Here is a 70,248-nt window from a genome sequence, read left to right as displayed (position 1 = left end):
TTCTTGGAACTCAGTGTCCATTTGGGAGAGAGAGAGACAAAGAATAAATGGGTAAGTTATGCTCTTAGAAGAGGTTGAGCACTGGGAAGAAATAGAAGGCAGACTGATAGGCAGGATGAAGGGGAGGGAGAGGTTAGAGAAATTCATAGTTCTAATGGGACGGCCAGAGTTGGCTAATGGGGAATGGTACACTTGAACAAAGACTTGAAGGAGGTGATGGGTTAACCTCTGATGGTATGTAGGGAGAGAATGTTCCAGGAAGAGGCAGCAGTGAGTGTTGAGTGTGAGCAAGTGGGGGTGGGGGAGGTAGGTGGTCAGCACTGGAAGGGAGCTGGGGAGGGAAGGTTGCTGAGGTCTGGTGAGCCATTTAAGGCTGGCAGTGTTCCTCTGAATGAAACATCTGAGCAGAGGAGTGGCCTTATTTGACTCGTGTTTTTGTGTGTGTTTTTGTGTGGCTATTCACAGAGAGACGATGGGGGCAGTGTTAGGGAGAGCCCTGGGAGCAGGGGCAGTTGCAACAATCAGATGGTGGGGGCTTGGCCAGGGAGCAGGGAAGAATTCCAGAAATATTTTCAAGATGGAGAGGACAAGATTCCCTCATAGGAGGGGAGAGAGGCATCAAGGAGGACACCCAGGTTTTTGGATTCAGCAGCTGGAAGGAGGGAGTTGCTACTTAGCAAATGGGAAAGACAAGGGTGACTCAGGTTTCTGAGGAGGGCAGGTGCTCCCTTATGTTAAGGTCTTGGCCATGGGAGAGGGGTGCTAGTCTGGGGTTCAGAGGAGACAAGTATGGCTGGGGCGTGCCTGTGGAAGGCCCCTCCCCCACCTGTGCACGGATGACATTTGAAACATCTAGATTAAATGCACTCTTCTAGTGAGTAAGTGGGGACAGATAGGAAGAGGCCTGTGTCTGAGCCTGGGGTCCCCCAGGATTAAGAGGCTAGGGAGATAAGGAGGAGAATCCAAGGAAGGAAGCCTGTCAGCAGGAGGGAGGGAGCTCTCCCCTCTCTATCCTGGGGCACCAGATTCTGCTTTTTCCTCTCCTCTCTGTCCTCACTCCCCTCTTCACTCTCCTCTTGGGGTTTATCCCTGTCCCTCCCTGCCCCCCACGCTCACTTTCTCTCTCCCCAGGGCTTTTTGTGTCTCCATCCTCTTCTCTCTCCCTTGGCCTCTCTTCCTGAGCTTCGGCTTCCACCCCTCCCTGCTCAGCGCCGCAGGGGCTGAGGCCCTGGGGTGCGGGGATCTTCTGCAGCCGAGGTTCCAGCCAATCTCCAGAGGTCTTGGAAGCAGCTTGTGGGCCAAAGGGCGCGCCTCCTGCCCGCCTAATGCGTTCCAATATTTATTTACATGCGGGTCAGACTACTATTTATTAAGGTGTCGCTTTCAGCTGTGCGTGGGCTAATCGTTCTTAATCTGCCCCGTCCCGGTTCCCACGGCGACGCCTTCCTGGCCGCAGAGTCAGCGCCGCTCGGAGAGGGGAAACCGAGGCCCGAACGCGCTGGCGGGGGCAGGCGGGGAGGGCGCCGGGAGTGCTGCTGACCGCTGGGTGCGGGCGCGGAGAGAGGCCAGTGCGCAGAGGGTGCTGGGAGTGCGCAGTCGGGAGGTGGGGACGCGGGAGCGCGGGTCCGGGGTCGAGGAGCTCTCGCCTGGAGCGCGATGCGAGTCTAGGAGCGGGTGGGGGACTCTGAGCACAAGGAACTCAGCTTCTCTGAGCAGGGAAGACGGGGGGCGGGTGTCTTCGAGCAGGTGGGGGATCCCGAGAGCGGGAGGCCGGGCAGGGGGTCTCAGGTGGAGGTCTAGGAAAGATCGGGGATCTCAGGGGGGAGGGGCGGGGCAGGGGACCCAGATGGGGGTGTCTTGGAGCAGGTGAGGGGGGACCCCGAGCGCAAGGCCTGGCGGAAGTGAGTTTTGGACTCCGGACGCTTGGGCCACCGCGCGGCTCGCCTGGCCGTGGGCGGACAGACGGACGACCGCGGGGCCCCGGAAGGGGGCCGTCGCCTCCCCCAACCCCAGCGCGTAGGCTGGGCCTTCGCCTCGCCCGGTTCTCCCGACGTCAGCAGCAGCCGCCGGAGCCGGAGGGAGCGGTTTAATTGGAAGGATTTTGGGTTAAGGACAGATGTGGCTTCGCCGGGTTTGGAGGCAGGGCGCGTGGGGGCGGGAGGGTGGCTGGACGGAGTGGGGAGGGGAGCGGGGAGAATAGACCGAGAGACACCCCGGCTGGGCGCCCCTGGAGAGAGGAGACAAAGGCAGTTGTGGGCGACAGTTGGGAGCGAGAAGCAGATAAAGAGGGACCTCGGCAAATACAGCTGGGGAAGAACAGAGGCGGCGTGGAGGCTGCAGGAGGCAGCCGGGAGAGGGCGCTGGCGAGCTGGTTTCTGCCCGCTGACCGCCCCCCTCGCCTGGGAGCACCCAGCTCCCTGTATTAGCACAGCCCCTCCCAGGCGGCCGTCCTCCTCGCGGGAGGGGCTAGCTTGGGGACACTGATTCATTTTATTACTGGTACTGTCGGTACAGTGTCTGCCCAGTCCCAGGCCTTGTTGGTGTTACCCTGAACGTTCTCTCCTGGTTGGGAATTGCAGCTTAAGAAAACCCAGGGAGGGGCGCCTGGGTGGCTCAGTGAGTTAAGCCTCCGCCTTCAGCCCAGGTTGTGATCTCAGGGACCTGGAATGGAGCCCACATCCGGCTCTCTGCTCAGCAGGGAGCCTGCTTCCCCCCCACCTCTGCCTGACTTGCTGCCTACTTGTTATCTCTCTCTGTGTCAAATAAATAAATAAAATCTTAAAAAAAAACAAACAAACAGGGAATTGAGCCCAGCCCCCCAGCCCCCCAGGCATCCCTGCCCCAGAGCCCTCAGTAAAAGCTGACTTCAGGCTGGAAGCTTAGCAGCCCTGTGGGTCCCCCTCTAAGCTGCATAGGGCCAAGCACATTTCTTCCTGTGAATAGCGCGCGGGTGGGGGGGGGGGATGGTGACAGGCCAACGCTGGATGGAGTAGCCCAGAAGCTTGCGTTTTCCACCACTCAGGGCCAAACACTCCCTGATAGTGGTTGTAATTTCATCAAGCCTCTGGTCCTGAGGGACAGTGTTGTGGTGGCTGCAGAACTTTCTGGAATGGTATCCGGTGGATCCGTGGGATCGGTGGTGCTCTGCAGGTTCCCCAGACTCCCAGAGCTCATGTCTCCCCCCGTGGACCAGCTGTGGCCATGCATGCCGGGGCCTTGTGGCCCAAGGGACGAGTTCTTGTCTTCAGGAGAGTGGATACAACCTCATGGGCATCCCCACCCATGGATGTTCTGGAATGTTCTGAAGTCTGGAACCAAGATGGTAAAGTCACTGCCTGGGAGTTATTCAGCCCTCCCTCATTCCCCAGATGGGGAACCTGAGACCCAGAGTCTGTGTCCTGGAAAGACCTGGGCCTTCACGGCAGGGCAGTTGGGGGAGAGGGTAGGTGAGCTGTGGAAGGTACCTGTCCCCTTTTCCTTATTTCAGCATCAGGGCGGCTGGGTTTTACCACAAAGTGGGGAGGGTGGCAACGTTCATTTTCTGTGTGCCCAGCCTTCTGCCTCCCATCACCTAATGCTCTTTCCTGCCCTAGGACTTGACTCTGCCGCTTCAGGGTCTAGCTTGTGGGAACGTCCTTACCCACACACCTGTGTCCCCAGGAGCCTTTCTGAAGACCTTCTCTTAGAGTAGCCATAATGTAGGCTCTTGAGACCCAACAAGGGCAGGCCTGGGGGGACCTGAGTGGTCCAGGCACATCCCTCCTTGGGCCTCAATATCTCCATCTGTATTATGGGGCAAAGTGGGCTTTTGGAGGATTCTGAGCACCCGTTCAAGCCCTGACAGCTCAAGACTGGCCACAGTAGGAGAAGCAGCTGGGACCTGGGTCACATGGGCGAGGGTTATCTGCTGCTTCGCTTCCTGGGGGCCAGAGTGGCAGGGGGTGATGGGGACAAACAGCAGAGAAGAGGCAAAGCTCTGTGGACGTGTTATGCAGGAGGAGGACTTGTTACCCATTCCCTTTCTGTGCCTGGAGACTCCTGGTCCTCTGCTCCCTTCTGGGGAGGGATGGGAAGTATGCAGCTGTACTTGCCTCCTGGGGGGTGGGGTGGAGAGGAGGGGACTTAGGGGGCAAGAGGGGCAGCGAGCCTGTGGTCCCAGCAGCTGAGCTCAGTAGCACAGGAGAACATGAAAAACTTGTAGCAGATGTTCCCTGCCCCTGCGTGACCCAGCATCCAGGAGATGTGGGGTGAGGGAACCAGTGGGGCAGTGAGAACTGGCCCTCAGGTTGGCCGGACGTGGGTTTGGATCCTACCCCACCAGTTTCTGGCTGGGGGACCTTGAGCAGATTAATGAGTGTCTGTGAATTGGAGTGTTCTCATTGGAAACACCAAAAGTGTACTTCATAGAGTTGTGAGGAGCCCACGAGAGACATCGCTGGAATGATCTTAGAATATGGCTGACATGTAGGACTCCCCAATTTAAAACTTCTGATCATTTTTATTAAAGAGAGGAGACTGGCTCACCCTCTAAGCAAGCACTTCAGTTATGTATGGAGCATCTACAAGCCTAGTATCTGCTCTCAGATTGCTTGTAGTCTGATGGGGAGACACAGAACCCTGAAATACCCACCTGGAAAGTGCTGGTAACAGCTGTAACCTGGAGTACAAAGGAGTGTGGGAGAGGTCCAGCCGGCCCTGAGGGTACAGTTCGAGGAAGACTTCCTGGAGGAGGTGGGCTGCCCACCGGGCTCTTGATAAATGTCCAGCTTGGCGGAGAAAACATGGCAAGGACATGAACGTCTTGCTTGGGGGACACTTGGAATCCAGTCTCTGCTCCTCTGTCATCTGTCCAAAGGTCATCTCTGTCTACCCTCGGATAGCCTTCTCCCCTCCTTGAAGCTCCATTTCTCCTGATATTGCTTCATTTTTCTGCCTCGTCACTTTTTGCCTTAATGTACATTTCCTTGATTTTGTGTTTCTTGTCTGTCTCTCTCCATTAGACCATCAGCCCTATGAGTGCAGCCTTGTGGGTGCACTTGTGTCCCCCATCCCTCAAATTCCTATGTTGAACTCCGAACCCCTAGTACTCAGAAGGTGATCATATTCGGAAATGCGATCTTTCCAGAGGTAATAAAATTAAAACGAGGTCGTTGTGGTGGGCCCTGATGCAATATGACTGGGGTCCTTGGATAAAGGGTGAATTTGGAGACAGTTGCGTCCCAGAGCAAAGGCCATGTGAAAACTGGGGTTGGCTGCCACAAGCCACGAAAGCCCCAGCAGCTGGGAGAGAGGCATGAACCAGACCCTTTCCCCCGCAGTGCTCAGAAGGAACCAGCCCTGCCCACACCTTGATCTTGGACTTCTAGCCTCCAAAACAAGAGACGTGGCATTTCCTGATTTGTGGTCCTTTACTGTGCAGCCCTAGCCTGTCGCCCAGGGGAAGGCTGTTGTGTTATTGCCAGTCACTAGGGGGCACCAGCCACAGTTTTCGAATAGACTGCCCTTGTTTTTGACATGCGATGATGAGGGACACATCCTGGGTTGCAGCCCGTATGGAATGGGGGGAACCTGCAGCATCTGGGCCAGTGTGTGGTGCAAACAGGGGGTTTGCTGTCTTCAATCCTTCTCGAGGCTCGCCTGCCTGCTTTCTATTCTTTCCCGGAGTGGCGATCTTTCCTCTGATCCAACCCATCTTTCTCCCTCCCGGTGCGAAGCTCAGGGGACTTGGGAGCATCACAGATGTCCCCGTGGGGGAATGGGGGAATGCTGTCTTCAGACTGTTACTGTCTGCCCACAGAGTCCTGAGACAGGTGTCCCCAGAACTGTGCAAGAGTTGCCTCAGAGAGCACACGGTCTGATGGAGGAGACAGACCGTATTTGGAAAACCCGTGGTCAGATGGAGGAGATAAGGTCTGTGCCCCTGAGGAGCCTCCGATCTGATGAGGGCTACATAGCCCTGCCCTGGGAGAGACCAGCAGGTATGGAGGGGAGCTCCCAGTCTGATGGGGGAGACAGAGCACACAAACGTTTACACTAGTAAATATCCCGTAAGAAGCTGCTGCCCGGAGGCGGCCTGGGAAGGCTTCCTGAAGGAGGTGGGCTCTCACTGAGTCTGGAGAAGGAGGGGTACTCATAGGGTGACCAGGAGGAGGAGTGGGCAGAGCAGGGAAGGCCCAAGTGGTCACCTCCTTTCCAGTTCCAGGGGAGCGAGCCCAGTGCCTGGACTCACGGGTGAGTACGTGACCGGCACAGCCTTTCAGTGGGCTTCCTAGCCATCACGAATCACCCATTTTTAGCAGGGAAAAAAGGCTGTTGACAGGGGACAGGAATAGCTTCTGAAGCCTCCCTTCATCCCTGCCGCTGCGCTCCTCTTTCCCCAAATGTCTCTGCAGGCCCAGACCTGGAAGGCAGTGCACGCCCACAGCGCCCTCTGCCGGAAGGCATCAGAACGGCACCGCAGGCTCTGGGCGCCAACGCCTTTGTGCAAATAGTCCCAGTTCTGGCTCTCTGGAAGCCCCAGATTCAGAAGCCAGGAATGAAGGATAGGCAGGAACTGGTTCAGTGCCTGGGATGGTCCATATATGCATCCTGAAAGATCTTGGCGCTTAAGAGGACTGTAGGTGGTGGTCGGTTCTACTTGGAGTGGCTAAGGGAGCCATCATAGACAACTCCCCTTGCCCATTCCAGATCTTACTGGAGGCGCAGGAGCTCTGAGTATCCAGGACCCACCTCCCCCCAGGCCAGGAGAGGACCTCCTCCCAACAGATGACCTATGTCTCATTATATCAAAGTGGATGTGTCCCTCTCTTTCTCCAACCCTGGATCTGGAGTGGCTAGACTTCATGTGGGTGGTCTGGATGCTTCCAGAAGGGCTTCACCATTGGGAGACTCTAAGTGAGGCTCAGATGAGAAGGAGGGTAGTTGCTGCCAGATGGCAGAACAAGAGAGCTGGGCAGAGCTAAGCTAGGACTCAACATACTGTTTTCTCCCCATTTTGGACAAGGAAGCTCAGGTTCCCAGGAGACCAGCAGTGCCTTGGAGGGAACTGGTAACCACAGGATAGAAGACCCAGGAGACCCAAGACCTGAACCACTGGGATCCCTTCATTCTCTCCTTCCGCAGAGTTCCTGGAGAGAATCCAAGGGTCAAGGGTCTGCTTTCCTGAGTATGTATTTCATAGCACAAGGGTCTAGGAGATCCTTATTGCCACCCCACCAGGACACAAACACACACACACACACACACACACAAACACACACGGTGGTTTTTACAGAATGCACAACTGGAGAAGAAAACAAAGAAGCAGGTTTCTTATAAAGACGGAGGTTGTGCCTGTTCATAGGTCAGTGAGGTGTTAAAGGAGTTTTCGGTCCCCCAGCAGCCTAGAGCTGCGGTGGGAGGTCAGAGAAAAGGCTTGTCTAGCTCAGCAAAGGCCCATTACCTAGCTGAGAGTCATCCACGAGGGCCAGGTCAGTATGCAGTATTTCTGTTGGCCTCATCAGCCGCAGCCTGTTGGAGCCTCAAATGGTTCCTATTAGGGCAGTTAGCACATCAGAGTGATGATTTGGGTCTATTGGGAATTCCTGTTTTAGTCGCCTGTTCTCCCTGAAGAGGGACGTCCCTGCAGAGGGACGACCCACGGTGTGAGGAAATAAGGTAAGATGCTAAAGGATTTCCAAATGACTTAGGTTTGCTTCTGGGGGCAGTTTGTATGGGTTTTAAGACAAAATGACAGCTGGTGATGATTTTCAAATAAATATATTTTGTGACCACTAATTGCTTTGGAGGAAAATCTAAAATGTGGGAGGCAGCCGTGCAGAGCTGTGGTGACAGGTGCTGTCTGGGTGCAGGCGTGCCCCCACAGCTGGTTCAGGTCCTGGAGCTCCTGGACTGGACACCTGCCAGTACCTGTACTTCTCTGACTGGTGGTTTTCTCTACTGCAGAAGTGAGCCCGGCCGGGACGCCGGTGGTGGGCTGGAAGTGCTAAGGAGTGAATGGCATTTCTTGGGAGAAACCCTCAACCAGTGGTGGAGTGGAGCTGGAACACACTGGAGATGTGTGTCTACTCTCGTTTCCAGTGGGAAAGTCCACACTCACAGCCGTAACCTTCCCTTTACTGGTGTCCTTTGTGTTGCCGTTTTTACTTCCTCACTTGCCTCAGGGTGTTTCTGGGGATCACACAAATACATTCTCTGCACTGAATCCTTATCTCAAGCTCTGCTTCTGGGGGAACCACCATGACCAGCTTGTTCTGATTTTCCTGGGATTGTTCCAATTTTAAAAAGTCAAAGTCCCATATCCCAAGACTGTCCCGCACCTCAGCACCAGACAGACAGGGATGATGAGTCACCGGAGGGGGGAGTCCCAAACCAAGACAGATGTGAGCACACTGAACAAGGCAAACAGACCACTAAACCACTAGTTTGAAAAGCCAAGTAGTGGTTTTGAGAACAAAAGAGCAGACACAAGTATCATTTTGTCATATCAGGTTCATTAGTTTTTACGAGCTAAAAACACTTCTAAGAGAACAGTAGCCACCAATGACAAATAAGCCATTCCTTTGAAACCAGACATGGTCATACAGCCCCCGGGTGTGGTTTGCTAATTGTTGGTGGATAGAAGACGGCTGCCATCCAGGACTCCCGCAGGGTCCATGGGACTGGCCACTGGAAAAAGGCAGCGGGTATTCTAAGAACAGCAAGTGTCACAGGCACTGTAGGGACATTATAGGTGAGCAGGCAAGGGAACAGGGCACCATGTTGTAGGCACTTAAGGCTCCGAGGGGGACAAGCACCGGCCATGCCGCTTGAGCCAAAGCCACCAGGACAAATAGTGAAACTATATTGGGTGTGTCGCTACGTTTGACCGCATGGAGGCAAGGTGCTTTGCCATGGGAAGCAGCTGTAAGTTCAAGGCAGCTGGCCACAAGCCAAGGTTTGCAGCATGAACAGGAGGAATCCCACTTTGTCAGGTGATCTGGGAGGCAGTTTGGAGGTCAACTTCAACAGGCGGGGGTGGGGATGGTGGGTGGTGGTAAATACGCAGGTCAGGGAGCTCCATGGTAGGGAGTGCTAGGGAGTCTGGCTGGGAGATGCTGCCAAGGTCCTGACTTTAGGGACCTGTCTCTGCAGATCAGATGTTCCAGCTGGGAAATACCACATATATCCCCTGCCCTGCTTATTTTTATATGACGCTGGGGGACATGCTCCCTCTGAGGGATGCACCCATGGGGGTGGGGGGGTTGATCTCCCTCGTCCCTGCTAGATTGGTGAAAAAAAACCTTGCAAATACCATGGCAGTGAACACACAGCCCAGTCCTGGGGTAGAAAAGCCCTTATCTCTCCCTTTGCAGGAAGGATGCAGAAGCATTTGTGTCTGGGGACCACTTGGGAGAGGTTCCAAGATGCACATAGTGAAAAGCAGCCTTTGTACCCTACACGAGCAGGTCCTTGTGTGGTGGGTTCTGGCGGAGCCGGTGAACGGTGGAGGCTGCACACAGATCCGGGGAGACTCCTTTCCTCACTTCCTTTCAGTGGGGATCCCTGCCAAGGGAGAGAGGAGATTTCCCTCCTAGCGAGACGGTGCACCCCCCTCCAACCCACAGCAGGTAGTTTGAGAACTGGAGACTCTTCTCTATTCCTTTGGTCACAGCAGCAGAGGACAGAGGATGTCGTTTGTTCTGTCCGCGGGCAGGGGACAGATGGAGAAAACGCTTATTTTCAAATCCAGTGCAAATCTGCCTAAGGGTGGGGTCCAGTTTCCCGGGATCTGGAGTTGATCTCAGCGGAGGGGGCCCCAGAGGGATGCTGCCGCCCTGTGTGTGGCAGGAGGTTGGCCCCTTGGGACACTTTGTGGCAGACTCTCCCCCCTACCCCAAACCCCAGGGCAAGGAAGCCTACCGCAGGTGCTCAGGCCAGGGTCCCACGCTGCTGCTGGGAACCACTCTATCACACCACCGGTGTCCGAAAGCTCAGGGGCTGGCCTCTAGTGCCAGGGATGCCCAGACAGCTCAGTCTGAAGCCACCCTGACATATGGCAGGTTCAAAGGTTGGGGAAGCAGCAGGCGAAGACATGCCCTCCCCGGCATGCCAGGGAGGGGGTTGATGGTGCGTGGAGCAAACTCGCTTCTGATGCTTCTCACCAAGCTCGGAAAGCAGGAACCCCCAGCCGATGTGGTGCTCACTCTGCTGCCCCGGGACGCCTGGCATGCGGGAGGCTCTCAAAAAAGGCTCTTTGAATGTCAGCGCCTGAAGATCCCTCAGGGAGATCTAGACCAGCGTTTTCCCAGCTGAATAACCCTGGGGAGAGCAGCCTTCTGAATCACCCCCTGGGAGACTGACAATACACATTTACATATTCATGACTCTGAGTCTGTCTTGACCTAAAGAAATCTGTTTTCCTTGGGTTTCCCCAACATATTTGCCTGCCGACCGTTTCTCATGAATTGCTAATTCACATATCAACCAAAGAATAGTGTTGGAAATGCTGATTGAATAAGCCTCTTCATTCTACAAAAGATGAAACCAGGCCCAGAGAAAGCAAGCAACTTGCCAGAAGCCACACAGCATACTGATGGGAGTCCGGACAAGCACCGAGATTTCCCAGCTCTCCTCAGTGTTCTTGCCCCTGGAGGCCCGCCTCTGTTGGAGGGGACCACTGGGCAGGAAGGATGCAGATCAGGGTACTCATTCATTCAGGCAGGGCATAAACGTTTCCTTGCATCACCTAGAAAGCAAGGGCTAGTTGAACAAAAAATCCAGATTAATCCAAGTTAATCCCAATTGCCGGAGCAATGTGTCCCTCCTTGATAATTTCTGGAATCACCTGAGCTTCAATGCCTGCGCTAATTACCTAAGGTTATTTTTTCCTTAAGCCTTTTTCTCTTTGGGCTTGGCAGTTCTGGTGGCAGTTTCTGGAGACTGTGTGTCATCTCATACGTCTGAAGTTCTTTAAAAAATGTCTCTTATCCAGATGTCCACCAAAGCCCTTGGGTTATTTGATATCAACAAGGATTTGTTGCTCTGCTCCTTTGGGTGCTAGGCAGGGGAGCCAAGGAGTGTGGAGGTCAGCGGTCCAGATTTCCAGTTGCTGCTCCTGGAGCAGGATCTAAGGACATTCCCTGGAGAAGGGGGCGGTACACCCACCACCGTGCTGGGTTCTCAGTTACTCCTTCTAGTTCCACAGTGAGCCACCTTGAACCTGCTCATTGTCTACACTTGGAGACCCAGAATCAGGTGGCTTGGGAAGCTGGATGGCTCAGTCCAACATCATGTAAGAGGAGAGGGGCCCAGAAAGCACACGCAACGGGTTCAAGGTCACAGGTGGTGAGCACAAGTCCATGGTCACTAAAGGGGAATCATCTCAGAGGCACAGAATATGGGAACGTTGGGACAGGGGCAGCCTCCCAGCTCCGGTGCACCCGGCAACAGGAAGCCACTTGCCCAAACGAATGCCAGGTGTTCCCACTCTCGGCCTGATAGGTATTTCTGCTAATGGTGGGGCAAGGAAGGGAGGTCACACCCCTCTCTCCTTACCCTGAGGCTGGGACTGCTGGATGCACAGGTTACTTTTGTGCTGGGAGTTGCATAGGGAGAGGACAAAGCTGTCCTCACACCTGCCTGAGGCCGTGAGCAAGACAGCCTAAAACCCTTATCCTTCTCAGTGGCACTGATTTCAAGCCAAAAGCCCGGACTGTCATCCATGCGCAACCTGGGGTCCTGGTGGCCACGGTGCTGGGGGGCTACCCGGCTGGGTTCCACCCCAGAGGGTGATTCTAAAGCAGGACAGCCGGCCAAGCAGCAGACCGGACTTGATACAAAGCCTCCAGCCCCTTCCCTTCCCTTGGGATTGAATCACCAGTGTTTTGGAGCCTCAGCAGGACCGGTGTGGAGAAAACCCCTCCTGGGAGACTTCATAGCACAGGGGGAGGGTAGAGAAGGGCCCCCAACCCAAGGCCAGTGTGTGGAGGTGCAAGACACCATATCCTATCCAGGCTGCCTCTTCTCTACGCCTGAAGGGCATTCTGTTGGAGCCCCTCTCCCCCTCTGCCCCTGAGGAAGACTGGTCATTTCTCAAGGTTTCGTGAGGCTGGGACGTGTGCCAGAGCCCACAGCACTCCCCACAGGTCACTTTGCTCTGTGGGGACCTCCAGATCTCCCTGGAGAGGGACTGGCTTTGTGCCAGGGCCCTGGGGCCCGAAGGGACCACTTGGTGAAGCGATGTTAAGGCCTTGGAGAGGGCGTGTGAGGGTTCAGCCTGGGGTCCCGGACAGCTCGGCTTCCAGAGGAGTCTTCAGGGCAGAGGTGACTGGGCCCTCAGGGTGTCCGAGGCTGCGCCCGTCACCACAGGGTCCAGGTGAGCTTGAGGGGGGAAGTTCCCGGGGGGTGTCTGCTGGACCATTCAAACGTCCTTCATTTCTTTGAATAAAGCCCCTTCCCAGCTAAAGCTGCTGGTCCCAAACGCACAGCTAGGCTCTGTCTGGTTCTCTGTTGCAAAGAGGGCCCCCGGGATCCCAAAATAGAGCTGACGCAGGGCCCCCTCGTGCCCCTCAGCACGGACGGACTTCGCCTTGCACAATTCCTGAAACTGTGCAAATTATTTAAGTTGTCGCCTGGTTTCTCCACCGGCTTCTGTGACCATATCTATTCTGTTCGGACTATTTTAGCACAGACTGATGCTTGGTTTTAATACCTCAGCGGCAGGTGTGCCTCCTGGGCCTCCCTACCTCCTCCTCTTAGACTGGAGGTCACCCACAGTCTGCAAACTGACGTACACTAGGGATTCCAAGCCCCTGGAAAAGGTCCCCGAGTGACTCTTTGTAGCATGTTGGGAAGGGGAATTCTCCAGTGGGTTTGTGAGTGGGATTTCAGGGTGCCGGACCGTCACCACGGAGACAAGGCAGTGGGCAGCGGTGGTCTCCCGTGCTTGGACATGAGCTTGCAGGTCTGGTTACTGGTAGTCTTTGGGTTCGCTCATCCACCCTTTCATTTGGGGGGGGGGGCGTTGCCCATGGGACCCTCTTCCAGAGAGAACTGGGGTTTAAGCTGTATTTTCTCTCTCCCCACCCCATAGCTGCCTGGGCATTCTTTGGAGCTTCTAGAGATCTCGTCCAACCTCCCTTACCTCACGCACTTATTTTACAGGTGGGGAAACTGAGGCCCAGACAGGGGGTAGGAGCTGGCTTGCAATCGCACAGCTAGGTGGTAGCAAAGTTGGGATTGAACTCAGGCTTCCTGACTGCCAATCCAGGGCTCTTTCTAGCAATCAGTATATTGGCTACAGCTGCAAAAGCTCCCCCCTGCCAGGCCCACACCGTCCCCTCCCTCTCCGCTCTTCCCACCCCTACTACACGTAATTCGGGTTATAGCAAAGCATGTTGAACTCCAGGTTCTCGTCCCAGTGCCGCAGGAGCACAAACAGCTGGCGGGCAGCTGCCTTGAGGGTGCCCCGCGTGCGGCCCTCGGGTACCTCCTGCTGTTCCAGCCATGAGTTCGCTTTGGCGGCCACCAGCTCCCACTCCACAAAGTAGGAGGCCGAGCTGTGCTCCAGCCACGCCAGCGCCACCACGGTGGCCCACAGCTTCCCCGTGTGTTCTACCACAGCCCTGGGCTCCCAGCCTGGCTTGCCCTCTGCCAGAGGCTCCGGGGAGAGGCTGTCGCAGGAGGGGAGCCGCACGGAGGGGCTGGTGCACCCCTGGGGACTCGGGGTCTTAGACTCCGGCTGGCGGGCGGTGAGGGACACTCGGTGGCAGGTGAAGGGTGAGGTCCACTTGAGCTTCTCCATGGGGATGTGGACGGCCTCGCAGAAGGCTTGGTTGAGCAGGAAGGCTCCGGAGGCCAGCTGCAGAGACACCTGTGTGTGGGGCAGCCCCTCAGTGGGCCTCAAACTTTTTAGACTGTGGAGCACCAGGCCGTGCAAAAGCCTGGGTCCACACAGCCCGCCCATTCATCCCCCCAGATGCCTCTCCCACCTGGGAGATCTGCAGAGTACTACAGCCAACCGAGCATCTCCAAGCTTACCCCATGGGCACCTCAGGCTGGTCAGGCCCAACCCAAGCTCTTTACTCCACACCTGCCTCTTGTCCTGTGTAGGGGGGCCCTGCTCGGGCTCTGGGATCATCCATTGCTGTTCGACAGACTCAGGGCAGCTCAACTCCCTGTCCCTCCCTCCACACTGATCAGTTTCCAAGTACCGCGGGTATACTTTCTACTCTGCTCAGCAACCCGACAGCTGCCTCCACTCCCCTCCCCTGCACCGCCCCCTCTCCTCTTTCCTGCCTTGGAAGGGTTCTAGTAAGGCATAAACCATGGAGCTCTTTGGAAGCCATCAGCGCAGTGACTTCAAGTTTCTCTTAGAATCCGCGATTTCCAGAGCACTGGCTCGTCCTCTCCCTGCCCCCAGCCCCCAGTGCTCTGGTCCCCAAGCTCTCTCCTCCCCACACTGCCGGCCACGACTCCTCACCCTTCTGGTCTCGGTCTGACCACTGCCTGGAGTCTGTGTCCCTCCGCAGCCACCACACCTCAACGCACCAAACCCGACCTCTGAGTTCACAGCACCCAAGCATCAGGAATGTCTGGTTCCTTGTCCGTGCCCCCACTAGACACCGAGAGCCATGAGCTCAGGGACTCTGTGCATCCAGTTCAGGGTCGTCTCCCAGGGTCTAGCATTGTGCCCAGCTCCACAAACACTTAAGCAAGCACAAAGCTCTGTGGCCCAGGAGCCTTGGAAATTCAACGTGACACTATGCCGCGGGCGTATAGGGACTCGGACTGTGTGGGGCAGTTCACACCGTGGCCCCTCCCCCAGCACCCTCTGATCCCCAAGCCCCACTGGGCCTCCCATGCGGTGGGGCCAGGCCCCCTTGCTCTTCAGTGCAGAGGACCCCCCACCCCCAGCTTCCCTGCTCCAGACTTGGGCTTCTCACCCTGCCACAGCATGCCTGGCTGTCTACAGCGTCACTTGCTAAACACAGTGTGTGTTCCTGCGGTGTTAATTTTACTTGCTTGTGAGCTATTTCAAGGCTTATTTTTATGTATTGGAAAATAAACACACATAGATGGTGGAGTAGAACGCAAAATTCCTGTGAATTTTTAAAGCCAAGAGAGCAGATTGCAAAGAATATTCGTGACGCTGGCGCTGGCTTCTAGCAGCACTCTTAGGCCCCCTGGCTCTTGCCCTGCTGCCTACTTGGGGGGGAAGGTCTCAGTCTTCTTCCCTTTGGGAAGGGGGACGGGTGGGCAGGAGGCTCCCAGGAAGGCCCCTCAGGGAGTGTTAGAGGCTGAGGTCTGGGGTCTGGGGCACTCACCAGCGGGATGTAGTCGAAACTCTGGGTCCCTGGGCTTGACTCTGGAGCCTTGGTCAGTGGCTTGTTCAGGAAGCCCTTGGCTGCCCGAGTCAGCAGCCTGGACTTGCTCAGACTCAGCCTGTGTGCGTGGAAGCGGGGAAGAGTGGCCAGAGCTGTCCCCTGGCGTCCCCGGTCATTCCACCCCACCCAGCGCCCGCTCAGCTGCCCCCAAAAATTCTGGGCCAGAAGGGACATGACAGATGGCTTCCCCCAACTTCCTCATTTGGCAGCTGGGGAAACTGAGGCCCAGGGAGGGGGGCTTGTGCTTCCTGAGTCCCTCAGTGAGTTAGCGGCAGCCTAGATGACGAATAGGTGAGGGTTCTTTCTGGGACCCTCTTCCGATAGCATGCTCTCGTTCAGCCCAGTGGCCAGAGAAGCTTAAGCTAGCTCTCCTGGGGGATTTGCACCTGCACAGAGACCACAGCGGTGGAGGCGGGGGGGGGCTTCCACAGTGTGAAGACTGGAAGGCGGTGTATCTGGGTAAGGGGGCCTTCTCGATACCCTTCAGATTGTTCATTTTTGTCTAAATGTCACGTTGGGCCTGCTTTCCGCCTTCCAAGCAGGAACGGCCCTGGGGAAGCAGGTGGTGGCACAGCCTACCTGGAGGGGAGACCCCACGTACCTGGATCCAAAGAGAGAGTCTGAGGTCTTGAAGGAAGAAAGGGTATTGGTGGCCAGACTGCGCAGGGGACCTGGAGAGCCAAAGAATGACAGTTGGGGCATGACAGACGACCCTGTCCAAAGGCTTCCTGCCTGGGGTTGGGGGGAACAGAGGCCCAGAGAGGAGCAGGGGGGATCCGAGCTAACCGTTAGGCTGCAGGATTGCTTTTGGTCCAGGTGGTGTGAGGAAGGATGAAATACGTATGTCCACATGTAAGAAATAGGCCTCTGAGTTTCCATGGCCGGTGGCTGTTGGTGTCTTCTGGAAGGTTACCCATGGGGGACAGTGATGGCTTCACATCAGCCCCTCCCCCATCCCTGAAAGGGGGACATTGAGTTTCCTTCCCTGGCACATTGTGGAGGCTTCTGAGCAGAGTTAGGTGGTAGAATGGTCCCTCAGCTGGGAATCGGGAAGTCTGATTCCAGGCCTGGTGTTGTTACTAACTTGCTGTGTGACCTTGGACAAGTCCCTTGACTTCTCTGAGTCTTAGTTTCCACATCTTTAGATTGAGGGTACTCCTCTATTAATCTCACGCAGGGGTGTTTTGAGGAATAAATGAACCACTGAGGACTTTGTTGAGCTAAGACACTCTCCTGGCCAGTGGGTGAGTCACTGTCCCTACCTTAACTAAGGACAGAGTCAGTTGACCACCTACTCACCTTCAGAAGCAACGTACTTCTCGCGGCCCGGGGACGTGGTCTCACCGAAGGGTGCAGTGGGGCTTTCTTCCTCATCTACAACAGATGATGAAGCCAGTGAGGCCTGAGCTCCTCTGGCCCTCCCTCTCTCACTTCTCATCCCCCCAAGGAGAGTGAAGGTCCAAATCCACACTATGTGGGGGGTGGGCCGGGAGAGCCTGCTTGCGTGCACCTTTGTCTTCCAGAGATAACACCCCTGGTCTACCCTAAGAGTCCCACACTTGCTCTCGCTCTCTCTCTCTCTCTCAAAATAAATAAATAAATTTATTAATTAAAAAAAAAAAGAAAAGAAGGGATTTGTGATTTTGATGGAAGCCATGGGCCACCAAGAACTGAGCTATGGAGAAATGAAAAGGTAAACAGAAACTTCCTCTGGACGGGAAGCCCAGCTTGCGTCAGGACTTACAGCTGCCCACCCCCCTCCACCGCTACCACCGCCCCATCCCCAGTTTGGGAGGCCCTGAGGGACCAAAGAGCTGGCAGAGCTTTTTAATTCTGGAGTTACACATTCTTCTACCCCTCACACACTGTTCCTTTTTCACCCCATCAATGTCTGTGAGAACTTTCGAGTTCCTCAGGTAAAAACTTAGTACGATCTGGGTGTCTGGCCTCGTGGCCAGGTGGGTCTTCTGATGTACTTCCCATGCACAGGAGGAGGCCGAGATCCTCACTGAACATGAGAGGGCACGAAGGAAGAAGGGATCAGGACCTGTGCAGCAGTTAGGCTGTCTTTGGAGGGACCAAAAGACATGCACGCATTCAGGACACAGAGAGTTAAAACTATTCCTGTGAGTGAGTGCCAGGTCACAAAAGGGTCAACTCATGGACACTTAAGGACCTGACAAAATCAGGCAAAGGCAGAAAGGAAGCTTCAGGAATCCTGAAAGTAGCAGATGGTGGGACCCAGACAGATGGAGCTGCCTCTCTGCTCCTCGCTTTCCCCCTTGCTTATTAGTTTTCCTGGCCTTTGGTGCCTGAGAGGACTCCAGAGATTGCCACTGAGAACAGCCCCGGGGCTGGGCAGACTTTGAAAGGGGAGAGGGGGAGGGATGGTGCGGGCACGGGGGCGGGGGGGGGGGCGGGGGGGTTCCCGGCTGCTCTCTCAGCAAAGCTGTGTTAACGGTGGTGGCGGTGGTGGCCGGCGGCACACTGAGCCTCCGAGAGTCTTGTCTGGGAGGCCTGGCCTCACCTGGGCTCTGCAAGGGGACCCAGAGCGCAGACTCAGAGCCTGGCTTCTGGGAGCCTTGGACACCAGGGTGCCTCCCAGGCTTAGGCTTAGAACACACATGAGGCAGCTCTTACTTAGGTTCTGGAATTTGCCATCTCCTGCTGCCGAGTCTTCCCCGAGCAGGGTCTGAGACCGTCCGAAGCCAGCAGCCGGGCCCCTCCTCTGTCGGGTCAGGACCTGAGAGTTGACCATCCGCCATACGGCACCTTCACAAGGATAAGGAGAGGGGGTCAGTTGGGTACAACTGTGTTCGTCCTTTGCCTTTCCCCCAGGTCAGTCACTTGTCCAGAGGCAGAAAGACATTGTACAAGGTAAGAGCATGAGCTTTGGAGCCAGAATGACCTGGGTTTGAACCTCAGTCCCATCTCTTAGTAGCTGGAGGGGGTGCTAGCCCCTCTGTGCCTCAGTTTCCTCATCTGGAAAAGGGGGATAATAACCTTGCCAGGTGCATTCTATTGCCAAGACGATGCTCAGGAAGCAGTAATGTTTTCTAGTTAGTTAAAAGGCTGGTTTTCTCAGAACATCCCATTTTTCATTCTCTCCTAATTTGTGGTCTCAGAGACCAAGGTTCCCCTTCCCCTCCCACAGGGCAGGCCCCTGGAGTCACAGGGCCTCAAACAGCACGTGTATAAAGAGAAATGAAGCTATAGCACCCTTAAGTGAGTTTTTGGGAGCTCCACTCTTGGAGAACAAAAGTCTGTAAAGTATTCCTTAAAAAAATGAGGAGTTTGGGGCGCCTGGGTGGCTCAGTGGATTAAGCCTCTGCCTTCGGCTCAGGTCATGATCTCAGGGTCCTGGGATCAAGCCCCGCATCAGGCTCTCTGCTCAGCGGGGAGCCTGCTTCCCCCCTCTCTCTGCCTGCCTCTCTGCCTACTTGTGATCTCTCTCTCTGTCAAATAAATAAATAAAATCTTTAAAAAAAATAAAAAATAAAAATAAATGAGGAGTTCTACGGGGAGGTAAGTTTGGAAGAAGCTGCAAACTAGAGTCCCTTCTCTGAGCCTCATGATGTATGTTAACATACCAAAGGCTCTGACAAGTTCTGCAGTCAAGAAAACTGTTGAGCTTTATACTAGAGTCCCTTCTCTGAGCCTTGTGATGTATGTTAACATACTAAAGGCTCTGACAAGTTCTGCAGTCAAGAAAACTGTTGAAACTTATTTAATCCAGTGCTTCCTAAATGTATTTCCTAAACTGGGACTTCCTAGTTTGCGCAGAATGGCCGTGCTCAAGACATGCACTTAGGGTCCTGGTTTCCTGAACTACACTTTGGGAAGTACTGATCCAGGTCTTAGGGGGCTGTGGGACTTAGGTTAAGACATGAACCAGCTCTCTGAACCTTCCAGGCTGTGTGTGCTACAGACGCTAGGGGGATGGTCTGAGATGGGCAGGGAGGGAGAGAATGTCATTTGGGTTGACAAAGCCCAGTGAATGAAAATATGCCTAGTGCAGCAACAGTCTGGGCCGCTGGCCAGAACCTGAAATGAGAGCAAACCAAGGAGGGAACAAGTCATCGATGGTTTTGGTGCCATAGATAAAAAGCAGCAGGAGAGGAGGGAGACGGGAACAAGGAGAGGCACATTTTGTTTTTCAACATTCTTTCAGGAGATCTGCTAAAAAAAAACAAGAAAGAAAGAAAAAGAAAGGGGAAAAAAGGAGCTGCAGAGGGTAGGAAAATGTAATTCAGGAAAGAAAAAGTACATATAGTTTATGTACCTATGAAAAGTATCTCACCAAAAAAAAAAAAACAAAACCTAAAAAAATTCCCCAGAGAGAGATTCTTCCCTTGCCTACGAGCCTGGCAGCATTTAGAAAGACAAGCAGCACACAGTGTTCGTGCAAAGCCGACCCCCTGAACGACCTTTGTAGTCAGGTCACTTTGAAAAACTTTAAAACTCATCCCAGTTTTAAACAGGCAGGCCTTTTGATCTGCAGTCTTACTTCAGAGAGTTAATTAGCCCCAAGGAGATAACCTGACAGGGGCATAAAGATGTTCTTTGGGGGCGCCTGAGTGGGTTAAGCCTCTGCCTTTGGCTTGGGTCATGATCTCAGGGTCCTGGGATTCAGCCCCGTATTGGGCTCTCTGCTCAGCAGGGAGCCTGCTCCTCACCCCCCCCCTCGCCGACCCTCTCTGCCTGCCTCTGCCTACTTGTGATCTCTGTCTGTCAAATAAATAAAATCTTTTTTAAAAAAAAAAAGATGTTCTTTGCACCATAATTTACAATAATCAAGAGGGGAGTAAAATGAAGGTCTAGTATCTGGGGGGCTCATGGGAAAGGTTCTGATAAACGTTAAGTGGTGATTGAGAGGATCAGGAGGGAGTAGACTCTGCAGCCAGGCGGCCGGATTCCAAGCCTAGCTTTGCCCCTCACTGCTGTGTGACCTTGGGCAGGGAGCTTAGCTCCCTCTGCCTCTATCTTCCCACCTGTAAAATGGGGGTAATAATAGCATCTACTTTGCAGAGCTGTGTTGAGGATTAAGACATTCGATGTAGATAAAGTGCTTTGGAATCCTGTCTAATTGATGATGAACATAGAAAACCCTGTAGCTATTGAAGTGGTGATAGACATTCACCTTCGTGGATAGATTTTTTTTTCCACACCCACATTTGGTAGAATACAGCACCTATCGGTATAATCCAACTCATGAAAAATTATCTGTCTTTTGACTTCATAGAGAGAAGTCTGGAAAGATGGTCACGCCAAGGAGGTAATGAGGTACTCATTTCTGGATGACTGTCAAGTCCAGGCATTTTTATTTATTTTATGTCTTTCTATATTTTGGAATTTTCTATGGAGAGCACACACATTGTCCCAATTGGAAGAATACAGTCAAGTCCTATTCCTTTGGTGGGAAAAAGGGAGTTGCGCTGGTTTCATTGTCCTTTGCAGAATAGTGGGTAGGCGTTCACGTACCCACCACCCTGTGGTGACTGAACCATTGGCCAGGGGCCTTTTTGCTTCTGGGCCATTCCTTGTACCCCTCTCTGCGGGTCTGTGCTCCTTTGTGTCCCAGTTCCCCTCTGCCAGCCAAGGGGGGCTGCTTGGCCCTCAGAAGAGCCCATCTGCCTTACCAGAGTTGGGGTACCCCACCACGGTGGGCAGGTACCGGCTCTTGCTCACGTCCACTGGCATGAAGACTGTATACTTGCTGATGACATTGCAGGCTTTACTGGTGTGCACAGCGTTCGCCTGATAACGGCGGCTGGACCCTGCCGAGGGAGAGGCTGGGGGTCAGTGTGTGGACCCGGAAAGTCCCAGCTGACCCAGGAATTCTGGAAGCTAAAAGAAGGACTAGACCAGTGGTCTCTGTCTTTGGGATTCCAGAAGCCCTTCAAATCAAAGGGTCTGTGCACTTGCCAGTTAAGGACATTAACCCCCACCCCCAAGATTATTAACCTCCATCATCATTTCATAAAATGAGGACATTTTAATGTAAAAGAGCTAAGACATCTAGGACAAAAAGATAGTTACACCCCTTAAATAACTTGAGTGTTATTTAAAAAAAAATCCTCTAGGGGTACCTGGTGGCTCAGTCAGTGGCCTGAGTGTGCCACCCTCAATCTTGGGGTTATGAGTTCGAGCCCCAGGTTGGGTGTAGAAATTACTTAAAAATAAAAGCTAAAAGCAAAAAGCAAAACCCCAAACCCTCTATGTCACCCGTATTCTCTATTTTAATTTTGCAGCTATCCGATAAAAACTTTGCTGCAGGATTTCATAGGTCCCCTAGCAGGGTGGGGACCTCTGGTTTGGCCTATTGGGACAATCTTGCAGAGAAGATTGAAAACCAGAGAGGGATAGCAGAAAACACAGGGTCACACAGCGAGTTAGTAATGGCCCTGGGATTAGAACTCAGGGTGCTCTGACCTCCAAACCCAAGTTCTTCCCACAAAACAGGTGAGCAGTCTCCAGAGGGTTGTGTGTTCTCTGTATCTATACCGATTGATTCTCAGTGTGCACCATCGTGATTCCAGGAATCATAGTCTTAGGAAATTTTGCCCCAATTCCTGAACTCCGTTAGTTCCCCGCCATCCCTGTTACAGGATTTCTTGGATCCCTGTATTTCTTAATAGGACAATCAGGCCAAATGCAATCAATTAATTGTGCACGCAATTAATTTGATTCATGTTGGCTTCCCCGCTAGTGCGTGCGTTAAGGATTGGAATTGTGGTGGTCACTGCACTGTTCAGCCTCGAACCTGGCCCCGAAATGATCCAAAATCAATAAATGGCGTTGAGGAATGAGTGACTGGACCAACTAGGTCTAGTGGGTTCTGTAATAAGGTGTGGTCCCAGGGGAGCAGGTCAGGGGCGATCCGGCTGGCGCCGTTGTTCTGTCTCTGGAGGCCTACGGGGGGCGCTGCAAGGAGAAGCCCTGGGAAGTGAGAAGGAATGGGTACTGCAGCAGACGGGGAAAAGGAAAGAGAGGAGAGGACAGATCACCGGATCACTAGATCACCGGATCACCGGAAGGGATGGGAGGGGTGAAGGAGCCCAGGGCTAACCGGGAGGCATCTGGGGGCTGGGTGATCGAGCGGGGCGAGAGGTGGCGGTGATCAAGGAAGGGATGGAACCCTGGGCTCAGTGTGTGTGTGTGTGTGTGTGTGTGTGTGTGGTGGGGGGCAGGGGAGGTGGAGGTTGGGACTGGTTGTGCTGGGACCGTGGGGAGTCACCGGGAGGCAATGGTTCGCGGTGGGCGGGTGGTGGGGGGGGGCGAAGAGATGGAGCCCTAGACAGTGGCCGGCTGTGGGGAGAAGGAAGTTGCTGAAGCCTGGGGAGGGGAGCAGATCACTCGTGGGTGGGCCAGGAGGAGGGTGGGGCCTTCCGCCGGACCTTATGGAGGGGGCAGGGCCCGAGGTGGGGAGGAGGAGAGAGGATCACGGTGGGGGCTGTAGGATGGGGCGTTGGGCGGGGCTGCGAGGAGGGGGCGGGCCCTGAAGTGGGGAGGGGGTTTGGGGCGGGGCTTCGAGGAGGGGCTCCCGGAGGCGGTCCGGAGCGCGCTGTCGGCGGAGCTCACCTGGCTCGATCTCGCCTTCGCGCTGCGCCAGCTGCTCGAAGTCGCGGATGATGGCGCGGGCCGCCAGGTGGTGGAAGGTCTCGCTCCACAGGTCAGCGTCGTGTGCCCCTCCCCGCTCCGGGCCGGGGGGCCCCAGCTCAAAGGTCACTTCCCACTGCAAACGTTGACTGTCACGCAAGCCCTTGACCACGGCCTTGCCCAGCACCGGGCCTGGAGTGGGGGGCCTGCCGGGATTGATCCGCTCCTCGGACTCTGCAGGGGCCTCCCAGTCCGAGGACGTCTCAGTCTCGAAGGCGGAAGGGTGATGGGACGGTTCTGCGGGCAGAGGGACAACCAGGCGGTGCTCTGAGCTGGGGCACAGAGGGTCAGCCCTCAGGGACGTCATTCCTCCCCAGGGCGCAGACATCGCGAAGCAAGTCCAGTCTTCTTCCCCCTACCCTCCACCTCGAGGAACACACGACTTCTTCCCTAGGGCAGCTGGATGGTATGGACCTGTCCCCAACATGGGGCAGACCCACCTCCAGGAATCCAGTACCGGAGGTGGCCAGATAGGGTGGGGTGGGAACACTTGGGCAGTGAAGAGTGCAGCCACAGGGACATCTGGGAGCCTCACAGCCAGCCCAAGGGCCAGGTGGGTCCGGGAAGATCAGGATTGGTGAGGTTCTCTGGCACGGACGGGCCTCTCCACCCCTCTCCCCGCCAAGGGCACAGACAAAGGCGTTTGCCCTCAATCCTATCATATGAAGCTGGGCTACAGTCAAGAATTCGTCCCTGTCCCCGATCATGTCCTAAACCTTGTAGGCACTTACCCAGGTCCCCAGGGCTACGTCTGTCTGAGGCAAGCTTCAGGCTAGACCCAAGATCTTGCTCTTTCATGGGGCTCCAGGTCTGGGCCTCCTGGCTGGAGGGCAGGCTGGGTTGGCAGCCTTGGGGCAGCAGAGAGGGCCTTCGGGCCCCTGGGCCCCGGAGTCTGGGGCCCTGGCTCAGGTCCAGACCACTGTTCAGCAAGGGCTAGGAGTGCAAGAGGGAGGGGAGGAAGCTGAGATCCTGGTGGCTGCCCCTTCCTTCCACCCCTAGCCACAGCTCTTTCTCAGGGCACCCCAGGTCCTATAGTACTGCGGGCCACATAACCTTCTCTCCACTACCCATGAGAACCATCAACACAGATAATCCCAAAGCATGGATACAGCCCAAACCATGGAAAACTGTGAAAAATCACATACCAGGGATAATATTCTAAACCCACTCTTTTTTTTTTTTTGCCATAAAGTTTAAAACTTTGTGTGTGTGTTGGAAGGAGGCTAAAATTATCAGCCTTTTCCTTATGTCTTCTCATATGTCATGCTTAAAAGGTCTTTCCCACTCAAAAAAAAATTCTAGAATTTTTATGATTTATTTTTGTTTGCTTAAATCTTTGACTCACATGAAATTTATTTTAGTGTAAAGAAATAGGAACAGACCTTTTCCTTGGTTTTCCCAGTAGTACAGCTCTCAACACCACTTCTTAAATATGGTTCATTCATTAAGTTTCTAAGGTTTATCAATCCCCCACCTGTATCCTGTCAAAGCTCACATGTACATTGGTTTTATTTCTGGACCTTCTCTTCTGTATTGTGGATTTAATCTGTCTGTTCTTGTGCTGGTACAAAAAACACCAAAAGGCCTGGGATAAACCGGGAAATAGAGCTGCAACACACATGACAAAGATCATTTTCAAGAAAAAGGTCTTATAAATCACTGGGGCAGGGAGGCAGAAGGAGACTATGGATTCAGGGTATCTATAGGCAATACATGGAAAAAGTATCCAATAAACCCATGAAAAAAAGGCTCTGCCTCATGAACATTGCTCTAAAATAAAATAAGTTATATGATTTTTTTTTCCCATCTTCCAGATTGGCAGATATTTAAACATTTGATGACGCCTACTGTGGCCAACTGGGAGACAGGGTTTCTCTTGCGGACCGTTGATGGGAGTATGAACTTGAGGCACACCTGTGGGAGGACACTTTAGCTGTGTGCCGTCTAGCAACATTAAATGTGCACAAGCTCTTTTGACCCAATGATTCCATTTTTAGAAGTTCTGTGGAAATGCACAGGAAGCGAATATCTATGTGCATGTTTGTAGATTCGTTGCAGCGTTGTTTGTAAAAGTGAATCTTTGGACATTCTCAAAATGCACATCCAATAGGGGGTGACAAATGAGTTATGGAAGATACATGCAATGGAATGCCACACAACCAACACTGAAATGAAAGAGTCAGATTTCTTCATACCAGGGTGGGAAGATGGCCAAGATCAAACATATCTTAAAAAAGTAAATTGCAACCGTTCTGTATTTTGACTGTGGAGATAGTTACAGAACTATGCGTATGTCAAAACTCACAGAACTGTTCACCAAAAAGAGGAATTTTACTGAATACCAAAGAGAGAGAGAGAGAGAAAGAATTAAAAAGACATTAAAAGAGTAAATTAGAGATTTGCGTTTGGATTTTGGAGATATCCAATGATAATTGGATATAATTGGAGATTTGCAATGTGATTATGCAAAACACATATGTGTGTTTTGTGTGTGTGTGTGTGTGTGTGTGTAGTATTTTTGGAAGGAAACATTGAAAATCAGAGGGTTTGGGCACAGGGAAGGGATAATTTTTTTACTTTATACCTGCCTGAACTGTTTGAGGGTTTTCATTGCAAACTCTGAGTAAGTAATACATACTTACTTACATAATTAAAGAATATTAAATTAATTAAAAATGAATTTTGTGCCTCCGGGAGCACATATGTTTGGTAGGGGGAAGGGGGTGGGGCAGGGGCAAAAGGCACTTGCAGGGTGAAACAGAAAAAGTTCCCCTCAGGTTTTTAGGTCAACAGTTAATCTTCGAGGTTTTCTCATCTCTATTAGGTATTTACTGGGAAGAGGATTGTGCCTCTCCATTAGATAGGGGCTCCTTAGGGCAAGGGCTAGGCTCCTCCTTCCTGTCTCCTCTGGGCCTGAGGTCCTAGAGATGGTACAAGGGTGTGGGAGAAGAAAGGGACTGGTCACTGGTCGGATGGCCTTGGTAGGAGCTGGTATTCAGCCAGATCCTGGGTTCCAAGGGGTACTTAATCCCTGTCTCCCATCAGAGGCTGGGATTCCCCTCACCCCTGCCCTACCATCATCAACACACTGAGAAACAGACGCTGCTACAGTTTCCATAGCAACGGATTAGTCTAAGATTCAGCCTTTCACCCAGCCAGAGGCTTCAGGGAGAGTGTATGTGTGTGCTCATGTGTGTGTGCGTGTGCTGGCATGTGTGTGTGCGTGTGCAGGGGAGAATTAGTTTGGAGAAGAAGCTGAGCAGACGATCAGAAAGACATGAGCAAGGATGGGCCAGGAGCAAGCAGTAGAGAACAGATGCTAAACTGCCCAGAGCTCTCACCAACGGGAGTTGCATTTAAAGGACACCTACTGTATACCAGGGGCTGCACCAGGCATTTCCTCTCTTATCAGCCATTGCCTGCAAGTCTTCCACTTAGAGTTAGCTCCCAGTCAATGCCTGCTGATGGCAGTTAGCTCAACCCACTGTACAAACTACTCTCCCCATTTCCTAGATGGAAAAGTTGGGGCTCAGAGAGGGTAAGCAACAGAGGAGCAGAGTCCACCTGACTCCAAGGTCAGTGTCTTCCAGCTGCATCAAGTGATTCCTGGTTAAGCACAGAGAAGGGCTCGCAGGGACAAGGTGGCAAAGTCTCTCCCCTTGGGAACTATAGGAGCTTATGGAAAGGCAGGGAGGGATGGTGATGGTGGATGGAAGGGGGAGAGCGAAAGGCTGCTTTTATGGAACCATCACTTACAATGACAAAGCTATATGAAACCCATTCTTAAGAAAGTGGATAAGGTATGCAGATAATAACAAACACCAATTTGGTTTAGGACAGTGTTTCTCCACCTGGTGGTTTTACCCTCTTCCCCACGGACATTTGGTAATGAGTGCAGACAGGTTTGGTTATCGTGGTTGAAGGTGGTATTCAGCTGATCGAAGCCAGGGATGCTGCCAAACATTCTACAATACACAGGACATAGCCCCTTTGAATGAGTGTCAATGGGACTGCTCCTGGCCAGCTGGTAAGTATTGTGTGTAGAGAATGGGTGATGTCACTGAATACTGGATACCATTATTATAAAGAGGCTCAAACAGATCAAGATCCAGAAAAATGAGGAAGAAGACACTCATTTTGCAGTATAAATAGTGGATCTTGTGGCTGAAGCAGGAGACAGCTCTCTCTCCAGCTATGGTCTCCCCAACTCCAACCCGCCCTGCTCAGGTACCTGCAGATCAATCTGCCACCAAGGGGCATCTGTGATGCTCTGGTTGGTGAGGTCCTGCAGCTTGGCTTTCCGAAGTGGGTATCTCTTGGCAGGCACTGTGGGGTCGCTTGCTGTGGGAGCCCTTGGGGAGGGCTTGTGGTGGGTGATCTGGTTGGTGCTGTACGCCCGCCGTCGCTGGGAGAAGTCTAGAGCTGGGTAGGGTGGTGACAAGGGGAGCCAGCAGGGTGGGGAAGAGTGGAGAAAGAGAGAGAGGCCTGCATGCTCCTGTCCTGCTTGGAAACTTCTTGCATTACCCACTGTTTGCCTGCTGAAATATTTGTAGATGTCTCACCTCCCCCGGCATTCAAAGCCTTTCGTAAACTGGTGTTCTAATCCATCTACCCAGCTACTGTCCTTTCTGCTCCTTTTTCAGTGTACCCTGTGCCTCAAATGTAAGAGATGAATAATCAATCGCGATGTGTTTTCTAGGTGTCACATTTCTACATCTTTGCTCAGCCAGTTTCTGCAGCCTGGAATCTCCTCTCCCTTCCCACATCTAAGAAGCAGTGCCCTCATTATGTCTCTGTTGATATCGTCTAACAATATGTCTTTTCTTGGGACCTCCCACAGCTTATTAAACTTCACTCTGGTCCCTGTCACTCTGCTTCTATCAATGTTAGAGCCAATTGTATCTCTTCCCCTAGGCAGAGAACTTCTGAAAGACAAGAATTCATGTTTGTATCATCTTTGTTTCCCACGCTGTGTTTGGTACTTAGCCTTAGTAGGTGATCAACAAATGCCCTATGAATGGAAATTAGCACCATAAAGAATGCAAACAGCTCTAGACCTGTCTGTACCTTCCTTCTTGCTGGGTTTCATGAGCTTAGCCAAGTTGCTTAACATGCCCAAGACTCAGTTTCATCATCTGTAAAATTGGTGAACTAGGACCCATCTTCACAGGTGCTAACTAATCAGTGAGATGGGTTCTATAAAGTGCTCTCAGCACAGAGTAAGTGCTCAGTAAAATGTAGCAATCATGGCCTCCCTGGAAAAGGGAGTGAAGACAAGGAGCAGGAGACTAACCAGGATTAGTGGTGGCATCTCCAGTGGTTGGCTGGGCATCTTTGGGCTGCCTGAGGTTGAAGTGTGACCCCATGCTCTTGGCAGAGTTTCTGGCATCAGGGCTGGGCCCCTCATCCTGGGATTGGTAGAAGACAGAGCTACTGGACCCCTGGGAGTGAAGCATGCTGTATCGTCTCCTCTTGTCCTGGAAGGAGGCAGAGAAAAGAGGGCTGGGAGTAGATGTCAGAAAGAGCATTTGTAGGGGAGGTAGGGGTAGGACAGGAGGTGGGAGACATTCTATCTTTGAGGATCTGGAATAACGGGAAAGTTTTTTCTTGCTTGAGTCATTTGGGCAGACTTCCATTTAAGAGATGGTGAATGGAACTGACTCTTCATAACATTTATATTGTTTATATTTTTAATTATCTTCTTTATTTAAAAGAATTTTTAGTGTATTCTAAATGCCACTGCTGTCTCCAAGTAGGTAACCAAAATTAACAAAATGAACCATCTGTTCCTTCCCTTCCATTCTCCATGATATAAACACACATATATATAAAACATAAGGGCTTTGGGGGTAATTTTTATTTTACAAGAAGTGGACTATATTACCTGCATTTATCAGTATCTTAATTTTGCACTTAAAACATTTTGGAAGTCCTGTATATCAGCCATTCTTTTAAACCTTTGACTGTACAATATTCAACCACTCCTTATTTTTAAGCCTTTGCTTTGGGATCCATTGTTTTTGCACCATAAAAAATTGCTGCAGTGAATCCTTTGACATAAATCCATTGCATCACTTTTATTTCTAGGTGTTAGTTTCTTAGGACAGATTTCTGGGCTGAAAAGTTATGTATTTCTAATTTCATTAGTTATTTCTATATTGCTTTCCAAAGGCGGAAAGTCATACTTAAAAACCACAATAGGCAAGGATACCCTTCCCCAAGAGCTGTGTTAGTATCAGGAGAAAACTTGGCCAGTTTTATGGGTAAGGAAAGGAGAAGGCTTTTATTTGATAGTTCCTTCCAGTGGTAGAGTCTGTTGATGATCGGATGCCTCCTAGACCTCTAAGAAGGGTCTAGATTGTTCAAAGACTGACCAACATTCTGTTTAGCATCTTCTTCCTGCTTTTGAACTCCCCACTCTCCATAACACATTAACCATTACCCCGACCGTGATTCTTAGGAGATTGTATAACATTCTAAAAGCTGGAAATATCACACACCCATTCTCACTTCTCTTGCAAGATTGAAAACACCTGTAACACAGAGCCCACACTGGGGAGGGGGTGCCCAGTTGAGATGGCTGTGTGCCATCCTGTTCGCCTTATTCCTCATCACCCTTCTTGCCTCTCTATGGACTCCGTGGTAACTGCTATCCTTCATGGTGTTTCCCCTTTTATTTTTAGAAGTTCATTTTATTCATTTTATACCTGCCAGTCCCTTTAGGCAATGAGTTGGTGACTCCTGCTTGAAAATGAAGCAAGATGACAAATCCTTCAAGCAGAAGTGGAGAGACTCACTAAAGAGAAGGGATGGGGGAATTTCAGGCAACCCCCCACATTTTAGCATGAATTCCACCTTCCTTTGAGAAGTTCCTCACTTTTATCTCACTTCTGTCACCACATACAAGAGAATGATTCGTGTGAGTAAAACACAAACTCATCTGAGGAGACATGACCTGAATAGAGCTTTTAGGGAAAGAAACCTGAGTGCGGTTGTTCTGAACAGAGTTGTTTGTCAAAAATCAGTTTGGGGAGATTATGTCAAATGTGGGGACCTGGGCCTTACGCTCAAAGACTTTTATTCAGTAGACCTGGGTTGGAGCTTGGGTTCCGCATTTTATTTATTTATTTTTTGTAAGTATTTTTTAAATGAAATTAAAATGTATTTAAATTCAATTAACATATAGCATTAGTTTCAGAGGCAGAGTTCAGAAACCCTGCATTTTACTTTATCTTTTAAAAAAATTATGTATTTATTTGAGAGAGAGAGAGTGAGAGAGCGAGCTGGGGGTGGGATGGGAAGGGAAGAGAGAATCCTGAGGCAGACTCCCCGCTTGTCATAGAGCGCCTTGTGGGATTCAGTCTCGGGACACTGAGATTAAAAACTGAGCTAAAATAAAGAGGTGGCCACTTACCCAACAGAGCCAGCCAGGCACCCCTTGGGCTCTGCATCTTAGACATGTTCTCCCAATTTTTCTACTGCAGGGAATCTTAAGAACCACGTGTTGTGAGGATAACATTTACCCAAGCAGTGTCATCCTGACTGCATGCCTACGGTCAGGCCACCAGACCCCACAACTGTAAGCCTAGACCCAATTACTTTCTAGAGGCTACCAATAGCCTTTCCAGCTAAGGGTGGCTTTGTGGGCATGGTTCCGGAACCCCACTGTTATGGAATGTCCAAGATACTTACAGATCTGGGATGGGAGATGTATAAGGAGGCATCACACACAATGCCATATCCCACCAGCCGCTCTCCGGGGAAGAGGGAGCTGGTGCTCACAGGTGAGATCAGGACCTCGGTGGTCTCAGGGAAGACCCACTCCACAGTTACATCACTCAGGACTGGGGCCATGGCCTTCTTCAGAGATTTGATCATCTGTTGGGCAGGGTCAGAACACAGGTTGGGGGTAGGTTGAGCAAGGACGTGCACAGAGGAGGAGTACAAAGACCATAGGGATATGAGCATGAGGGGGTGTGAGCAGAGAAGAAGACACACTAGGTCTTGTCCAGCAGTGAACATGCCTCTAGCTTTTAGACTACTAGAATGTCAGAGTTGGAGCAGATCTTGTTTCTCTAAGCTTAGCATTTTATAAGAAGGAGATCTAAGACCTAAAGAAAGGTTGTGACTAGCGTGGGACCCACAGAAAATTTGTGTCAAAGCAAAATTTCTCCCCATAACCTGGAGAGTGATCTTGAGCAAATTAATTTGTCTTGCTGGGCCTCTGTTTCCTTTTCTGGTAAAGTGAGTAATTTTCAACTCTCAGTGTAGCTGGGAGAATTAGCTGAGATACTGGATTTGAAGACACTACCTCATGATAGGTGTTCAATAACTGACAGCTGTGGTTAAGCATCACCTAGGCTGATTTCTTCAGATATACTGCAAAGTTGGGGGAAAATGATTTGGGAATTGTGAGAGCCATAAGGGTGCACTCCCACAACTCCTTGAGGAAGACTATGATCTTTTGCTGCAAGGAATGCAGTTAGGTGATAGTCTCCAGATGCAATGCTCCAGCATTCAAGCCAAGACCACACCTCCCTGTGGAAACCCTTCCACAATGACTGAGCTGCCCAGGTACTGGCGCAGGCATTTCAGCCTGGTTTGACTGCCTAAAGGGTAATCTTTGCTCCCGAGGTCCCTGCTGGGTTGGCTGAGACCTTGCCAGACTTGCAGTGTGAAGCTCTCCCTGCTCAGTCCTGCTTCCCTCCTTTCCTTTCACAGGTATGCATGGGTATTACAGGCTGAAGAATTCTCCTTCCTGCTTCTTTCCTCTTTTTTCTTTCACAGATATTATCCCCCAGTGAACTTCTTAAATCCTGCTCTGTCTGTGGTTCTCTGGTTCCTGGAGGATCTGGACTGACCCAAGGATTTTCAAAGTGTTGGGTTATTTGTGCCAACTGTGCAGAAAATGGAGACATGACTATAATTTCCTTGATTTCTGGGTCCTTTAAATGCTTCTGAGCCACCATTTGTCATCATCAGGAATGTGGCCAGAAATGAGCCCAAACACAACCCCATAACCACAGACGCAGTGACTCGGAAGCCCCAGTCCTACCCAGCTGGTGGCTGGAGCATGTGATCCAGTGGCTGGAGACCTGTGGGCATAGTGTCCTCTACTGACTCCAGTACAGTGATCCTGGGGACTATCTACTCTGTGGCACTGGATTGTCTCTGATCCTGGGGACTATCTCTCTGATTGTCACTGGAGTGTATAATGGCCTAGTGGGGAGCTCAGACTTGGGTGAAATGAAATCCCAACCAATGAGTTGCTGTATGACCAGTCTGGGCTTCTGAGGTACTGGCACCAGAACCCAGTGAGCTCCTTTTGCCTACCTTGGGTTGGAGCCGTTCCCCCTCCATCAGAAACTCAGCACTGCCCTTGGATACAGTTGCCAGCCCTCTCACCAGTCTGTGGCAGACGTTGGGTCCAATTCCAAAGCTATAGCACCTGGGAGAAGGGAAAGAAAGAGGCTGCTACTTCCCATCCTCTGTGTCCTCTTTGTCCCTTTTGTGGGGAAAGGGACCAAGCATGAGTGAGGAGAGCTATCTCAGAGCTGATCCTAGCATCAGGTAGAGGGTGAAAAATAAGGCAGAGAGCCATCAGTAGGCACCAACATTCACAATAGCCCATTAAATCTCACCCCAGGACAGAGTCAAAGGAGCAGGAAGGACATCTTCCCCCCTAGGCTGCCCTTTGGGAGCTATACGCAGAGGTGAGGTGTTATCGCATCCCATCTGAACTCTTGAGGGAAAGAGGCAAACTTTGAAGTCAGTTACACCAACCACCCTGGAAACAAAGCACTGTAGGAACTGGAATTCTCTCCTTTCCTTCTGGCATCCTCCATGATGCCTCAGTTCTGGCACCCCCCAGCCCAGGACAGCCCAGGATAACCAAGGCCTAGACCTTCAGCCTGTGCCCACCTGGTGGAGAAGGCATGGTTTCGCAGCAGTTCTAGCACCTTGCCGGTGTTGTTGACGGCACCGTCGGTGATCAGGAAGAGAAGCCGTGGGTGGCCTCGGCGCACTGGCTGACGGATGATCCACTTGAGCGGGGAAAGAATGTTGGTGCCCCCCATGTCAGCACGCATTCTCTGGATGTTATCACAGGCCATGGCCACGCTCTCCTGCAGGGAAGGGCCATGGAGAGGGAAGATAGTCCTCAGGATCACCATATGACACCGAAATCGTAAGTCCTTGGAGGATGAGTTCTTTGTTTCCCTAGATCTTAGCCAGGTCTCACTGAATTGACTCATGTTCCCAATTTCATCTCTGTCCCATGCACAGGAAGAAGGATAGCCACTCATTAGGTGTGATTCTGCCCAATAGCAACCCCTACGAATGCCCTAAGTGCTGTTGTCCATGGTTTGTTAACTTACTACAGTCCTTTCTTTGTTCATTAAAAATATAAACACCCGTGGAAAAGGTAGAATGGCAAGCCTCGACTGCTTAGCACAAATGAGGTGTCCTTTTCTGATGAGCGAGGCAGGAGGTCTGTAGTGGTAAGACCATTACACTAGACATCTTTTTTTTTCCAATTTATTTATTTTCAGAAAAACAGTATTCATTATTTTTTCACCACACCCAGTGCTCCATGCAAGCCGTGCCCTCTATAATACCCACCACCTGGTACCCCAACCTCCCACCCCCCCGCCACTTCAAACCCCTCAGATTGTTTTTCAGAGTCCATAGTCTCTCATGGTTCATCTCCCCTTCCAATTTACCCAAAAGCACATACCCTCCCCAATGTCCATAACCCCACCCCCCTTCTCCCAACCCCCCTCCCCCCTGCAACCCACAGTTTGTTTCGTGAGATTAAGAGTCACTTATGGTTTGTCTCCCTCCCTATCCCATCTTGTTTCATGGATTCTTCTCCTACCCACTTAAGCCCCCATGTTGCATCACCACTCCCTCATATCAGGGAGATCATATGATAGTTGTCTTTCTCCGCTTGACTTATTTCGCTAAGCATGATACGCTCTAGTTCCATCCATGTTGTCGCAAATGGCAAGATATGCAGCCATCAAAAGATACACTAGACATCTTAAGACTCAAATTCTAGCCCTGCCTGTGGTGCGAAATCCCTAGATTTAGCGCCCAATGTGGGCTTCAGATTCCCTTCCTCCTGGATCAGCATTGCGGAACCCAACTGCCCAAGTACTCCTGGCACTAGACGGATATCAGATGTTCTGCTCCTGAATCATGAAGATGCTCTTCCAAAATCTATGCTTGGGTTAATGGCATGTATCAAAAGTCTTGAAATGGATATTTACCTTCTGAGCCAATAAGACTAAGGATTTATCCCAAGGGAATCATTAAGGATGGGTGTGGAGTCTTCGCTACAAAGATGACTGAATAGAAAAATATGGAAGCAACTAGCAAGCTCAAGTAGGGATTTAGTTCAATAGGTCCCAATTTATCTGTGTAGTGAAATATTAGGCAGCCATTGAAGTTATTGTGTAGATTAATATTACTTAGATAGAAATATGCTTATGATAGACTGTTGTGTTAGAAGGTTACAGAATGGTATGGCACATCTAATACTGTCTTTATTAAAAATGTGTATAAACACAAGGAACAAGGTCTGGAGGGATTTATACTGAGCTCTTAATGGTGGTCTTTCCTTTTTTTTTTCTGATGTGATCATGGGAGACCTTTTAATTTTTCTTTTTGATTTTATCTGGTTTTAAAAATTATGGGATAATCAATATATATTACTTTTGTATTTTAAAAACCTATAAAGTTATTTTTCATGGAAACATGTTCTTCCTTTCTCCCTCCCCTCCCTTATGTTCTTTCTTCCTGTTCCTAGACCTGGACAGGATATACTCCAGTTTTGAATGTGCTGCCAGAGCCTGTGTCCTCTTGTTCTAAATTGTCATTTGAGCCTTGTGAGTTCTATTCTTAGTCCCCCTCCCCACCCATTCACTCCATAACCCCTTACCATTCACTCCTTTAGCTCAAACTTGCATGACTGTCTCGTTCTCTTGAAACAGAAGCAGGATCTATCCCCTCTCTACCCCTTCCCCGTTCCCTCTCTCCGAGCACACCCATAATTTTCCCCGAAATGGTCCTTATTATAAAGAGGAGGGATGTCAGAAGATGAGATGTCAGCTAATGGCCTACCCAGAGAGAACCTCTTGAGTTCTCTGCCGTGGGCATCACTGAGTTTCTACAAGGCAAGTGGGCAACACTGAGTTTCTACAAGCTGAGGCAGTCCTCAGTGTTACCCACTCTTTCTTTTTCTTCTTTCCCTCTGCTCCTCACCACCCACCCATTCTGGACCCAGCCCTGCCCTTGCCTTACCTCACTGTAGGTCTGACTGGAAGGGAAGAGAGTCTTAAATGTGGATCCAAACCCAATGACATTGAAGAGACAGGCTGGCATGAGGCTCTTAAGAGCTACCAGCATGGCATCCTGGTAGGCAAGAAAGGGATTTTCAGAGTTTGGGAAGGAGCTACTGGTTTTGCCACCACCCAGCAGCTAGAAGCAGCCTCTGCATGGGCTTTCCCCCCTCTGCCCACACCCAACAGTGCCTTTGCCCTCAGATCAAGAAATTTGACAGCAACCCGAGGCTGGACCAAAGCCATCATCATAATACTTCTCATCCGTGTGGCAAGTCTGACTTCTCAAAGCCCTTCTACGATGCTTGCCAGTTCCATTTCACCTCCTGCGGACCCTGAGAGGTAGGGAGAGCAGGGAGCACCTGCTTCCTTCTGCAAAAATGAAATCGACATCCAAGGGGGGGCACGTGGCTGGGTCCGGGGCACACCGTGGATGGAACAGGCTTTCGTCCAGGCCCTTCTGCATCCGACGTGCCCTACCTATGGCTAACGCTCTAGTTAACAAGCCTCTCAGGGGCAGTCGCTCCAGCTCGTATTGGTTAAACACCTGGGAGACAGTTTACATGCTTTACTTCATGTCATCCTCACTGTGAGCCTGGAGGAAGGCACAGTGTCATCCCCATTTTATACAAGAGGAAACTGAGCCACAGAGAGGGGGGATGACTCATTCGTGCACATTTTGAGAGCAGCAGAGCCCGCGCTCTAACGCGGGTCACCGTGCCTCCAGAGTCTGGGAACATTACAGGGCGCTAACCGGCTTCACTCCTCACCACCAAGAGCCCTTGATGAGGTCTGTCGAAATAAATAATCACAAAGAGGAAAGGTGGGGGGGATGGCAGGAGGGATGAAGATGATGATAGTGGTGGTGACGATGACAGCCGCAGAGAGCAAAAATAAATATCAAGTTGTTACTCTGTGCCAAGCCGCGTGTTAAGCACTTTCCATTATCTCCTTTCACCTCTGTAACATGTATTACGGCACAGTGAAGAAGAAGATACATTTTGAAGTTAGACATCCGTGGCTTTACATCCCCCTTATACCATTACTAACTTGACCTTGGACTCGTTAGGTCACTCCTTGGAGCCTCAGCTTGGCACCTAGTAAACCTTCAGGAAATGGTTACGATCACCAACCCCATGAGAAACATTAATAGCAACACCTTTGTTCTACAGAAAAGGAAACTGAATCTCAGAGAGTTAAGAAGTTGCCCTGGATCACAAAACCACAGAACAGAACAGCTTTTAAAACATAGCTCCAGGTGGGCACCTGGGTGGCTCAGTGGGTTAAGCCTCTGCCTTTGGCTCAGGTCATGATCTCAGGGTCCTGGGATCAAGCCCTGCATTGGGCTTTCTGCTCAGCAGGGAGCCTGCTTCCTCCTCCCTCTGCCTGCCTCTCTGCCTACTTGTAATCTCTTTCTCTCTCTCATTAAATTAAAAAAAAATCTTTAAAAAAACAAACAGGCAAGGGGCGCCTGGGTGGCTCAGTGGGTTAAGCCTCTGCCTTCGGCTCAGGTCATGACCCCAGGGTCCTGGGATCGAGCCCCACATCGGGCTCTCTGCTCAGCGGGGAGACTGCTTCCCCCCCTCCCCCCGCCCCGCCTGCCTCTATGCCTACTTGTGATCTCTCTGTCAAGTAAATAAATGAAATCATTTAAAAAACAAACAAACAAACAGGCAAACAAAAAACAGCTCCGAAATCATCATTCACGTTGGCTCTCTGCCATGACACAGAGCTCGGGGAGGGTGGTGGGGACTCTCCCTCATCCCAAGTAGTTTATTGATGGTACCCCAGGGACCTCAGCATGGCTTCCGAGAGACAAACTGTTTGTGTTCCAGAATCTAGAAGGAAGCAGCGACAACTGGATCTTGGCCACTTCCATAGCATATAGCCTTGCAGGCTGCATAGACCTGCGGCCCCTCTCCCATCCCCCTCTGTAAACATCAAACATTAACATCCATGTTCCCTCATCTCTTTTTGTTGCCCGTGTCAATACATTTTGTTTCTCTACAAAAGAGGTCAATATCTGCTTATTTTTTCATTAGCCACTAATGTATATTCCTGCTAGCGAGAGACTGCTGATCCATACAGATTGTCTCCGCTCACACCTATTAGAATTTTGAAAGCCATGTTTTTGGCAATCAGTGGCAGCTGGAGAATGAGACCAGATGCAGGAGATTAAATTGGCTGAACTTTCCCCCTTGATGTGGCTGTTCAGATTTCTGTTCTCTTCTATCTCCCTAAGCCTAGTTTCCCCAGCCCCCCCCTTTTAAAAATATTTTATTTATTTACTTGACAGACTGAGATCACAAGTAGGCAGAGAGACAGGGAGGCAGAGAGAGAGAGGAGGAAGCAGGCTCCCTGCTGAGCCGAGAGCCCGATCTCAGGACCCTGGGATCATGACCTGAGCCGAAGGCAGAGGCTTTAACCCACTGAGCCACCCAGGCACCCCTAAGCCTAGTTTTTCCTTAGTCTACCTGATGGCTACAATTAATGACCCAAGAAACACATCTATGGCCTCATTGCCAGTGGGGAAAGGAATGTGTGTCCTAGGTAATTTCTGCACCTTTCTTTAAAAGGGGGCATGTGTAGCAGAATGAGTTGTGCCAGAGCAAAGCCATTCATGAAGGGATGACCTTGAGCTCAGTGAGCTGAACTGGACAAGAGAGCAGGGGAGACTCCAAAAGGGAAAGGGACAGAGAGGAGAGTCAGAGGAAGTTATTGTCTGAAAATTCTGGGAGGTAAAGTTGGAAAAGTCTTTAGTTCAGGAAATGGATTTCCATTCATAAACTATCTCCATTTAACCAGCAGTAACAGCCTGGAACCCAGAGATGACAAGGATAAAGAGAATGAATCCAGGCTCAGCATGCGAAAAAAATGCCATGGTCAATTATTGATGTCTGTCTGGCCTTGGGCGAGGGGAACAAAGGGACATGTGACATATGTTTGCCCTCCCTGAATTAATCTCTCCTTCTCATTCTATAGAAAGGATAACTGAATCCCAGAGTTGAGAATCAACTTGTCCAAATCCCCATAGCAAATCAGTGGCAGCATGATTCCTAAAACCAGACATTGCTCTTTCTACTGAGCCATGTGGCAGAAATGACAATCAGAGAAGAGAGGTTTTCTCCGTAGAGGAGTATTGTCATTCCCCATCAGCAGGGTAAGGAAAATGAGCACTGATCCAACATAGGGCAAACTTTGATTTCCTCATTAGCCCTGTGATGCTGGGGAAAACAGGCTCTTGGGGACTCAGTTTCCTTACCTGGAAAGTGGCAGGGAAAATAGCTTAACTGCTCTCTAAAAGATATCATAAGATCCCATGATACTTGAGAGCAACTGAAGAGCTGTCTTACAAACTGATAACAGCTGTGGAAAGAAATACACATGGCCACACAGACCTGGAGTGTGTCTCAGCAGGACTATGGACAGCTCCCCAGTCGAATTCTGGTCTCCGAAGGACAACAAAGGCCAGTCTAGCACCTCAGTGTCAGGAGGCTTCAAATGGGGAACTCTGGTCTCATACATGGTTGCTCAGTCATACTTCAAGACTAAACCCAGTCATAGCAAGCCCGAGGAGATGGCGGATATCACAGATCCCACACATCCCCTTCCTTCCTTGCCAGTCCTGTTGCCCTGGAAACAAGAGTTTGCTCCAGGGACAAACTAAAGGGATGAAATTTCAGGTGATGGCAGACCCTTCTCTTCTTGTTCCTGCATCCTTCATTTCCTTGAACGATGCGGCTTTACCCAGTTTAATCAACAGAGACTGGGGGCTTTTTATGCATAAGTACAGAGCCAGACTCCATAGGGAGAGAGAGAGATGAAAAAGATCTGGCCCTTTCCCTTAATGAGTTCATAACTCCAGAGGAGGAGACACACATCTACACAACCAAACACGCAAAGAAGAGCTAGATAATGCCATAATCGAGGCAAATAATCTCCTGAGGGAGATGAAACACTTGGGGGTACACGGAGAGGAAGGTTTATTCCTCTTCTGAACTTCCCACTGCAATGAGGCCATGGTCCCAGCTATGGCTGGTTAGCAGGGCTGCCCTTGCACTCGACTGTGAACTCCTGGAGGGCAGGAACTATGTTTACAACCTGCTGTCTTTCCAGTTGGCCAACCACAGCGCTTGAGGAAAAAAAAAAATGAACCAAATATTTTCTACTGGATTATACACACTCCTCAAGGCCATGTGCAATGGATCTCTGATGTCAAGTGGTAGGAATTCGACAGACAAGAGTTTGATCTTAGACCACACCAGCTGTGTGACCTTGGGGAGGTTACTGAAACTTTCAGGATTGGCTTTCTCATGTGGAAAATGGTGACAATAGGGCCAACCTTGAAGGATTACTGTCCAGATTAAACATCAACCTGTGCAATAAATACCTAGGGTCGTATCTGATACATAGTAAGCTTCAGCAAATGTTGGTTCCTTCCCCTCTTTTCTGGGCCCCTCTCTTCCCAAGACCTGGTGAGGTGTTTCAGTCAGAGCATGCACTCAACAGAGGTTTGGGGGGTGCCAAGGAGAGGTCTAGATGACTTTCTGTCTTGGACAATAGTTCTACTTCTGTTCATACCACCTCAAAGTTTTATTTTGGGAACAGTTGAGTTTGGGTGTCTCTGGTTAAGTTGTTCCATGTAGTCATTGAGGAAAAGTAGTTCAGGTGTGGAAGGAGGGCTGCTTGGAGCACAAGAGCACTGAGGAAGCTGGTTTGGGGGAGCACAGCTGATTTAGTCTGGAACCCTAAGTCCCCGGGGGCAAGGGTTCTCTTATAGTACCTTGACACGGTGGATGTTGGTTCCACTCATGCTGCCGCTCCTGTCAATGAGGAAGATAAACTCCCCATGGGTCTTTCTCAGGTTCGGCTGGACTGACTGAAGGTCAGGGCAGAAGTTGAGCATGATGACGGAGTGGTGGGGAATGTCCTTGTGGAGGCGTTTCCGGATGATTTCTGTCTGGAGGAGAAAGGAAAGCTCTCTCACTTGGGCATCTCAGGGGTCCAGAGCCACTCTTGGGGGCCCACTATTGGGGGTCCCCCCACTACTCACCAAGTTTTATCAAGACCCCAATCATGGCTCTGTAGAGAGAGCCCCAGGTTGACTGCACCTGGCTCTTCTGCGTGCTAGACTTTCCCAGTTGTGTGGACTTTGGAGGCCCAAAGACCAGGGTTTAAATCCCAGCTCTCACCATCCAGCTGCGTGATCTTGGGCAAGTCCCTCCTCTGGGTCTGTTTCTTCGTTTATAAAATGGGGCAAATGACATCCTCTTCTCAGGGATGTTAGAAGATGACCCTGAGCAGGAAGTCCCTGCACAGGTGCAGGCTAGAAAGCATCTTTCTGTCTTTAGCTCCCAGTGTCTAAGCCGCTGGCCTGCTGGGGCTGAATGCTGCTTCCAGACGCACCCATGCTCATTTCCTCGCGCTGCCCCCCTCTCTCCCCCTCCACCCCAATTTCCTCTCTTTGTCTCTGTCTGACTGTGCCTGGGTACCAGCTTCTCTGTGTCTGTTTCTCTCTTTTTATGGGAGTCCCTTCCTCAACTCAATCGATGACATCATCACACATGCAGGTGTTCAAACCTAAGACCTAGAGGCTGTCCTTGGTTCCTCTCTGTCCCCACCCCATACATCCACCGTTCAGCAAAGGACTGTTAGTTCTGCAGCTAAGATGCATTCTGAGACCCCACCCGCTGCTCACATGCTATAGTTCTCAAAGCCCAGGGACACCCCCACTCTGGCCCCAGCCTCTTCCCCCAGTTGACTCATCTGGGTGAGAGGGTCCCTCTGCGAAGGCAGGTGTTTCCCTAAATATGGGATGATATAGTACATGAGCTACTGACTTATCTCTGCCATCCCTCCTATGCCCCACCAGGCCCCTCTGGTGGGATATCTAACAAGGGGGAAGACATGAGCAGGAAGCCATCTACATATTCCCATACATCCTCCCCCACCAACCCCATGATCCTCTGCCACTCAGGGAGGGGCTCTTAAATCCAGCAAAGCTGCCCCCTCAGAGGGACTCCAAGTCCTTAGCCTCATGTCACCGAAGCCACCTCCAGAGGGAATAGTCTTCCCTCTCCTCCCAGCTTACCCGTTCTTTTCGGGTGCTAAACCCTCATGTTCTCATTTAAAAAGGGGAGACCAGAAAAAGAAGTATGACATCGTTCTTAAACCTGCCTTGGTCTTCAGGGCCCATTCTGGGTGCAGGGCCATGAGCAGGGAAGATGGCTGGTAGAGCTTACAGCCTGGGTCCCGGCCTCCTACCAGCCTTCCCCAGCTCCCTCACCCCCGCCCCGCTCTGCTGAAGCCTCCTTGTACTGGCACTTCATGCTGGAGGGGGTGGGCCGAGAAAGGGTCTTCATCAGGCTTTCTCCGCTCTGCCTTTATTCTTTATGTAATAGTAGCAAGGATCTCAGAAACAGGATGAGCAAGAGACCCATTTAGCAGGAAGGGAAAGGGAAGGCCAGAGGTAAAGATGGGGCTGGGAGGGCACCTGCCTATAGGGTCCTGGGAGCCACTTGGGGTGGATTAACCTGGAGAAGACCAAGGTGTTTCTGCCACCAGCCTAGAAACGCCACCAGGCTTAGGCCCCTTGGTGGCACCAGGAACAAGTGGCCTGGCAGGAAGCGGGAGGACAGGGTAGCTGCCGCATTTGGATGTCCACCTTCCCAGAGGTGCCCCAGCCCACGGAGGGAAGCATGGACGAGGATCTGCCACCAGCTCGCTGTGGGAGTGACCAGGCAAGCCACTCCCTTCCCCTGCTCGGTATCCTCATTGGGGCAGTGATGACCCAGTTCCCAGGGTCACCCCACTTCTGCCACGCGGACGTGGCCCCAGCCACCCTCACCTGTCTCTCTGCCCTGCTGTCCTTCTTCATTCCTTTAATGAACTCTGTTCTTCCTTTCAAGTGCTGCTCAAACTCTCCCAGGGTCATGTCCCCTTTCTCCATCAGGACGTGTGGCATGTGGGGCTCTGCAGAGATGAGATCAACGCTTGGCGGTTGTCCGAATACGAGGGCAATACCAGGGACCTTCACAGTGGGGAGGAACCCCGATTGGAAGAGGGGAATAGAATTCCTGACTGCCTGGAGCAGTGTGGGGCCATGGGAAGACTACTGAGCTGGCAGGTAGGAGAGCCCTAGTGGTCTCGGATAACTCACTGACCCTCTCTGGGCCTCAGTTGGCCCATCTGTAAAATGGGAAACAGACCAGGCTCTGATCTTTTCAGATCATGACATCTTAGGAATCCTTAAAGAGACAGAGCAGTTCCTCCCTGAGTGTTCAGAGCTGGGAGGGTCCCCTTGAGCTTAGGATTTCAAAGGTCATCTGCTCAGCTACCCTGGAGGCAAAGTTCCCTAATGGGTGAATGAGACCCTGGGGCCTCTGGAGCTAGAATCTGGGCACTCAGTTCTGCCAGCTGGACTCATTTTCCAGGAGTCACTTCGTTGGTCTTCTCTTTCTGCCATACGCTCCTGCGCTCCCCCTGGTCTGGCCCACTGGACGAAGGGCCATCACTGTGTCTGTTCCCCAGAGGCTCAGCATCTCTTTCCTCCCATAGGCCACCCCCACCCCCACCCCGGGACCCGCCTGGTGCCCCCTACCGCTGGGATGGATGAGGATCTCCACCGGCCGGTCGAAAGTGTGCCTGTTGGCCAAGGTGATAATGATGCTCTTGGCCGATCGTGCGGATGGGGCAGCGTCGGCTCGGATCTCATGGGTGGGACTCTCCACCCCTGGGTGGCACAGAAAGGTGGCAGAGGTTCAGCAGTCTTGGGAGAAATAGGGGCTCAGTGGGGGAACATGGAGACCCAGGTCGGAGATGAGGGACCCCCGACCTGCTGTGTAACCATGGACAGGCCTCCTCAATTCCCCCATTGGCAAAATGGGGTCTTAGACGGATGGTATCGATGGCCTTTCCCGCCCCAACCTCAGGACCCACTGGGGTCAAAGTGTTGCTTCATCTTGGGGCACATAAAGAAAGAGTTCAACGGTCGATCGCTGAAATGCCTTTTGTGTTGGACATCATGCTGCTCTGGGAGAGCCCTCATTGACAAGAAACTGTGTCCTTGTATCCCTTTAAATCCTTGAGTGGGTTGGGGAGGGGAGCCATCAGAACAATGGTTCCCAGCTCTGGCTGCATGTTAGAATCGCCCAGGAGCTCTGAAATATTCCAGTGTCCGACACATACCTCTGACCACTGTCATCAGGAACGCTGCGGTGGTGGTGGGGGGTGCGGTGTCTGGGCGGCAGGATTTGAAAGCTCCCCAGGTGATTCGACCATGCAAGGTAAGAACCAGGGAGCACTGGGGGGCTGTGGCCTCTAGGGGAGGACGAAGGATGTCCATGCCCCCATGGACATCGCCTCACGGGAGCCACTGTAGAGGGCATGGGGGACAGCCTTGAAACCTGCCTGGGGACGGGCTCTTCTAAGGGCCAGATGTCAGGAGGCAGGAAGTGGGGTGTTTGTAAGGCTCCGTGAGCTTCAGGATGTCTTCCATCTGGACAGGACTGCTTCCCTGCCCTCCTCTTCCTCTCTATCCCTGGCAGGTTTCGGTCTGAAGCTCCCCCTACTCTGGGGCCTCGGGTCTCCTTTCCAGTCCCAGTCCAGGTCTGGGCAGCTGTGTCTCACCTGCGAGCAGGCACGGCCCACGGATCTCCAGCTGGAAGTTGAACTCATACTCCATGGGGTTGGACACGTCGGTATCTAGGAGAGTCGCCAGGCACAGTTTGCTCCAGGAGTCCAAGGAACGGGTGCCAAAGCAATGCTTGTCTTTCCTGGGAGAGGGCAGGCAGGAGAGAGGAAGAGGAGGAGGCAGCAGGGGCCCAGTGGAAAGACAGAAGATGGTGAGCCCCAGCAGCCCTGATACCCCCATAGCCTATCTTTCCAGGGTGCTGATCTGCTCCCCCCCACCCTACACCCTTACTCCTCCTCAAGGCCTGCCTCTAGGGAGAGGGGGGACTCAGACATAAGGCGCAGCTACCTACAGTGGTGAGCCAGATGCCAGGCCTGGTGCCCCTCAGCAGTGGTGCCCCTAGAAGAGGGATCAGGGTCCCCATCTCCCCATTTCCCACATGGGAAAATAGAGGCTCCACAAGATGCAGCAGCTAGCCTAAGTTCCTACAGCTAGGACTGGGCAGAGAGTGCGTTCCTGCTGGTCACTCTAGCTACACGGTGAAGAGGTTAACACCACATCACCCTGCTTCTTGGCTCCCTGCCCTATTCTCTGAGCTGGGAGTGCCTGCACAAGCTGCTTCTCCAAGCCTCAGTTTCTCATCCATGAAATGGGGATGATAATGAGGCGCCTTGAATGAGAGCTCAGGGAAGGGTCCCCGGCTGAAGCCTCAAGTTTCTGGGCTCTCTTTCTGGGTCATCCTCACCCTGTCTTGGACCCTGATCCATCCCCCATCCGCAGGGCCACGCCCCCTAAGCTCTTTGCTCTGTCTGCTTAATACTTGACAGAAAGGTCTCCTGGTGATGTCCCAGGGTTGGGGCGGGGAAGGGGGGCATGAGGTTGTGTGTTTTCAATGGAAGAGAGCACGCTGTGTGCTGGATCACATTCTATCACTTCCTTCGTCTCGCTCACTGCTGTGTTTCTGAGCTCCCTCTCTGTGGCCGTCTGCAAACCAGCCTTTGCCGGGACAGGGTATCACTTAGGAGCATCTTATCTCCTACTTATTTCTTCCTGCCTCCCTGTCCCAACAGAATACACTGCCCAGAAGATCCTTATCTGGGTCCCTTTTTTGGACTTTGGAAAGAATTTCTCCGGAGCTCCTGGGTCAAAGGCTTGTGTGCTGCTGTCTTTGTACCTGCTGGCCTTGGCAGCAAGCCTTCTGTGTTTGAAAGGCAGGGCCTACCAGAGCTGGGGACATTCAGGACCTTGGTGGGACCAGGAACACAAGGCCTGGGAGGCCCTGAGAAGCTTATACCTGCCCCTCCCGGCTGGCAGAGTGAAACAGATGCTCTTGTTAGAAGCCGGCATCAAATCCCCATGAACCTTGAAGTTGCTCAGACAGAGTGACACAAATAAAAATAAGAAAAATAGGTAACGGGGCGCCTGGGTGGCTCAGTCATTAAGCATCTGCCTTCAGCTCAGGTTATGATCCCAGGGTTCTGGGATCCCGCATTGGTCTCCCTGCTCAGCGAGAAGCCTGCTTCTCCCTCTCCCACTCCCCCTGTTTGTGTTCTAGCTCTAGCTGTCTCTCTCTGTCAAATAAATAAATGAAGTCTTAAAAAAAAAAAGAAAGAAAGAAAGAAAAATAGGGAATATCAAATGCTAGAGGAGGAGGAGAGGAGACTCTTCCTTCTACTGGTGGAAGTGGAAACTTTTCAGCCCAGAAAGCAGTCTGGCAATACACAGTGTGACTTTGGTGTTTCTGGTCTGATGGTGGCTTGTGCTGTCAGCTTCTCTGCTGTGCCAACAGGTGTTCTCACCCTAGGCATCAAGATCCTATAATCGGACTCACCATCATGCCTCTGACTTCTTTCTTTTGTGTTCCCAAGCTGCTATAGCCATATTAGCCTTCTTGCTCCTCCTCCAACACACCATACCTATTACTGCCTCAGGGCCTTTGCACTTACCACTTGCTCTGCCCTCTGCCCAAAATGTTCTTCCCCCGGCATATTTGCAGCCTCCTTTTCTTCAGATCGGGCTTCACATGTTGCCTAAGCCATCTCTTTGAGCTAAAAAAGCAACTATCCCCACTCTACTCTAACCTCCATGCTATGAAGCATTTAGCATCATAGAACTCACCTAACATATTACATGTTGTGAGGTTATTTCTTTATTGTCTGTCCCCATGTCCCCCCTGCCCCCATCAGAATGCCGGCCCTATGAGAGCAGGGACCTTGTCTTTCTATTTTTCTGCTATATTCCCAGCACCCAGAACCGTGCCTGGCACACAGTACGTGCTTAATTAATGCCCAGGTCGTGACCGAGGAGTGCCCTCCAGGCTGAGTTCATGTGGGAAGCTGCTATAACTCTCCTCCCAACCCCAGCTTGACCTGAGGCCAGCATTTTAATGGTGGCCTCCAGAACTTTGTTGACACTGTCTTCTGTGTCCCTGGCAGTCCCCAGAACCTCACGAAGGTGTGTATGAAACTTCTGGATACACCTGGCTCACCTTCCCAGTTTTCAGCTTGGCTCTCACTCACCCTCATTAGGGGTGGGGGAGTTAGGTAATGTAACTGGCCATTAATTGTGAATGTTATTTTTCTGCCAAAGCGATGCAAAGACCCTCTGGAATAGATTTTTAAAATTCACATGTGAATGACAAACTACAAGACACCTCCAAAGACATCTGAATGCAGCTGGTAAGGAGGGCGTCCTCTCCCTGCATGGGACACGCTCCCCCTCCTAAGTCCTCAGGTTGGGGAAAAGGGACCCAATTTCAGCAGCAGGGGCTCTAGGCTGCAACCCAGAGAGAAACAGTCCTGCCCTGGGCCTGTAGTATTCCCAGCTCCACCTTGCTGAAACCCTTGTCCTGGCTTTTCGTAGCGTTGGGAGAGATCTGAAGCTGGTCAGGGCCACAGGGCGTCCTGTGTGTCTATAGCTCCATCTTCTATCACCCTGCTTCAGTTTCTCTTCTGGAGTCCTGTCCTTGCTACCTCAGGGCCTTTGCCCCTGCTGTCCTTCTCTGTCAGAACATTCTTGTCTGTGCCCACCTCCCTGTCATGGCTCAGCTCCCAGCTGAAATATGACTCCACAGAGAAGTCTAGTTGCCCCTCAGCATGGGTCCCTCTTTTATACCATCAGCCCAATGAACTTCTCCTTCATTGCACTTTTTACATCATTAATTATGCATCCAAGCGCAGAAACAATTACCCACCTATCAGTAGTGTTCTCTGTTGGATAATGATCTCTGCCACCCAGTTCCACATAGGAAGGAGCCACCATGGCTTGGTGCCCTCTGTATCCCTAATGCTCAGCTCGGTGTCTCGCACCTAGTAGGTGCTCAGAAAATACCTCTCGTGTGCATTATAAAACAAAGCCTGGATATTCTCATCCCAAGCTGCCCAAATACCAGAGTTTCTGGCCAATAGCGACAGGCTGGCATTTCAGGGAGATTCTTAAGTGTTCTAAAGTGAGCAGAAGGGAGTAATTATTTGGATGGTGGTCACTTTAGCACAGAGCCTCGTCTTCTTCTGCCTATGTCTCCCACCCTTCACTCTCTTGACTTCATCCAACTGACTCCCTGAGGCCACCCAAGTTTCTACCCCTGGTCCAGGCTGAGGCTCCTTACCCTTGGGCCTGTTGGGTGGAGGGGCCGATGCTCTCCGTGCAGAACTGAGGCACGGTCGGGGCGCAGACAGCAGGCAGCAGGACCCGCACAGCCCCGCTGGGCAGTGTCGGGAGCTCCGAGGAGGTGCTGACAAAGACGGTGACATTCTCCATAGGGGCAATGGTCCCCAGGTTGACCACAAACAGAATCCGCTCCAAATCCTCATCCAAAGCCAGCTTCCCTGGTGTGCAGGAAGGAGGGATGGCAGACATTGCCTCCTGCAGAGCGTTCCCTGAGCGACAGGCCTGGAGTCAGCAGTTCTGCATATGTGATCTCTGGTTTCCTGTAACTGTGGTAGGTTTGCACCCCTTTTGCTGATGGGAAAACTGAGGCTTAGCGGGTGGGTGTGACCTACCCAAGTTATTCAGTGAATAACGTTGAACCGGGATCTGAACTCACAGGGGTGTGAGGCCAGGCCCCTCATACTTTCTGCTGGGAGTAGGAGGCTGGGACCCATAAAACCCCGACAGAAGTCCTGTCCCCATCCCCGGACTCTGCTTCCCCTCACAGAATCACATTTGAGCACCCTCCCAGCTTCGAGGCAAGTGCGTTTGTTCATTTCTCTCCTGTTGTCCGAGAGGCCCATTTCCTCACCCTCACTTAGCTGGCATCGCTCAGCCACCAAGCCCTGCATGGAAACCTCCCTGGTCCCCACCTGGCCGTTCTCTCCTTCCTCCGACATTATCCACATCCCTTCCTCCAGAGCCACTCCCACCTCCCACCTCCTGTTGTGACCCCCGAGTCTGTCCTTGCTCTCCTCCAGCCCACGAGCAGCCGGAACAACCTGAAGGCAACTTGGTATCTTACACATGCTACTTGCTCATTAAAATATTATTGAACGTCTTAACGGTCAGGCGAACTAACCCCATTCGATCACAGATCCAATGGTAAGAATCTCTAACATCTAAATTCAAATCCTGCCTGTCACTAACATGCTGTGTGAACTTGGGCCGGTCACTCACCCTCTCTGTGCCTCGGTACCTTCAACAGCGGGCCCAGTAGCCCTGGTATCAGAGACTGTCATCTCTGCAACCATGGCTCTGTTGAGCTTTGGGTGGATACAATTACTAGTTCAATTTTACAGATGAAGCTTAATTTTTTATTTAAGCTCATACCGTTTGCAAAAGATAGGCTGGGGAGTCAAGCCCCGGTGTGATTCAGTCCACAGCCTCCGAGCTGAATGGACTTGCTGCCTGTAGAGATAGAGGCCACAACTCCTGGGGTTGTTGCCTTTGATCTTCATGATGCTTTTGAGGTGAAAGCAGGAATGAGGTTCAGAGAAGTTAAATGATTGGCCTGAGATCACACAGCATTCCTGACTCCCAGTTTAGTGCTCTCTCTACCTTATCCCACTGCTGTCCCTTCAGTCTGCTCGAGACCCTAGCCAGGCCCGGGACCCCTGCCACTGCCCTTCTCTCCTCCTCACCTGTGACAGAGGTGGCTCGGACACGGGTGCCCTCAAAATGGGAGTTATCCAACTTGGCTTTGTCCTTGATCTGTACTGTCACTACCCGGTCGGCAATGACCGCCTCAAAGCCAATCACCGTGGTGTATTCATCCAGTGGGTACACGAAGAGGCCTGCAGGGGAAGGGCCGGCATCATGGGGGGCTCCAGCCGCCCCCCCGCACACTCCACCCCTGGGAGGGAAGCCAAGCCTTTGACCTGCCAGATCGATGGACGGGACTCACTGCCACTTAAAAGACAGTGGGGGACCCCGGCTGGGACCTCGTGGTTCTGGGGCAGTTCATGTAAGTGCACCAGAGGCCCTGTGGGAGCAGTGGGGGCAGGGCTGGCAAAGGGACAGCTGGTCGTCTGTCCCGGCCGGCTCTCACTGTGCAGGCGTTTGAGACCCATGTGGCCAGGGTGTCTGAGTTTTCAAGAGACAAGAGAAATCTGGGTTTTTATGTGACTTGTTGTGCGTGCCAAGGAGCTGGGGCATCAGAGGAGACAGATGAAGGCTCTAATCCAGTCCCTGCCTCCCCTCCTGGCCTGGTGACCTTGCATAAGACATGGGGCTTCTTGAAGCCTTACAGCCCCATCTGTACAATGAGGCCAAGAGAGCCAAATTCACGGTATTGTCGTGGAACTGGAAAAAGTAGTCACTGTGATTTAGCCATGTGCCCTGTGTTTTTATACATTAGTGCTTCTCAGAGTCTAAGAGCCCACGAGTCACCTGGGGTGGGGGGGCAGGTCTTGTTAAAATGCAGATTCTGATTCAGCAGTTCTGGGCAAATCCTGAGACTCTGCATTTCCACTTAGCTCCTGAGTGATGCCGATGGCTTTGGGACCACTCTCGAGGGATCAAGACAGTACCTCATTTGAAGTGCCCATGAACCCTGGGGCAGCACAATGCCTGGTCCATGGCGAGCCATCCATAGTCCCCGGCTCCCATCCCTCTGGGCCTCAGCAGCCTCATCTACACTGATGGGGACACTGGTTCTCCCTGCACGTGGAAAGCTCAAGGATCTTCCCCACATTGGCTAGTCCTTTGGTCTCCTGGGCCCCTAGCAAGTTCCATTTTAAGTTGCCCCCTGGAGATTTTCCTAAACAGACAGCCAGGGTGATCTGTCCTGCCCAGAAGTTTTCTGAGGAAAAGTCAGTTTCCCTACGGTTTCCTTTGGGGACCGAGATGGTTGGGAAAGAGGGTGGTACCCCAAGACATGAAACCTGGGGGTTAGGAAGTCCTCATTGCTTAGATTGAGGAGGAATCCTGGCTGCAACAAGGCTTTACGCAGCCCCTCCCAGCCAGCCTTTCCATGACTTCCTTCCTTAAGTGGGGAGACAGGCGAGGGGTTGACAGACTTCTGCTGGCCAGCTTCCCGTTCTCTCTCAAGTGCCCTGCACGGATGATTCATAGTCTCACGCTGCTTTTCATTCCGCGCGGTCCTTCCTTGCGCGTTACCTCATCGGCTCCTCCTGTAAACCCCTGCATCTAGATAGGCAGAGAAGCAACCTGATCTGGATAAGGACAGTGGCTTCCCCAAGGTCACAGGGACAAGAGCGGGAGCTGCTACTTCTTTGTGGAGTTTGATGCCTCTTCTATTGGGAGGCTTCCTGAGAAAGTGGGGGGACCAGCCATTTGAGGAAGGTGAGCCTGCTTGTGGGATGGCAATAGTCCTGGGACAGCCAGCTGGGACTGAGCGCAAATCCTGACCTGGTGTGTTACTGGCTTTGAGGCCCGAGGGGCGGCACCACCATTCCCATTTCACAGATGAGCAAACTGAGAGTCAGAGAATGAACATAACTCGTCCTGCGGATGGGCTAGTACTTGTCAAGGTGAGGATTACATACGGTGGACGGGGGCCCTGGGGAAGCCGCATCAGGGGTCCTCACCCTGGAAGGGCTGGGCTTCCAGGTTGCCATAGGTGAGAGAGGCAGTCAGACCCAGAGCGTAACCACTGACGAAGGAGGTGACGTCAGAGGCGGTGAGGGGCAGGGCTGCCCCTGTGATCTGGTTCAGCAGACCTGGCATCCCGCTGGCTACTCAGCCTTTAGGGCCTGTAAGAGACAGGAAGGGCGGGAAGTGGGGCGAGGTCCCCCCACCCCTCCCCAGCCCAGGCCTCCCCTTCCGTCCCCACAGGCGGCCAGCCTTCTCCCAGTTGTCCCCACCCACTTCGTGGGAGTCACTCCTGATTGCTCTCAACCATCCCTGAGAGAAGTGGGAATTCTGATTTGTCTATTTCACAGCAGAGAAACTGAGGCCTGAAGACAAGGAACCTGTTTGGGTTCACTCAGCGGGAGGGAACAGAGTCAGGGCCAGAGCCCAAGCAGGTTCACGGCCAACCTGGAATTCTCCCCAGTGGACAGTGTTCCTAGAGCTCTGGATGGGAGGCCAGGGACTCGGGCCCTGACCCCATCCCTTTGTCAGTCCCTTAATCCCCGAGCTGTGGTTGCTTCCTCAGCAGAATGAAGGAACAGGGCTAGCTCACCATATACCCCCTTCTCTGAAGGCATCTAGAATAATCTACCCACCACGTCAGCACAGGTTGTGAGGGGAATGAGGGTACCCCCAAAAGATACTCAAATGAAAGAAGCCACCTGATTCCTCCAAGTGTGCAGTTCAAAAGGCTGGGAGTCATCCCTGGCTCCTCTTTTTCACCCCTCTCCCCATACCCAGTCCACAGCTAAAGCTCGTGATTTATCTCTGCAAACGCCGGGGCACCCATCCCTTCCCCACCACAGGCCTGATCGTCTCAGCCGCCACCATGTCTATATGGACGGAGGTTCCCAATCGGCCTCTTAAAGCTACCGTCCCTCCCACTCCCATCCATTCTCTCAGCAGCCAGGCCCCCAGAGAACACAGCCATGGGAGAGTCTCCATCCCCTGGATCCTGCTCCTGGGGTAGAGACCCAAACCTGGAAGTACCTGTGAAGTCTGGCCCGGTTGGCTTTTCCTGCGGGTCTCCGCATCCTCACACAGCCCTCGTGGCTTCCAGTCCATTCCTCAAACGTGTCCTGTGATCTCCCGCCTTTGTCCCACCATTCACCCCCAAAAGGCTCACCCCTCGACCTACTTTCAAACTAGTGACTAGTAACCTCTTTGTTGTCCTTCAGTGTCAACCGAGGGTCTCCCCGATGGAAGCCACACCACCCTCCCCCCTACTGGGCCCAGCGTCCTCTCGTCCTTCAGTGTCAACTGAGGGTCACCCCAATGGAAGCCACACCACCCTCCCCCTTACTGGGCCCAGCGTCCTCTCCCTCCACAGCCCTCGGAGCTCCTCCGTCCCTTTGTAAGGATGCTGTGTGTTGTGCGAGATTCTTTTGCTGCTGTCTGTCATCCCGTTTGCAGTCTGCGCTCCTGGAGGGATGGGCTGGGTCTCTCCCTGTCCTATCCTTGGTGCTGATTTAATGAATACGGGAATGGATGACTGGACTTCTCAGGGCAGGGATGTGTCCACTGTCTCTTGGGGTCCCAAGACCCTCCCTGAGTCATCACTGTGCTTGAAGGGTGCACTGGGAATGGGAAGCAAAGTCAAAGGATGGGGAATGCAAATTTGAGGTCAGATTTGCTCCAAGTACCACCCTCCCCACCCCCCGCCTCCCCACCCCCGCGCCTGTGGAGCTGAGTTGGGCCAAGCTTCTGCTGCTTTTGTTTGCAAGGCTGTTCAATGTGTGCTTATTACTCTGCCTTTACTCAAAGAAGGGAACTCATCCCCTTCAGGTCCTCCTCATGCCCCTGATAGGATCCTCTGGTGCTCCCACGCTCTCTGTCTGGCAGCAATGTCTTTTTAATTATGTTCTCCCTTGGGGCTCCGGCCCAGACAGCTCTCAGCCCTGCCTTATCTGGGCAGGCTGACTGACAGCAGGAGGCAGATAAGGAGCTAGGAGGGGGCCATTGTATCCCCAGCTGCCTTCTCTCAGGAGCGTTCTGTCCGGTGCTGGCCCAGCAAAGCCCGCCTTCTCCCAGGGGACAGAACAAGATGGCGGAGTTCATTTCCTCGGCCACGCCTGCTGCCACATACCCACCCCCCCAACCCCTCCTCCTCAGCCTGGGTCACCCCTGGTCGGAATGCTGATCAAGGAATGCAGCTTCAGGGAACCAGCGCCCAGCTGTGTGGGAAACTAGGCCTTCAGCGTCAGTCCATCCCAGGAGGGAGTCCATCCCAGGAAGATGCCCCTGGGGCACCTTCCCACACTGTCCCTGGGGCCCATGTCCCTGGGGGAGGGTGTGGGCTCACCTGGGAAGTGGGGCTTACCTGAATGAAGTTGGTAACACGGGAGCAGACTCACTCAGAATCCACCTTTTAACAGTATCAATACCTTCCCTTCTTGGGAAGAGGGAACTTGAAATTCTTTGGGGCCTAAACAATGCACATTTTCCCCCAATTCATCCACACGGATAAAGACTTACTGTATTCTAAGCCCTGAATTAACCACTGAGGGTACGAAGGTAAGACGCAACTCTGACCTCAAGAACCTTACAACCAATCTAGTGGCAGAGGAAGGGGGCAGGGGGAGGCGTAGTAATGATAGCTGGAATCTATTGAACATGGAATGTGCTGGAAGGAAGCACTATTTCTCTTAATCCTCACAAGCACTTTCTAAGGCCCACTCTTATTTTGCAGATGAGGACACTGAGGCCCAGAGACAGATGTCTTTGGTTTTGCACACGAGTTTGGGGGGTGGTGTGGAAGAACAGGGGGGTACAATGGGTGCTTGTGTGAGGGGCTTTCCCCTGAAGCAGCCCACAGCCAGCCCTGTGGGAGGTAGAACCCAGAGCTCGTGGGACCGGGATCCTCTCTCCAACCATCCGACCTGGGGCTCAAGGGGCCACCGGGGCTTAGGAAACACTCCGGTTGTAGGAGGTTCCCGGGGTGACTGTTGAAACCAAGACTGTCCTTGATGGTCTAGAACCTGTAAATCTCCAGCACTCCCTGTCCTTCAGAGAGGCCTCTCTGGAGCCAGACAAGCCCAGACGTGAGTCCCGGTGCATAGTGACTGCTTCGCTCCGCCACGTAGGGACGTGTGAGTACCCGCATGCCAGCTCCCTCGTCAGCAAGACTGGGTGAGCAGAAGGGCCACTGCCTGCCACCTCACCAGCACTGTGAAGATCACAGTGAATAATGTATAGAAAGTACCCAGTACAGTGCCTGGCACACACTAGGCGCTCAATATTTACACAGTAAAATGAATGAATGAATGAATGAATGAATGATAACGCCAGGCCAGCAGTTCCTGGGTTCCTCATTCACCTGGCTGAGAGAGATGTCCTCTGACCACCAGGCCCAGGCGGCTCTTCAAGGAAGAAGCTGATGTTAAATCCATTAGCTTCCATCTCATTTTTATGTCAAGGCCTCAAATACACCGTCACTGGCAACACCAGGGTCCCAGCTTCTTCTACCAGACGGTCTGTCCACAGGGGACGCCATGATTCTGTGTCCCTGGGTCAGACTCTGGCCACCCGCCCCGCCCCGAGCCTCCCACTGTGCCTTCTGTGACCACCACACTGGAGCCACCGGACACCCTGTATCCTGGGCCTGTCCTGGGGTTCCCTCTCAGTCCTTGTCCAAGGACCTGCTTCCCCTGCAGCCTTAGACAGGAAGGGCTGCTGACTCCTTGTCACCCCTGAGTTAGGAGTTGGGACAGATGCTTGGTCTCAGCTGCGGCTCCAAGATCACCACTTTTAATCTGCTCATAAAACCCATTCTCCATGGTGGGGATTGGGGGGAGGGAGAGGGCTGATGCCCTCTGGCTAGGCACCCCCCACCATTGCTTGTCATTCCCAAGGTTTTGGTTACACCCTCCTCATAGCAAACACTTGGCCTCTGACTCCCGTCTTCCTCCGCTCCCCAAGCCCTGCCATAAACCTAGTAACTTCATAGCGATGGTGTATCCAACTCCGTGTGCTTTTATCCCTTGCCCCCGCCCCTCCAAAATCTTTGCTCCCACTCCAGCTCAGCTTGCCACTTCCACTCCCATGCCGTGAGCTTGGGACGCCACCCCTGAGTGCTCCATCTCTGAAACTGCTCTCTCGGTCACATCGGTCGCTCTAAAAATCACAACTCCCAGCACTTCTGAGCCCTCTTTCCTTGATATCTCCTACACACTTGTCACCGTCTGGCATGCTGTGTATGCTGGTTTGATGTGTCTCCCCAGCTCTCCAGAGCGTCATCCCTAACGAGGGCACGGGGACGGCGTCAGTTCCTCCACTGCTTAACCCCGCTACCAAGAGAATAACACCTGGCTCTAGTAGATGCTCAATAAATACTTGTGTTTGAATGAATGAAACGGCACTCCACAGGCTTCACCTATAAAGTCTGGCAACGGCCCTCCAGGATAGGTACTCCTAGCATCCCTGTTTTATAGATGAAAACACCAAACTCAGGGAGGTGAGGTAGATGGTCCAAGGTCACACAGCTAGTAGGTAACAGGGCTGGGAGCTGGACCCAAGCAGAAGGACCGCAGAGCCCGAGTGCTCGCTTCACTGTGCGGCTGTGCAGCCTCCTGCTTAACCTGCACCCCCAGCTGTGCCGTTTCCGCCCAGGCGCTCTCTTGACATCCTCCTCTTCTCTCCATTTCCACCACTGCTGCTTCCCTACTCTGTCTTGGACCATCGCCACCATCTCTGCCTTGGTCCCTCAACTTCCAGGCTGCGTCCCTTTCAGTTCACTCTGTCAGTTCAGGCATGTGCGCACACGTACACACACACACACACACACACCCCAACACACACCAGTCTCCCTTTACCCTGAGCGTCATGGCTCCTCATCGCTTTTCTCTGTTGGAACAGGTTAAACCTTCAGCATGGCATTCTGGGCTCATTCCCATTGGGTCCCCATCTCTGTCCTGTGTCACCTCCTGCCTCATTCTGCATGGTCACTTTGTTCCAGATACCCTGACCTTGTCATGGTGCCCCAGACGGGGCTCTTTCTCACTCTTGGGGTTTTCCCTGAAAAGATGGTTTCCTCCTTCTCCGCCTTTCAAAGATCTGTTCAGCCTTCAAGGCCCAGTTTCACAGCCACCTTCTCTCTGAAGCCTCCCTCCCCGTGTGGTCCCCAATGCCCCAGTCTATCAGGCACGCCCTCTTCCGGGGCTTGCATAGCCTCTGAGCACCTGTCTGTCACAACTGTCATCCGAAGCACAGTAACTTCTCATCAGGGATGCTTGGTGACCCCAGGCGCTGCAAGAATGTAGGTTCCCCTCCTGTGCCTGGGTCCCAGCTCCCCGCACGGGGCTCAGTTCAGAGGAGGAACTCTAAATGGGCCGCCTACCAGGCTATAGTGCTTTACAGGCATTCCTAGTGCTCACACCCACCTTCCCTTTATGGGTGGGGGAAATGAGGTGCCAGGGATGTCTGGAAGTGTGCTGGCGAGTGGTCGGGCTCAGTGGGATAGGAAGCAGCCTGCCCCCAACCAGCACCTGCCCTTCCCCTTCTCCAGCTCCTTCCCAGTCCATGCCAAGCCCAGGAGAGGCTGGCGAAGGAGGGAGGATGAAGAGGAGGGAGCACCAGGAGCCTGGGGAGCCTGAGCTGCAGGAGATGGGGCTTCCCCTGGCAGGGATGCCCTTGAGCTGCTGCTCTGATTCTGAGCACATGAGCTCACCCAGCCCCTGCACACAACCGCCCCCTCCCCACGGCTGCCGACCCCAGATGGTGTCTCTGGGCAGGCTGTGGTCTGAGCCCCAGTTATTCTGGGATAGCCTGGGGTGCAGGGCTCTAGGCTGAGAACAGACTGGGCCAACAGGAACCCACAGAGGGCTTGGTTTAGATGCAATGTGGGACCATGCCCAGGGAAAGGAGCCAGGAGAAGAGAGAGTGGGAACCCTGCCTGTCCTCTGTCCTCACAACAGGCTGGGGAATGCATGCATCAGGGTCCTGGGTTCAAGGAGAGGACCCTCCTGCCTGCTTGCCAGAAGGGGATTGGAGAGGCGGGAAACTTGCTAGTGGCTGGCAGCCAGGCTCCAGGATCTGGAGCACTGCCTGGGTGAGAGTCCCAGACGGCCACTTCCTGGTGGTTACTCAGCTGGGCTCTGCCACCTCCATATTGTGTGACCTTAAGCAAGTTATTTAACCTCTTTGTGCCTTTCGCATCTGTAAAATGGGACCACGATAGTGCCCACCTCCTTAGAAGCATAAAGGACAGAATGCCTGCAAGTGAGTGGACAGGAAGTTAGTGGGTTCTGGATGGCCTGGAGGCTTCTCTTCCGTGTCTTTTCCTGTAGACCCTCCCTGTAGGGGCCCCCTCTCGCTGGGCTGGAGGAGCTTGCACAGGGACCAAGTCCGCATAGCTGGGATCCCTGGGATCCCTGGGAAGCTGAGAAGGTCCCCACCCAAGAGCCCACCTCAGGAAAGCCTCTGATTCGGGTCTTGCTGCTGAAATGAGCCCTCTCCCCTCCAGTTCCAGTTTGTCCCAGAGACATCACGGCAGCCTTCCTTTCCCCACCTGGGAAGCCATTATGGAGACCTGTCCCCTCCCCGCTGGCCAGATGCCCCCAGACTGTGTCCAAGGGGCTGGGCCTCCCCAGCTCAGTGGTCTCGGCCAGGCCTGGGCCAGACATATATACTGTGAGCCCACCAAGCAATTCAGGCCTTGCCCCCTGCCCACTCACCGTGGGCTGGGGGTCCTCAGCCTTTTCCTTGTCACCGAGCTGTTTAGAAAGTCCATGCTTTCACGCGCCGCTGGGAACCTGGGCTCCAAGGACGACCCCCCACACAGAGCAGCACCAGTGCTCCCTACAAATTTGGGGCAGAGTCAATGGGTTCTCAGGCCTGGCTGATTGTCCCAAGCTTCTAGAATTCTGAGGTTCTCACATTCTGGTCTCCTTCTCTCCACCTCCCCACCCCGTTGGGCCCACATCGATGCTTCCGAACCACCCCCGCCCCTGCCCCATCTACCCAACGCTCCAACCTGTCATGACCACTTGCTTTTCCTTTAAACAAGCCTGATTTTCCTGTTTCCACATCTCTTCTGGTGTTCCTGACTCTGCCAGGAAGGCCATCCCCACCCCAACCCTGCCCTCCCGGGGAGCGCTCAGCCATCCTTTCGGGCCCAGCTCAAATGCCACCCCACCTCCGTGAACTTTCCACCCACTCTCTCATCGGCCATGTGTTGTCCACTCAGTGCACATGGATGGGGGCCGCCCATGTACCAGAACTCGCCGGGGCCCCAGAGGCAAGCACAATGGACAAGAACTCTGCCCCGAGGCCCTGGGTCCTGTCCCCTTGTGTCCCATCAGCTCCCAGCGCTCGAGGCCAGGACCATCCCCCTCACTGTCTGGCCCATAGTCCGGGCTCACCGATGACCCGAATGGATGCTGGCAGGTGCTCCGTTTGTCCCAGTGATTGAACGAGTGAGGGAATGAATGAATAAATGAACAGGATGGACAGGATTGTGGGTGGGGACAGGCCTTGGCTATGGGTTCCTTTAAAGCAGCTAACAGTGCGAGAAATCTCTTGATTTCAGCCCAAAGCCTGTAGGAGTCCATCCCAGGGACAGACGTGGTCGTCTTCTGGGTGGGGGATCGGGGGATAATCAGGCCAGAAATGCCCAGGCCGCTCAGCGCTTGGTGCGCTGGCACTGCCGAGAGAGACCTGGAGTCTGGCCAGTCCGGATGTCCGCTCTGCCAGCATGGCGGGTGGCTGAGGCCCAAGCCGCCCACGGCGGCAGAAGTTTCCAATTAAGAAGCCTGCTATAGGAGGGGGAGAAGAGGCACAACCACACCGAAAAGTGCGCGTCCTCCAAACCCTCTGTGAGGGCTGTCGGGTTTCTGAAGACAGTCTCTGTTGTTCAACCATCGAGAAGGTGGTGTGAGTCTTCGCGGGTGGCGCTGGCTGCCAGGTGCACAGATGCCTGTTTCCCTGGGACCCCGTGAGGGCCCGGCGTTGGGGTCTCTGCCCATGGAGAATCATTCAGAAATGAGCTACCCCATCGCTGGGGAAAATTGCACTCCTTTGACACAAACACAGTTTGTGCCCATCTTTCTGGGGCCACAGGTGCAAGGTGAGCCCCCTGCGTGGAGCCACCAGCGTCCCCGCAGCCCCAGGAAAGGCACTAAATGGTTGCCTGTGGTTTCAGCCTTGTCCATGCCTCCCTGGCACTGAGGAGTTCCCGGGAGGACGGCCCCCAGGGAAGGGCTGTTTTAGAAGCCACCCCTCCCCCCGCAGTCCTTTGCCTTCTAGAACTGATCTCTTGCACAGGGGGGCTCCTAGGAAATTGACGTGACACCCTTGAACCGTGCCTTCCTCAAACGCATGGAAGGGATGCAGTGACAAGGCTAGGGAGCTAGCTGCTGCTTCGGGAAACCGCCTTTGCTCTTTCTTGCCAATTTTCTCGAAGCAACTTCTTTGAAACTCAGTTTCGCCCTCTGTGTAAGGAGCACGTAGAGGGGAAGCCTAGCCCCCCAGGTTCTTGCAAGGATTGCAAGTGAGACACTGAGTCTAGAGGGCTTGCTCACCCCAGGGCCGCCTCCTAGATACATGTTGGCGGGACTTTCACTTCCTTTCCTCTCTGGGAGTTCTTCCTGGTCTTGCTCTCCCGCCAACTTGGGCTGCATCTGGGCACCTGTGTTTCTGGTATTACCCCATGGTGGCCATGGCCACCCATGGCCCCCAGACCTGCCATCCAGCCACCCCAGGGAACCCCTATAGCACCCAGCCTGGGTATAGGAGAAGCGTTGATTCATTGTCTTAACTCCCTGTGAGGTCCCAGGTCGGTTTGTGCCATGCTGCGAGACGACTCCCCCGCACATGCTGATCCCTCGGATGGCACAGACAGGCTGCGTGGGACAGTGCAAGGGCGCTGGACAAAGAGACAAATTCCCCAGGCCCTAGAGCCAGCTCTGCCGACCGCTCTGTGTGGGCTGCCGCCGGGGACCCTGCTGTCACACACTCTGGCCGTGCCCATGACTTGGTCCTGCACTCAGGGCGCCTGGTAGGACGCAGACTGGTGGGGTGCTGGCTTGGCGTCTGTCCTTGCCCACCCCGTCCCCGGAGGAAGAGACCCAAACTGTCTCATTCCTTGTTATGTTCCCCAGCACACAGGGAGTGGCTGAAAGAGCTCTTTAAAAGTACTAACAGCCAGAGGTGCCTGGGGATAAGCATCTGACTCTTGATTTTGGATCAGGTCATGATCTCAGGGTGACGAGTTCGAGCCATGCGTCAAGCTCCAAGCTCAACATGGAGTCTGCTTGAGAGTCTCTCCTTCTGCCATTCTCCCCACTTGCTCTCTCTAAAAATCAATAAATACATGAAATATAAAATAAATAGAAAAATAAAAGTAATACCAGCCAATGCGTGTTAAGCAATGAGCATCTGCTAGACCTTAGCCCCAGGAACTCTCAGGACAGCCCTGTGAAGAGGAGGCAGGTCCGTTATCCCCATTTTGCTGATGAAGAAACTGAGGCCCAGAGAGTTTACATCTCTTACTCAAGGTGATACCCTCCTAAGTAATGGAGCTAGAATTTGGACTCTGGCTTCAGAGATCGTCTGTTAACCACAAGGCCCCTTTGTACTTAATGCTATGACCCGGTGAAGGTCACCTCCCAATACTGACCCGGTCTTGGCATCTTTATCTAACATGAAGAGAGGGGCCTGGAGAATTTAATCTTCTCTCTTCTCTCCCAAGTTGAAAGTCCAGGGTCCACCCAGAAGAAATGGAGTGCTCCCAACTGCTCTACGGGAACAGATGTGCATGGGCTCCCCATCTTTTTTTTCTTTTTTTTTTTAAGATTTATTTATTTATTTGAGAGAGAGAGGGCATGAGCGTGGGGAGGGGCAGAAGGAGAGGTAGAATGCCCAGCAGACTCTTGGCTGAATGCAGAGCCTGAATAGGGGCTCCATCCCACGACCCTAAGATCATGACATGAGCCAAAATCAAGAGTCAGATGCTTACTCGACTGAACCACCCACGTGCCCTGTACGGGTTCCCCATTCTAAGGTTCCCATTTTAAGGGGGCCCATGTGTGACTTTCAGGCTCCATTCAGAGGCGTCACTGTTTCTGCAGTTCCCCAGGGGATTAACTCACTTAAGCCCCCGACCCCGCAAAGGCCTTATGAAGCAGATCCTCTTCACTTTATAGCAGAGGAAACCAAGGCCCAGAGAGGTTAAAGAAAGAAGGTCACACAGCAAGCTGGTGGTACAGTTAGGGTTTGAAACCCAGCGGTCCGGCTCTAGAATGTCATCTGTTAACTGGGTCCTTCTGCTGCCTCCTTGTCAGATCCAGGTGCCAAGAGCCTGGCCGGGCACCCGGGAGCTGCTTGCTCTCATTCAGAGGGGCCATCCTGGCATCAGCTGTGACAAAAGCCCCAGGTTCCACAGCACACTGGCTCCCATCCTCCGACATTCCTTCCCCAGGCTTCCAGCAACAGGGATGGCCCCACATCCCATCCTCCTCCTACCCATTTGGCATATTTGAAGCAGCTCCTGCTGGGAAATCAGCTGAGCCAAAAGGCAAACAGAACATTGTGGACACATAGACCGGCGTCCAAATGGGTCTCAGGGGGTCCCAGTGCAGGAGAAACTCTTTGAAGCTTTGCAGGCTCCCTTTTCCCAGGAGGACTCCAGCTGCTGGGGAGCGGCTGAAGGTTAGCAGGGAACCTGGGGAAGGCGTGGAAGGAGCTGGGTCCAGGAGACAGAGTCCCCACTGCCAACCAGGCTTAAGGAGATAGGATTCAGAGGCTCCTGACACTTAACACAAATTGTCACTGACTCAGGCACTGCGCTAAGTGGTTTACGTGGATTAGCACATGGATTCCTCATGAGCTTACAGCGCTTCTTTTTTCATTCGATCTTCTTTTTTTTTTTTTCTACAGATGATCTGGGTGCACATAAGAGAGGTTAAGAAACTGGCCCAAGGTCACAAAGCTAGTCCATGGGAGGTGTGGGGCTAGAAGTCCGGCAGTCTCCTTCTGGGGCCTCTGCACCTGTCCTCGAGCCATTGTAGAAGCCATGACAATAGCCCCCATGCTCAGAAGCAAGATAAAAGCCTCTCTTAGAATTCAAGATACAAAGTGGGGTGGTCCACAACAGAGACTAGAAGACAACCAGCTGGGGAGAAGAAGGCAGAGAGAGGAGGCCAGGAGCAGGGTGCCTCTGGCCAGCCAGCCTGAGGGTCCAGAGCGAGGGCTCCAGAGTCCCAACAGTTAGATTGGAAGCCAGACTCTGACTGGTACCTCTGAGTGACCAGGGCAAGTCAACTTCACCTCTCTGAGCCTCAGTTTTCTGATCTGTAAAATGGACACAGTAGCAGGCCTGCTTTGGGCATCGTCCTGATGTGGTGGAACAGTCGGTGCCCGGCCCAGAGTCGGGGCCGATGGTATCTGTACAGGCGGTACAGCTCAGCTGAGGTGGTCAGCGGCGACCCAAAGCTGTGCGAAGGACGGAGAGTTGGCTTTCGAAGGTAAACGGGCAGCTCTGGCCCGTGTGGGGGAAGATGGACGGAGGGGCAAACCTGGTGGAGGTCAGAACCCCCGACAGGCTCTTGAGGAGCCTTTAAAAAAAAAACTTCAAGATTCAAAGAATGGAAAATGATGGAATTTAAAGTAGTGAGGGGGTTCTAGTCTCTGACCAACTGACCCTTCCGCCTCGACCACGGTGCCATGAAAGTATGAATAACGAGCGTCCTTGCCTCATATGGAGCAATTTATGACAAAATATCTGTGAATTAACCGGAGCTCTGTGACTTGGGGCAAAATAACGATTATTGTAACCGTTTTGAGGATCAGGAACTGAGGCTCAGTGGGGGAGGGACCCCGAAGAATTGGCGCTCCTACAGCAGAGCGGTCTCCGTGCAACGGGCTGAAGGCCCGTGTCTCCGCGAATCCCTACGTGTCCGCACTGGTCCCCACCGTGATGGTGTTTGGAGATGGCCTTTGGGAGGCAATCAGATGTAGCTACAATCACGACGGTGGAACCCCAACATGGGCTTATATGAAGAGAACATGAAGCCAGAGCTCTCCCTCTCCCCACCCTATAAGGACACAGCAAGAAGGTGCCCAGCACCTGCAAACCAGGCAGAGGACTGTCACCCGGAAGCCCACCACGCCTGCGCCCTGATCTCAGACTTCTGGCTCGCAGAACTGTGAAAGGCAAATTGCTGTTTGAACTACCCATTCTAGGGTATTCTTAGGACAGCAGGCCACGCTAGCTAAGACACTAGGAAGACTCTCCAGTCGCCTTGCCAAGGCTGGGCTTGAGGATGATTGGAGATGACCCCGCTGGCCACAAGGTATTTAGCAGCCGGACTGGGGGCCAAGATGCCTGATGGGATTCAACGCAAGGTAACCTTCCTCTTCCCCCCATTTTCTATTTGCATCATCATAAAGACTATGATGTCTCTGTCTTGAAGAAGCCCACATGCGATCTTCACTCTGCTCGGCAGACCTTTCCAATTCTCCTCCTCTGGGCACTTCTAGGCTGTCCTCTGGAGGGTATGGCTGTATGTCTTGCTTTGGCCAATGAACTGAGAGGAAGTGAGGTGTCACTTCGAGGAGGAAGCTTTCCAAGCTGGTGTGTATTTAGCTGTGTCATGTTCCCTGCCACTGTGATCGTGGGGACACGTGTCCATAAGAAGCCTCTGTTATCCTGGACCTAAGAGTGACTGTGTTATGTGACAACATGCGTGGCCCACTTTGGGTGTGTGGCAGGAGCCCAAGAAGGAAAAGGTTGCTGCTTTTTCCTGCAGCACGATCTGATCTAACTTGGCTAGTAGAACTATTTGGGTGTCTGAGCACAGATGACGGTCCAGGGACAGAAACCACAATATTTGGAAGGGAGTAAGAGGTGGGGAAGGGAGCTTGGCCAGTGGGTCCACTAGAATACAAATTGTACAACCTTCACAAGATTTCAGTTCCATTCTGTGATCCTTTACCACTGAGTTTGGCTGCTGACACGGCCCCAAACCCAAACCCAAACCCAAAGACAGCCTGATGGGTGTCGGTGTTAGTGATGGCCGGGAATGGATGCTGGCATTGAGCAAGGAGAGATGTTCAGGCGGGAACTACTTAAGTCGTCAGTATGAATGAAGTGGTCATTCAGAATGGTCAGGCATTAAGTGGTCATTGAGTGGTCAGTCAGAATGAAGAACATTCATTAACGTTCTTCTGTTAGGATGACTTTCTTTAAACCTACAATCTCACATCTGTGGGGTCTCAGTTAATGATTACTGGGACCACTGGATAGGATCTGAACAAAGAACAGCGAAGATACACCCCCAACCTCCAACCACGCTCACCTACGGCTCCTTTCTAGGCTGTCCTGGGAGCATCCACTCCAGCTGTCTGTCCTGACCCTGGGTCCTTCCCTGTCTCCAGAATGGCACCTATGGAAGGAACTGCCTCGTGTCCTGGGCCCAGCAGTGTGATCCCTGGTGTGGCTCTAAGAAGAGGGAGAAGACCTTTGTACTGGGATCGCCTGGAATTTAGGAACATTCACAGTGCAAAATCTAGCGCAGAGTTTCACACTGAGGACCGGAATACTCCCAGATCCCGGTGACTATTGAAGGGGTGAAGTTTAAATGCTTGGGTTCGTCAGTTTGTCTTCCTGGGGTCGCCACCTGACCAGTGCTTCCTTGCTTCAGGATTGCCAGTAGTTTTGGCTGAAGCCTGACTCCTTCATGTCAAACTCCACCTCCCTGATGGTCACCCGTCTCTCCACTTCTGCTGCCTGATCCCATAGTTCTCCTTTCCCCTTAACTCTGTGCTCCTGGCAAAGCAGTACGTATGTTTCTCCCTAGAACCCCGTGAGCCCCCAGATCCATGTCCTTGTTCATACGCTTCCCTCCACCAAGAGACCATTGTCTCATCTACCAGTTTCTAAGCCTCCTTGTCCTCTGGGCCCTTTCAGGTCCCGCCTCCTCCTTGAAGACTTTCCTGATCCCTTTATCTGGTATGAGGCTCCATCCCCCAAACCCCCTAAGCCATATCCTGCCATAATCATCCCCCTCCGTGATGGTTCTAACATCTCCAAGAGGATGGCAGGGAGACCTCCTTATTCCTCTTCCCTCCTGGCACCAGGCCCATAACATGTGCTCAGGAACATCCCTTGCTTCATTTCCAGTGGCATGGCTCTGTCATTTGCTAGATGACCTCAAACCTAGTGCTTGGAGATCTCCAAGACTCAGTTTCATCAGCTATAATGTAGGGATTAAATAAAATACCAGGGGTAAGGTCCCTGGCAAGGGGACAGTGCAGGGCAGGGAAGACACGAGGTACTGGTCCCTCTCTCTGGCTGCCCCTTCTGTCTCTTTTGCAGATTCATCCTCCTGTGAGGCAAGTGACTGGGCATGGAGACACACATTCCTCCAGGGCCCACCTCAGGCCTTCTCTGCTGTCCCAAAGCAGTGGACCCTGGCCCAACTGCAATGTATGAACGGCCAACTCCTAAGTGTGTCTCCCCAGTCTGGACTCATCCCTTTGCCTCAGGTCCAGAGAAACCACATTGCCTCCTCCGCTTGGCTCAAGGAGACATCAAGTGCCCGTCTCCTGGGCACTATTTTACATAATCTTGGCTAGTTGATTAGTGTTGGTCTCCCTCCTGGAGGACTGCAAACTCCTTGAGGACAGGGACCCAGGACTCAGTACAGAAACTGGCATAAAGTGGGCATCCACTACCCAGGTGATTAGCGTGCTTTCCCCTCGTTTCACCCTACCTTGCCTGTCCATTCAGACTGGCCTATCTGATGCCCATGGACAAAGCCCTCTTGCCCCTCCCCACCTGTAGGCACGCCTCCAGTCTGTATGAACCCTCCCCTGTCCCTCTCTGTCCCTTCATACTGCCACATCCCCTCTGATTGCTGCCTCCAAGTCCCCATTCCAACACCACCTTCTCCAGGAAGCCTTCTTAGCCCCACGTTGAGCCCTGATCCCAACCCCTTCTCCCTGAAGGCTTCCTGTGTCAGCCATGCTGCTGGGTGAGACCCCACCTCCCTCCAGAGCACCGGCTAGGGTTTTCACGATGGAGTCCCCAGTGGTCACATTTTCTTAAAGGAGGTTAAAAGGCATAAGAAGATGTGTTCATCCCTGCTGATCTAGAACCACACTTTGCTCCTTGAGCCCACTGGGCAGTTCCCAATGCCCACAGGGAAGTCTGTTTTTGGTTTATGGTGACCAAACCATTGGTCACCATAAAACCATTGGTCTTCTTGGCATTGCCAGACTGGGAGCACTAGGGAGGCCATGAGAAATCTAGGCTAGCTTGGCCTTTGATTACCCTGGCCATGTAGGTGGAGGGACTCAGCCAGGAGGTGCTCAAAGAGACTCACTCACCCAGCAGAAAAGACAGCTTGAACACTAAGGTCAGGGTCCTGAAGGAGCGGCTGACCTAGAACCTCTGGCTGGGATTATTTCACTGTCCCCAGTCCTCCAGGGCTGTCTCCTTTCCCTGTGGAGCCAACCTCCTGCAGAACCATAGTCAGCATCATTTGCTGGTGAAGGAGAAGCCAGGGGTTCCGTGCAGATGTCCACTCAGAGCGATGTATGGTGAGGGACACCAATAGGTACAAAAATTCTCCTTCTTTCTTTCCTCTGGCTCAGGACAACTTTACCAACAGACTGTTCCACCGCCCAGCAAAACAACAGTCAACGGCTGGGATCTCTACTGAGAGCTTAGTCTGGCCTGGATTTGGGGTTGGTCCTTGCACTATTTTCTGCAAGGCCACAGACACCTAGTTACCCGCCCTTCTGGCTGGGAACCTTGGGTTGTCTCACATCCGAAAAGCAGTGGGGTGTGCAGTCCACCCATCAGAACACAGAGCCCGTCTCACCTCGGGCCCTGGATGGCCAGCTGCGGGAGGGCCGGATGGAAATGAGCAGTCTTCCTGGAGGGCGAGGCTAAGCAAAGTCGGGTGAGGCCTCAGGGACTCTGCCCAGAAACCTCTGGGCGAGGTTTAATCCACAATCATCTGTGCACGTGCATGTGTGCACATGAGCCACACACACATACGCCCCGTGCTCTTAAAACCCCGCAGGCACTGTGCATCCCACAGAAGTGCCACAAGTACCCTGAGACACATGAACACTTATACATGCGACGTGCCCCCTGTTCCCAACTCATGGGGCTCACTCCGTATGTATCCCTACCCTCCAGGGACACACTCCTGCACACACGTACCCCATACGCTTCTCAACTCACATCCTATATACCACATACACACGTGCTCAGCCCCCTCCAAGCCCAGCTGACCAAGGGAGCGCCCTTCACCCTGGGCAAGACGGCAGGAGTTCATGGAGTGCCCTCTGAGCCCGGTTCCCGGGGACGTGCCCAGGTTCGGACAAATGAACCCAGGGATTGAGCTTTTATGCCAGCAGAGGAGAGGAAGAATGCTCTGCTTCCTCTAAAGACTTCTAGAAAGAAAGAAAAAGAAAAAAAAGCAAAGAAAAGGAAAGGAAAGGAAAGAAAGAAAGCTAAAAAGGAAGAAAGAAAGAGTAGGAGCAGAGACGCAGGAAAGTGCCTGTTGCTCTCGGAGGGAGTAGAGAAGGGGAAGCTTCTGGCCTCCACCCCGTGGCCAAACCTCCACCAAGCCTCCCTCCACTGCGGTTGCCCTTGCGCTGGTGCCCTGTGGAGGGAGCGGAGGGAGCGTCGCGTCGGAGGGAACTGTTGGGGCTGCGGGAGATGTAATGACAGCAACAGGGCTCCAGCATGGCTTGACATGTTAGCAGACACCACTGCTGCCCTCCGGACCAAGTCCCCCGCGCGCCTGCCGCCTGCCACCTTCCACCGCCCACAGCCCACGTCCCACCGCTGGAGGACCCTTCTCAGTCCTGGAGCCCTGCTTACCTGGCAGGAGGTGGGGGACATGTGCCGCACTCAGCCGGTGGCTAGGGGGACACTCCCACGCCGGGCACCTGGACAGCAGCCGGCACGAGCCAGGCAGCCAGGGATGGACAGCCTGCAGACTTCCTGGTAGCCCCAGGGCTCCGGAGGACAAGACACGAGGTGATGGGGACCCAACGATGGTGGAAACAGGTGGCTGGGGTGGGGGGTAGGAGGGAGACAGAGAAGAGAGACACAGAGAGAAGGCGATCAGAGAGAATCACACACAGAACAGAAGAGAGAAATAGAGAGCTCCAGAGAGAGGGAGAGAGGGGGAAGGAGTGGGGAGAGAGAGAGAGGGAGAGTGAGAGAGAGAGTGTGGATGAGAGAGAGGGAGGGGGGAGGGAGGGAGGGAGGGAGGGAGGAGGATTCCAGCAGCAACATGTGGTAGTAGTAATTCTCACTTCTCCTGCTGGAACATCCTGAATCCCATCCCCTCTGACCCCCTCCCCAGAGCAAGCACACACCTTGCACAACCCGATGTCTGTCTGTCTGTCGGCACACAGGCGCTAGTAGAGCCCCCCACCGAAGTCGTCCCGTTGACACTCCTGTGCACACCCTCCGCACACACACGCAGGACAGCCCAGCAGCCGGCCCCTCTCCCCCCGCAAGCTGGACCAGCCCTGACCTGCCCCAGAAGCAACACGTAGCCAGGGCAAAATACTCCCTTTGTCCACAGCCCCCGAGGCTGCCTTCCCCCGACACAGACTTGCTGGAGGGGGTGCCCAAGCCCAGTGCCCAGCGCCCTGGCCGCGGGCATGATGGATGCCCACATGGCCATGGTGGGTTAGGTGGCCTGCAGGAAGCAGAGCCATCGGTTTTGTCAGAGCGTAACCATGACAATCACCCTATGCGCACAGCGCGGGTGCTGCTCCCTTCTCCCCCGGTCCTCCCCCTCCTCTCGACCACTGGAGGAAGCAGGAGGCCACTTAGCAGCCTCTGCTAATTCCTGCTGGGGCTGATGGGAAGGGCCTGGCCAGTGATAACAGGCTTGTGGGTGGCCCCTCCTTGAGGGAACAGGGGCACTTCCAGCCCTTCAGCCCTATGCTGGGTCTGCCATGGCCCCAGGACCCCTCTCCCTGGGACTGGAGCAGAGCTGGGTCCCCCTGTGTCTCCTTGTCCTCCAGCAAGTCCTGGCTGTGGCTTTATCACAGAGTGCCCCCCTCACCCCCTGGGGCCATGATGCAGCCAAGCAGGTGGCTCTACTTACTTTGGCCATGTCTATCTAGCCCTAGAGCCCCCAGCCCTCGCCTCTTGCCCTAGGTCATGCCGAAGTCACAAGAGAAATTGCTAGGCTTTTTGGTGAAGCTCCCGGAGGCATCAGACTAGAGGTCTGGCCTCTGGGGTACGAAGTGGGACCACACAGAGAACCAGAGGCTTATCGTATCAGGGACAAAAAGATCTGGAAGCTAGAGGTCTGCCAGGAGGTCTGTGAAACCTAACTTAGAATCTAGAGTTCAGGAGCCCCTGGCTGAGAAGGTAAATGTGCAGGGAGAACAGAACCAGCTAACAACCCTTTCCCTGTGCTTCTCATTTAGTCCTTCTAAAACCCTGAGAAGAAGGGCTTCATCCCAGTGTGAAAGGGGCACTGCAGCTCAGAGAGGTGACATGACTCACCCAAGGACACATGGTAGGAGGAGATGGGAATGGACGCGAACTCGTGCCTCTCAGACTCTGCCGAGTGGGGACTTCCCATGACACACTCCTGTGCCACACACTATGTGCTACACACAGCACAAAGGGCCTGGAAGAAGGGCATGCTCACTTGCTCTGTGCCACACACGGGGTGGTGGAGGCTCTATTCTTCTTCATGTCAAAAATAAGCCCAGAGAGGAGAAGTAACTTGCCCAAGGCCGCACAGTAAGTGGGAGAACCAAAATTCAAATCCAGGTCTGTCTGACTCGGTCTCTCCACCCTGCCTCCTTCACCACCTATCAGGCGACATCCAGAGCCTTTTCTGGACCCTCTGTCTCAGGAGGGCGGAGTCTGAGGGTGGGCTGGGGACAGTGGGCAGATGCCCTGGGGCAAGGAAGGGGTGAAAGAAGCAGAGAGGTCATGTGGGATCCAAGACACGAGATCTGAGTTGGAAGCTTGAGAACGGAGGGTTCCACCATTAGAGAGTCACATCTTAGGGTTCGCTGGGGACTAACGTTCCCCCAGACCTTCATTCAGCACTGCCGGTATTAGCCAGCTGACCAGGAGGCCCCAGCAAGAGAATTTTGGAGAATAGTTTAGAGGGAGAGAGGGAGGGACTTGGGAGGGTCCTGCTGGGCAGGGGGAATGGAGGGGTGGAGAGGGACGAGAGCTAGCTGAGCAAAACTTCAGCATAGATTAGAGATACGAGGCAGGATTCACTGC

The 70,248-nt window shown here is 52.9% G+C and overlaps 1 protein-coding gene across 1 annotated transcript; it reads right to left on the bottom strand.

Annotated features, from left to right (window-relative positions):
- Positions 1-13,345: 13,345 nt before the first annotated feature.
- On the bottom strand, positions 13,346-51,116 carry VWA5B1 (von Willebrand factor A domain containing 5B1). The gene is made up of 21 exons (XM_044236309.1): positions 50,978-51,116; positions 49,070-49,222; positions 47,605-47,875; positions 43,994-44,139; positions 42,966-43,097; positions 42,213-42,337; positions 40,149-40,325; positions 35,328-35,438; positions 32,946-33,148; positions 32,358-32,472; positions 30,717-30,902; positions 28,318-28,501; positions 27,256-27,446; positions 23,756-23,957; positions 22,947-23,261; positions 21,005-21,142; positions 18,024-18,137; positions 16,665-16,739; positions 15,967-16,036; positions 15,306-15,423; positions 13,346-13,852 (listed from the first exon to the last, which is right to left on the bottom strand). Exons 1-21 carry the CDS (start codon positions 51,114-51,116, stop codon positions 13,346-13,348), a joined length of 3,672 nt encoding a protein of 1,223 aa, XP_044092244.1.
- Between the last annotated feature and the right edge of the window lie 19,132 nt (positions 51,117-70,248).

Source organism: Neovison vison, chromosome 2 (genome assembly GCF_020171115.1).
Source record: "Neovison vison isolate M4711 chromosome 2, ASM_NN_V1, whole genome shotgun sequence".
NCBI classification, from domain to species: Eukaryota; Metazoa; Chordata; class Mammalia; order Carnivora; family Mustelidae; genus Neogale; species Neogale vison.
Note: the sequence above shows the minus strand (reverse complement) of the source record. Positions and strands in the feature narration are given on the sequence as shown.

What these genes read in the sequence shown, in the direction of transcription:
- VWA5B1 (XM_044236309.1), bottom strand. Translation starts at nt 51,116, where the DNA reads ATGCCAGGTCTGCTGAACCAGATCACAGGGGCAGCCCTGCCCCTCACC. An exon ending in CGAAGGCGAGATCGAGCCAG is followed by an intron (nt 21,143 to 22,946) that starts GTGAGCTCCGCC and finishes CTCCCTCGGCAG; the next exon opens with GGTCCAGCCGCCGTTATCAG. An exon ending in AGACTCGGCAGCAGGAGATG is followed by an intron (nt 16,740 to 18,023) that starts GCAAATTCCAGA and finishes CATCTGTTGTAG; the next exon opens with ATGAGGAAGAAAGCCCCACT.